Source organism: Limanda limanda, chromosome 3, assembly GCF_963576545.1.
Source record: "Limanda limanda chromosome 3, fLimLim1.1, whole genome shotgun sequence".
NCBI classification, from domain to species: domain Eukaryota; kingdom Metazoa; phylum Chordata; class Actinopteri; order Pleuronectiformes; family Pleuronectidae; genus Limanda; species Limanda limanda.
The window spans coordinates 15,960,182-16,031,837 of NC_083638.1; the positions used below are offsets into that span (position 1 = coordinate 15,960,182).

Here is a 71,656-nt window from a genome sequence, read left to right on the forward strand (position 1 = left end):
CCTTTACCAGTTTGACATAGGTATGATGGCCCACGTGGACAATCACAAGTTTGTGTGTTTGTTAAAGACTAAAGAGGCACTAAGATGAGACCTAAAGCCCTTTCTCTTTACATTGTTTCATTTCATTGGATACATACAAAAATCCTCCCCTTTACCTTTTTTAGGGGCTTTTTATACAATTATCTTGCAATATATTGATTATCAGAGAATCGCTTGTTCGTGATTTATTGTCAGTATTGCGGGCCAGGTGTCGCATATCGTATTGTGAGGAACCCTGCATTCCAACCCCTGTTAGATTATACATTTGCTATATTATAACAAACATACCACAACTCTTTCTAATTAGACACTGACCGAGGTTAAACAGTAACTTTTGATTTTATAATTAGTTAATAAATTATTCCACTAATGCTTTATAGGTTAGTCCAAGGCCACTTAAGAACGACTTGTCACTATGGTCACTACCTATAAAATAGTTTTATGCTGTTTATCATCCCCCACATTTGTGCTTTAAAAAAAGATCCTATTTATGTATTTATGGTTTCATTGTATCAGTGTTGATGCCAATTGGCAAAGTCCTTCTGAGGGCTTTTTATAAACATATTAGATAAACAGGGAGAAAAGGGTAAAGAGAGATAACAGAGAAAGAATAGAGTGACACTATAATAAACAATAAAGAACACATGAAGAACATTACAGACCTCCTTACCCATGAGATACATGGGTACACGACAGTTGCTGAATTAGAAATAATTTATTTGGCATGTAGGGTTACAGTGGGAAGATGCTTTGTGGCCCTTTACATGTCCTGTAAAATTAAAGGCTAGAGGCTACAGGGACATATTGGAGCTTGCTAATATCACACATGACACTTCTGGCGATATTAACAATAACATATGTTGGGTTATTTACAATTTCCTCTAATAATAATGATAATTTAATGAACTTGTCAAAAAACATCGTAGCCTACTTTACTACCTTACTTAAAAGTTACTTTTATATTTTTTGATTTTAGATACTGGAGGATTTAACATGCTTTAAAAACCTATTGTTAGAGAATAACCCAGTAGTTTCCAAACTTGTCTTCTGATGCCTTACAAGAATCACAGTCTGCTGCCGCTTGTTTCCATGTGATGTCCTGAGGCTGCCCCCTGCTGGCTGCTGGGTTCCTCTGCTGCTCTTGCTTGGTTTGTGCAGCTTGTGATTAACTAAAGCTGTCCATAAAAGAAAATCTTTATTATCCTTCAAGGGCAATTTGATGTACAACCAGCAACCAGTGCACAACCAAAATAAACCAATTTATACAATGTAAATAAAACACAATATAATAACCCTATAGACTAAGTAGCAGGGGAAAATTAGCTTTCAATAAATTAATTGATAAGTTGACCAACAGAAAATTACCCGTCAACTATTTAGATGTTCTAGAAACATTTCATTCTACTTTTAATTTCCTGTTGTGTTTCAAATTATTAATAATGTTGGTGACATTTCCTTTATAAATGTGTGGAGGTTTTATTACCTCTGCTAAGGAGGTTATGTTTTCACCTCTGATTTGTCAGTCAACATGTAATAAACTACTGGACCAATAACCACAAAACTTGGTAGAAGGAAGCTACATGGATCAGAGATGAACCTGTACGGCTCTGTTGAGCTCTACTGAGTGCAAGTCTAGTGAATGAATCTGGAATCCTCCCTCAAAAAAACATTCCCCCCCCCCCCCCCCCACAGGGTTTGTAGTGTGAAGCTAATGAGGTGTTTTATAAAAAAACGTCAGACCAAGTGAATCCACTTTATTTCAGCATGAACAGAAAAAAAAGAAGGGAGTTCAGCAGCAGGACATACTACTGAATTTTCCCTCTCATACCATGAAGGTTACTCTATCTCTTCAGTTACTAATAAAGCTCTGTTCAGTTAGACACACAGGGATATAAGAACTGGGGTTAATGAAAATGCAAGAGAATTCAAAACCAACACAAATTAGTCCTCCCCACGTAACACTAAGTTTTACTCAACCTGCGTCCCTGAAATTCAAGTATGTGTCCCTTCTGTATTTCCAAAAACACTTTTAGCATTTAAAAAAAAAACACTGGCATGAAAATGAATTAAACATGGACACTACAGGGGTATATCAGGCAGTCCATGCCCAACATACTATATTGACATCTTTCTGCAGCAGGAACCTGAGAAACGAGAATGCATAACACATCAGTATCATTACTTAGGTTTCCAAGGCTGTGACCAAACAGCTGCACTCCAGCTGTTGTCCTGAATGAGCTTTGCTGATGAAAGAATACTGCATAGTCACATGCAGTATGCGTTGAGAGCACAGCATCCTGGTTTAAATGTTTCTATCAACACATCTCCTTTGGTACTCTGTGTGCAACAAGCATACTGTGTCAGGGTGAAAATTAAAATTAATTACAGTGTAATTAATTTTGTATTATTATAATTTTGTACTTACAGGAGAAAACTTACGTCAAAGTCATATGGATGATGGAAACCCAGTTGTAGCGATGGTGGATACTTGTGTATTCAAAACAAAAGAGATGTTCAAAGACCTTCCTCGAACATAAGTAACCGTCAAGTAGATAAACTACAGGTCTATTAGAAGAATTTAGATAAACCATTAATATTAGAAGAAGAAAATTTCCTTGTCGAACTTCTCTGTTTACACCTTAATCATAATATAGCTTAAAAACCCAAATCAAAGAATTAAATCATATCAACATGCATCAGTAGACATTCAATTATCTGAAATAGTTTTAATAAAACATGCACTTGTCAAAGTGTAGGTGTGCTATGTCTTGAAAAACAGCTTCGGATTCCTATCACTTGTGCACATGTACCAACTTTCTGGAGGCCAAGTATGAATTACGAAATGTGAGAATGGATTTAAAAAAAAGAACTGTACTTGTGTAACAGTGTATTGTATATAGGTGCATTATTGTCAGCTCTATAGCCAGTTACAGTTTTTAAGTGCAATATTGAATTAGCTTGGACCCCTAAAGAATGTTTGTATTAAACTATGAAATGGTCTCAATCTCCTTATTCGCCTTCCTTCAATGTTTCTCCTCCCTCTCCCTCTCCCTCTCTCAGCAGCAAAAGGACAGGCTGGAGGCGGGATCACATCAGATATGCAGTGAATCCAGCCAGAGCAGCAATCCAAGACGCAAACAGAACCTGTCCAGTTGTGTGTCGGAGGTCGGCCATGGAGAGTTGACTGGCATATGCCGTTCCACTCGACGCTGCTGGATGCACAAAAAGAGAAAAACAAACCTTGACAACGACAACCTCACAACAGTTCCTCATAGCAGCATGATGCATACAAAGAGAAGTATAAAAACCTACTCATTTTGGCAGCATAGTAGGGACATTTGCTGATGTCACCATCCGTGGCTCCGTGGACAGGCAAGCCAGCATCTAAAACATCCTCCTGGATGGCTCCCTGTGTGAACAGACACGCTGCGGTGACAGACTGCGGTTAGAGTCAAAGATGAGTCAAAAAAGATAAAATTATCAGGTGCACAATTCAGAAAGCATCACAAAGTAGAGGAGGAGAAGACAGAACAATATGGAGGTAAGAATCACCCCGATTGTGGAAATCATTGTTTATTTTTGTCGACATGACATGATATGCTATCAGTACAGCTGATTTCAGACTCTTTATATTTTTTGTTATATATTTTTATTGTTTTTTATAGCTTACAATTTTGTCTGCCTGTGTGTGCATCTGTATACAGTCCAAAAGTTATTGTGGATGCATGACAGTTTGCGTGTGTATGTTTGGGGGCGCCAATTTGAAATCTCGCCTATGGGGTGCCAACATTGCCAGGGCCAGCCCTGCCTGTGGCTGCTGCGAGTGTGAGAAGAAATGATGAGGATCAGCAAACACAGTCTCCGTCCATCTCAGGTTCCAAAGATTAAATGTACACACCCAGCGACTATCGAAAAATGGAGGGTCAGGGAAAAGACGACGGGAGCTGGACCAGCTGGCTGAACTGCTAGACGACTCTGTCCTGACACCCACTAGAGTAGATGGGACCAGATGAGTTGATCACCGCAGAAGAGCCCTTAAAGCACTCGAGACGAACATCCCTGCAGTCATCGCTCATCTAAGTGAGGTGGGAAGTGATCAGCAGCAAGATATAAAGAAAGCATATGCTGCAAGAGTGAGAGGATGGCTCAAGAAGGTCAGGTCCAATGAATTCCTCCTCCTTACAGGCCTTTACATGGATGTTTTGGGGGAGTTGTCCCATCTATCTCTCCAATTTCAGAAGGACAGCATCTCTCTTCCCACAGCAGTGGAGGCTATTGAGACTTCCGAAGAGGTGCTGAAAGACATGGTGAAAGACGATGGACGAGGAGGTTTTATTGATTAATGAGTGACCCTTACTCCTTGTGCTAGTTGATGGGAACAATATGTCATTTATTTGATCACCGAATATAAACTAGTAGGTTTTGCATGAAGGTTGGAAACTACTGGGTTATTCTCTAACAATAGGTTTTTAAAGTTTGTTAAATCATCCAGTATCTAAAATACAAAAATAAATAAAGAAGTCTCCTTTGATGAAATAGAATAATCATATTCAATGTAATCAAAGGTGACCCCCCCCCCCAAAAAAAACAAAACAGTATACTGATTTTCTTGAGCTGTGCCGTTTTATCTACTGAAAGATTGTATTGTGTTTACTGTTCACATTGAGCAAGTTTCAAAAGGACAGAAAAATACACAACCAACAGCATTAGGTAGAAGTTGTTCACTTTAATATATAAGGCAATGGAAGAATCACATCATACAAACACAGAAACCTCAAAACAGTTATCAAAATGTGTCGTTAGGCAGCTACACGTAATTTAAACCCCAATCCCCACCCTGTCCACAATTAAACAGCCTTCAAGCGAAATATTATAAAGTGCTTTCTTATTTTGTTGTTTGCAATCATCAACATCATCAAGGCAAAGTCATTATAGTTTTCCGAACGTGAAGCTAGCAGACATTTCAGTCACTAAACAACCCGCTCAATCACCTTACAGCTCGGTTCAACTTATACTAACCATTCACAGCAGTCAGAATGAACCTGCAATGTTTTAAGAAAGTGTAGATCAATAGCATTTGTTCCCTGGCAAATGTAATATTTAAAAATATATATTCTAAAAAGCATCCAGCAGTTGGGTCACACTCTTCACTGTGAGTCAGCATCTTTCGCCTCCTACTGAGCAGTTAGTTCTTCCCTCTAAAGTGACAAAGAAAAAGTTCAGTTGAATTTCAGTTCACTGAATACCAATGGCAAAGAAAGACAAGTCACTTAGAGGGAATTTTTATTTTACAGACTGCACATACAACAGTAAACCACAGAGACCGCATACACCAAGCTCCATGCCATCAGCTTAACTGCATGCGGCAACATGCAGAGGGCAAAATACAAATGCTGGTAACTGCAGAAGGGATGAAGTGGTAAGAATATGAATCAAAAGAGAATGATGAAACAAGCTGCAAATACAACAAGCTGCAGGAATAAAGAAAATAAGTTAATGGTTTTGCATGGCTGAGTCCATTGGGAGTGTGGCTGACGAGCTGTTATCAATCAACTAGAGACACCTAGTGGTCAGCTGATGCAAAATACAATACTGTTCATTTTATTTTATCACACTGAACCTGGAAATGAGGAGTTAAAATGGGTAAAGAAAAGAAAAAAGCAGATGAAAAGAAACAGGACATAGGAGAAAAGGCACGGTGGTAAAACCAACAATCTAAAATGGCTAGAGAGATGCAGGGGAGAGATCTGGGTTAGAGGGAAGCACACCTGGCAACAATGGTTCCCTGGAGTCCAAGACCTAGTGAAGAAGCGAGATCAGAATTTTATGTTCAATTTGTTGCTGATTGGCCGTATTAACAGAAAACAAACGCTGCTGTGGTAGTTAAAGACGACTGAGCTGAAATTACGCAAACGTCACGTCCATAGCTCATTTAGGGTCTTTTCAAGATCACCTTAGCTAAAGAGTAATCAAATCACACTTGTCTTTTCCTTCTACTTTCAAATCGTCAGGGAACGCGCTTTGGATCAGGTCTAACTTCCGAATGTGTGTTCACAAAGACCAAATAATGTTTTGTATTTTGAATTTACAGATGTGTCAGAAGACAATGTATGTGTGCCTGTGTTCACGTGTGTGAACGAGAGCGAGAGAAAAAGAGCACGCGGAGTCAGGATGGACTGAATGACCACAGCTATGGAGAACAATGTTACCAATTTAAGAAAAGTATCAAGACATTATGAGGTGACCTGTGATGATATTGTGACGGTGAATACAAACAAATCAAGCGTAATAATGGATTTAACCTAAGGGGTCAGAGACGTCCTTCAAATGTAGCCCAGGACATATTTAGGTTCACACATCTAAAACAATGTTGCCACATGTGTCCCAGGCCACCTCCGGATGTGGTCTAAGTGATCGGATCTCAGGACAGATGTTAGTACCAGGTCTGAACGAGGTTTCAGTCCCTCAGTCTGCAGAGAGCTGAACATTGAGGCTTTCAGTTATATGCTGTGGGCAGTGCAGCAGATAAAAGATGGTTTAAAGCATTTGTCGATAGAAACAGTCGCAAGTGAGTTCACATAATTTTCAACGTCAGGGAAAAAATAAAACAACACAGAGAGCTGCCTGGATATCATCTCTTGAGGTTGCTACTCAATCATGACTTTTTTCCCCTCAAAGCCTATGTCATAGATACAAGAAATCCTTAATACATCAAGCACAGCTATTGTGGAAACCCTTTATAAAAACACTAAATTCTCTCTCTGATTCCCTCACCTCATAAGTGGTCCCTGCCCAGAAGTGCTTCATCTCTCCCCGGCACGCAGCCACCACAGCGGAGGTGATCAGGGTGAAGGGCACCAGGTAGAGGAGGGCAGGCTGACCCATCCCCGACAGCAGCATGACCACAAAGGTCAGGATCATTCCGAACAGATAGGCTACATGACATAAGAGAGACACACACACACAGAAGAAAACAAACAAGAAAAACTTGAAGCTTTCAGCTCATTCAAGGACAATCAAAACTTGAAACCAGGAAAATATTCAGTAATCTACTTAATATTGGGAAATGAATAGACCTGCTGCAACCACGTTTACAGAAAGGACATCAACATTAAACTAAAAAGACCTATTCATATAACACTCTGTAAAAGAGCTATTTCAATGCAAGAATTGAAAGTGTTTTGGAATGTAATTAAATTTGATCTAAGGTCAGTGTGAAGAGTGCAAGAACAACATGTAATAACTTAATATGAGCAATATGAAATATAACCAAATTAATGACAACAAAAAAATATTCTTACATATTAAAACCTGTGCTTAGGAGGGCTATAAACCAACAATTCCCCAAATAAAATGTAACATTTCAAATAAGTTTCAAACAAGATTGCATGTGTTGATGCAAAGTGACGAGTAGAGTTATGACAAGACAATAATGGTTTCGCTGAGGGGTACCTATGCAGCAGCTGACAAAATAGATCTTCTTAGTACTGTTGATCCAAACATCAAACCTGCTGCAGTATGCCACCAGCAGACCTGTTGACAAGACAAGAGCAGACATGCACACAGTTTGTGCAAAGAAAAGTATGCGTGTCCTATTTTTCTTTATGCATTGAAATAAGAACTTGTACACCAATTATATATAATATTATATGCAATCTTCTGTAGCTTAGATCTGGCGACGAATAGAAGGAGCTTCATTTGTTCTGGAATGTATGCACCGTGTGTTTGGTTTTTCTTTTTTTGTACCACTGATGGCTCTAATCTGCTCCATGTAACCTGAAGCTCATACTGTATAGTTAAACTGACTGGTGTCCAGCTGTCACTGTGGTAATCAAAATATTTACCATCAACAGTTTAAGCACCCACTTGGTGACAACTTGACCTCACCTGGAACAATGATGTCTCCGTAACCCAAGATGGAGAACTGCATCCCACACAAGTTCTGAGCCCAGGCTGAGAACCGTGGGACACGCATCACCACTGGCAGCTGAGAACATAAAAACATTTTAGATGTTGTCTGTGACAGCAGAATGGTGAGTGAACTGTTGTGTGTGTTAAACTGATTCAATCTGGCTGCAAAGTCTCCAATTCTTATCAATTGCTCAATTTTGTGTAATGGACAATATAAACAACAGCAGTGGTAATGCTCCAGCCAAACACATTCGTGCACTTCTAACTCTTATTTCACAGAAAGAAAACAGCTAAAATAAGATGCTCCTTGAGAAACACTGCTCCATTCATCCTGAAATAACAAACAATGCCTTTCTGCAAGCTCAAAAAGGGAAAAACCATAGGTAGATTACATAAATGTCTTGCTGTCATAAGGCAGCTAATGGGATAACAATTTGTCCTGCAGGTTACAATATGTATTTCTGAGCTTCATGTTTTATCTCCCCTTAACCAAACTTTAATATCAGCACCCACAAGTTGAAAATGTTATATTGGAAAAACACTCAAAGACCTGGTATTAACATCCATCCTGAGATATCTGATCAAGAAGTACACAGCTGTTAGTAAACGTGTTCACACCTGGGATTAAAACGTGTCCTTAATGTGTCTCCTGTGACCACTTGTGATCGGATCTGTGCTCTATATGCACATCAACACGAGAGAGAGAACAGTCAGAAGGCACTGAATGAATCTTGTGCAGTGCAGCTCTGCTGTGAATCTAGATTTTAGCAATTTGAGAAAAGCATCAGTCATTGGTTGGTGTTGATACTGCAGCAATGGCCACAAACAATTCAACTTAAGGGGAATGAATAGTTCAGAGAGAAACTGTAGTGGGTCAAAAGAAGGTCAGCTTAGTAGGCAGCTCCTCATATGTGGCCCCAGATGTAACTGAATTCACATTCAGGATTTGGGTGTGTTTAGACTCGTATTTAGACTGGAGCTGACCACTTGTAATTGGATCACTCAGCACAGACTTTAATACAAGGTCTGAACAGGTTGTAAGATCACTCTCCCATTCATTTGATCACGCACACACACACGTTTGTACATCTATCTTAGTGAGGAGACTCACTGGCATAATGCATTCCCTAGTCCCTTACCCGTACCTTAACCATCAAAACTAAATGCCTAACTCTAACCCAAACCTAATTCTAACCCTAAAACCAAGTCTTAACCCTCAAACTTATTCGAATGGTTCAGAAAGTGTTGAGAAAGTGTTGGTTGTAGGCTCAAAATGGTCCTCCCAAAATTATCTGTACAAGAGCCCGGACACACAAACACACCTAGAGAACCTCTATAAAAGTAGGTTTCTGCTCATGAGAATGTATATGAGACCAAAATATCTACAACCCCTACTGCAAGATCTAACATTATAAAGAGAGGAGTGGAGGGTTAACAAGTCATGCCTTACTTTCTCAGAGGGACCCTGGGGTTCAGCCGGGATCTCCACCATGTTACCTTGCGTCTATGACAGAGCCCACCCAACCCCAGTGCACAGTTAATCAGTCAGTCAATCAGTCCCCTCCGGGCGGCAACAACAAGCAGAGCAGATCGGCCAGGACGTTAATAAAGCTGGTACAAACTGGACAAGGAAACAAGCTTAGCTTTGAGCTTTTTAACTAGCTGTGACTGAGATGACCATCAAAAGATCAAAAACATCCGCTCACTTTTTGTTCACCAAGTGATGTTTCCCTTTTCGGTCTCACAATAAAGTAAACTATTTTCTTTTTTAATGGTCTAGTGCTATATTCAGGGTTCCTACAGGTTTTAACAAGATCAATTTAAGACTTTTTAAGACCTTTTTAAGACCACTTTGAATAGAATTTAAGACCTCTGAGTATCTCTGAGCGAATGAGTCGGTGCGGAGCCCCGTGGCCTGTGTGTGTGTGCTGTCTGGGGGCACACGCACACACACACGCATTCGCCCGCACAACACTGTACAGGGAGCCTCTGCAGAGCCGCGGGTTGCGACCACAGACTGTATTGCGACTCCTGGCTACGGCGAAAGAACGATGTGTTTACGGTTCCACCGTTAAAGAGATGCCGACGTCAAAACATATGTACCGCTTCACATTTCCCCCTCCCAATCGCAGGACCCTGGGGCCCTTAAATTTAAGACCTTTTAAGACTTTTTAAGACCCCGCGGGAACCCTGTATATTACTTTTTTTCCTGCTATATATAGCTGGAAAACAAATAACATCTAGGGACAGTAATACAGTTCCATGGAGGTGATGTATAGATAAGCGCAGAAATTCTTCAAATATTATACATTTAAATTGTTTAATATAGATTTATATTACAGTTCTAGAAATAAATTAAAACTAATATGAAAAAGGCTGTCCACTATTTCTAACCCTTCCACAACTCAAAACAAATGAAAGCAGTGAAAAGAATGAATTTGGAATCTGATCTTTTCGCAAATACTTGGAAAAATGCTTAAAAAGACAAGGGAGGAAATCAAGGGAAACTTACCTTCTCCCCAGATGCATCTGGGCCCAGTGCAACCTGCACCATGATGCTAACACCATTCTGTTGACAGAGAATGATCCCAAACATTCATATGATGTCACTCTTCTCTTTATACAGACACTATGCAAAAGATTGTCAGCCAAAAATGGAAAACAATCCTTATATTTATAAATATGTTACTTAGTCCAATTACATCTATTACCATCTATAAAAATTGTCATAATTCCTAAACAGCTACTGCAATATTTTTGTTCAACTCCTTGATTAAAGCTGAAAGTCTACAACCACATCTTGATGGCTTTGTTTCAAATCAATGTTGTTGGAGTACAAAGGCAAAATTATGAAAATTGTGTGTACACTTGCATCTGCAAAACCTTACTTACAGACTCTAATAAAGCTATTGCATATAAGAGTAATAAAATATTTAAGGCAAAAATTAAAAATCTTCTCCATTTAAAATTTTTAAAAAAGCCCTGAGAGAATACATTCTTACCTTGGTGAAGAAAGGAGTAATGAAAACGAAGAAGACATCATACACAAGCAGGAGGCTCAGCAGAATAACACAGATCTAAGAGATAAAAAAATAAAATAAACACACCAGAGATGATAAACCTGAAAGAAACATGTATTTTAGCATTGCCCTGCTTTATCACAATGGCAATATTGGCAATTACACAATCGGACATAAATATATTTAGATTAAATATATAAGAGCCCATTCAATGTGGATTTTTGGGGGCTGATGCCAATATTAGGGAGCAAAACATTTCTGATAATAGATAAATACATTTATATATATATAAAAAAATCTGCAACAATTCTAAAGATGTCATTATTTTATAATTATGACAAAGAAATATATTGAGGCTTGACAATTTAAGTTTTAACCATAAGATTTATTATAAACAATTATAATAATAAACAAAACTAGAATAGATTATATAAAGCTTGAATAGAGACATTAAATGTAATTTAACCTCAATTGTAAACATAAATGCAAATTGTCTTGCTGTAAAATAGATAATAATAAAAGTTTGTATATTGGCAAATATCCCCAAAAGTAAACCCTAATAACAATATGTCTTTGAGAGGCCAATATAAATTTCGGGTTCTATCAAACATATACTATATAGCAAAGTAAAACTTCTCCTTATGCTTAATAAAGCTCAAGCCAATGATAAAAGAACAACTACCTTGAAGTTGGATAGAGAAATTGTCTTCATGAAGTTGAGGCAGAAAGCAACGCCGAGGAGGTCCTGCAAGATCCAGATCCACCTGCAAGGGCACCAGAAATTAAATGAGGTTATACAAGGCAGTCCAGGTGTCCTCATCCTACTGTATAGAGCAGAAAACGAGGGTGAATCTAAAGCTGCTTTCAGAGGGTGTGTAACAGATCCATTTAACCAACAAGCATTTCCTGCTTTGCCACAAATTCAGTCTCTGGTGGTGGAACAGACATGCGTGAGTGTAGTGTTTAACAGACACAGGGACTGTGGATGAATGTCTTGTGTGCCTTGACATTACCTGTCTTCATTTCTGTTGACTGCCCAGAACACAGCAATGCTAATGCACACAGCAGCCAGTATGAGAGACCTCACTGAGAAGTTCCAGTTTCGGATAGAGAAGCTAGAGAAAGGAACACATTCAAATAAACAAAAGCTTTTAGCTACAGACATGGTGTGTTAGGAGAAGAAAACCAGAAACGACCCCTTTTCACATTTTCCCCGATTTTAACCACTATGACGGCCTTGTTAAGTGCTTTGTGTAATGTTTTGTGTTGTCTGTATATAGTCTGTGTTGCTCATACCTCACAGTGCCACAGCCAATTTTATCCATCACTGCATCGATACAGCTGAACAGTGCAGAGGCACATGCCATGCAGAATATTGCAATAATGATGTAAACTGGGGATAAAAGACATATAGAACACAACAATGAAACACTGAATTACGTTATTTCTTTGAATATAGGAGCTGTTTTTTATCCCACTAACCAAGGACATTGTAGAAGTAGTACATGAGGACCAGCATCCCACACATCATGGCGACAAAGAAAACCACTTTGAGAGGAGAGTACAGGGAAAGCTCTCCGCTGTCTGCTTTGCCTTCTTCTCCTACTTCCATCGCTGTACCATTATTCAAGCGATCACTGCAACAAACACAGAAACGTATGAATTGTTATTGAGTGCAATTAAATTCTTTTAGTATTTGAAAATTGTAGTTTTACTAAAAGAAGAGTTAGTAAGCAGGATTTATAGTTAGTCAGCTAATTGCAGGTTTAACCCTTGGTCTTCATGGTGGTGGTTGACTTCTTACAGGGGTAAATTGTCACGGTAACTTGTATGCTAAATACCTAACCTGCTCCGAAGATGATAACTAACAGATCAACACAAAGCATTGTCTAATGAACAATCAATTCTTTTGTAACCATGGAAGGCAATAGGCAGATTGTGAAAGGGTTAGTCTGGATCCATGAACAAACGTCTTTGGCCATTTCTTTTTTTTTTGACACAAGTGACCTACATGTACCCCAGAGCAGAAGCCCCCTCACCTTGTGTATTCTTAACTTCAGCTGAACAACTACTGTGTTTTTCTGTCACATTTCAATACGTCCAAATTTAAAGGTAGGGCTGAAAAGTTGTTTCTGAAACACTTTGTCTTATTTGTTGAAATCTTATTCACATCCATATAATAATTGATCGTGTGAGAAAAAGATGATTAAAAAAACTGGTGTCTGTGGCCCTGGCTCTTTATGAGTCCTCAGGCAGAAAGGCTGAACTGCTGAAGCAGAGACGAATCAGAAATAAGAACTAAGAGAGCGAGTCAACAGTTGTCAGGCAGTGCGAGTTTGTGTGTTTTCCGGGAGTGTAGCTTTTAACGAGGAAGTCGATGGGAGGGGGTGGGATGTATCACCTCTCACATGCCCCACTCCAGTAGCCGCCCAAGGCAACTGTGACAATGGCTATCAGTAGGATGACTGCTATGCTTGGATCAATCTTGGCGGGAGTTGGAGCATACAGCTTCACCGTCATCCCTTCACCAATCACCTGAGGACATGCACAGAGATTCATCAAGTCAACCTTTGTAAAGTGGGAGGTTATAAGACCTAATACAATGGCACCAGTAAAGGTAAAGACTGCCCGACCTGCTCTGCTTCCAGAAAATCCCTGAACCTCATGAGAGCCAGAGGAATGGTAACCTTTGCGTACTCCGATTCATTGGCTGATGGAGTGATCTGGAAAAAAAAATGTGTCCACTTTAACATAGAAAATGTCTATAAATAAAATGAAAACCCCCAGATCTAAGTCACTGGTGTTTCACTTCCAAATTTCTGAATCACTTCTGCATTTGTATCAACATCTTACACTTTAGCACACCAACACCAGTATTATGATCAGGGACAGACAATTTGTTAACAATTTCAAACACAGGATCATAAGTGTCCATTCACATCCCCTTGCACAATTGACAAACTATTGGATGTGAATGTCCTACCAATGTTATGTTGCTGGCAATCAGCAAAGTGGTCGCTCCGAGCCTCTGGGCAATCAGAGCTTTCTGGCTGAAATCACAGTCCCCCCTCATCACAACTACTGCTTTGCCCCGAACCACATCTGGACCGACCCCTGAGCCGTTACATAGCGTAGTGGACGTCAAGTTCACCAGCGGAAACTGGATCTGGAAAAGCAAAGACAAGTTATTTCACATAGTAAGACGAGGAAGCAAAGAAACAATTATCCCAATCAAAACAGCTGGGAGGTTAAATGACAATGAGTGTTAAACCCAAGTACGTGATTTCATCTAATTATTGTCAATACATCAACTGTTTATTCTTAACCAACAAATCAATATTAGTGTTAATTTCCTGCCAAATGCCCAAACCCTATTTGGCTATTTATTGTGGAACATTTAAAAAATAAACCCAGATATGAAATAAAAGAAACTAAATGGAAGCCAAATGGCTTGAGAAGCCAATGAAAGTCAGTGATACTTGTGACACTCCCAACTGAACAGAGCAGAAAAACCGGTTTGAAAAAACTTACAGCAGCATCGAGGGATTGCGACAGTGGGGTCCAGGAGTGATTGTGGACGATGCAGTACTCTCTATCTTTGATTCCATTTGAAATGTGCAGAATCGCTTCTTGGCAGTTTACCTGCTGGGAAAGACAAGTTGTCAGTCTCACATTTAGCACTACAAATGCTGAAGGAGTGAACAGAAAGCCACAGATCTGGCTAGGCAAACCGATGACATGTGCTGCATCCAAGTGGGCATGTGTTTGGTGCGTTATTTTTTTTACTTTCCCCTGCAGCGCCCATTCTAAACCTGCCTGTCCTGACTTGGCTGTTTGCTCAGCTTGTGTAAATGCCGGGGGCAGTTCTCTTTTTGGAAATGTAAAAGCGACTCGCAGTAAATGAGCCACAGCAAGTAAAGACCCACTGCTGGACTCAGGCTGCAGAACCTGGCTGCTGCACTACGAGCTGTTCAGGGAAGCTCGGTCAACACAACTCTGACCTGGAGAATCAGCTGCTGTTGTCATGAGTCCCAGCAGTCGGTGCTAGAAGGAGAGGTGGCTGTCTAAAAGTTTATTTTCACTGAACGCATCTCGTGTCCAAATGGCAGCCCCTAACCATTCACATGTTAAGTGTGATGAGCTGACATGTTAAAGGCAGACAGACTTATTAGAAAGATAGAGCAAGAGTCAATAAAGTAATACTGTTAAAACTGTTTCTGGTTGAACCTCTAATAGTCATGTCTACAATTTAAGAAGACACATTTAAAAACAGGTACTACAAAGGGATCAACCTCTGCCAATCCTCCATTTATACTTCGGAATAAGTTAACGACGTAGTGAGTTGTTTGATTTCGGTTTCAGAACACCGCAGCTAGCATTAGCTCGCTACAGCTAGCATTAGCTACCACAGCCCCCCTTCGTCTCGTTGTGTGTCACTCGTCCTCCCGACACACAGCTGCAGTGCACTGAAGCAACATACACACACTGGAGCAACATGTTCATTAGCTAACAGTGGCTCCAGCTAACGTTAACTAGCCTCACCGGGCCCGCTAACACACACAGCTAGTCCAGCTCTGATGGTCGCCAGCTCAACTCACCTGTGACGCCACGAACACCACCAACAACGTGATGGTTTTCACAGCTCTCTCCATCGTGATATCACTGGCTTGTCACAGAGGTCTGGAGCTTTGGCATCAATGGTCTGATTTTAGCTGTCTCTACTTATTTAGTTCGCTGGGTTGCTCGCATATTCACGGAAGCGGTTTCGCTCTGTGCTACTTCCTGTTGTTGTCCCGTGACTCGTGACGCGCTGGTTCACCGCTTTGTTTTATTCTAAACGTCACTGCGTCGCGACATACAAATAATATTAATACGATAATATATATATAATATTATATTTGTACATGTATTTATTATACATATAGTGCTAAGATATCTAATTTATTTATTGAACGATTCATTTATGTATTATTGCATTTTCACATATATTTATTTCTGCTACTATTTATTTCTGGATTTCTGGATTCCGACATAATTTCATCTATTTATTTTCTGGATTTCTACATTTTTTTATTTCTGCATTTCCAAATTTATTTATTTATGTGTTTCTAAATTTATTTATGTATTATTTCTACTTGTATTAATTAATTCATTTATATAGTTATACATTTATCTATTTGTGTATTTCTTGGTTAATTCGTTTATATATTTATTTATTTGTGTATTTCTCGATATATTTGTTTTTGTATTCCTCTATGAATAACTGTATTCATTTATATAGTTGTAAATTTAATAATTTCTGTGTTTCCACTTTTATTTAAGTAGTGGGTCCTCTCATCTTTCACCGCAGTGTGACTTCCTGTGGACAGCATGTCACATTTTCAGCTTACACTCACTTGTTAAATTAAGCATATAAACTTTATTAAGAATAAATCATAAACACATAAATCATTTAGATTTTAAAGCATTTTGCATGTGCCTGACAAAGTACTTTGTTTTTTACATGATAGAGCAGGGTTCATTCAGTTGATGCATGGCGACGCTCTAAGCCCAGTTTTCCCTCATTTTAAATCGCCACTGTAACAGAGAGTAAATGCCGTTAATCATGAATCTTTCTGTGTTTTGCTGAACACACTGTGCCTGGAAAAGAAAAGACAACATGTGATTTAACAAATATCACAGCGGCAGAAATTCCTGCAATTCTCTTAAAACATTTGATTTCATACACATTGTGCACTGCTGCAGTGTCTGATTCGTTTTGCATCATGCGATTGCTTTGATTGACTAATATTATGTTGCCTGTTGTATTGTTTGTTTTGTATTCTTGTGGGTGGAGTATAATCGTTCAGATAACCGATTTTTTATCTCATAATAGTCAGAATGCACACTAGATGATTTTACTAGTCCGACTACACACTGGCCGTTTGTCGGAATCAATTTCACAGTGCCCCTTCCAGAGACATGAAATCTCGCAGACACTCGTATGGTGCTTCTTTCTCTTCAGTTCGTTTGTGATGGCGGCTGGCAAACAACTTTTAGGTTGTGGTAAATTCAGCTATATAGATCCCTGTAACCTGGGTATGAACCAGAATCACATGTTTAAGCATGCAGCCCTCATCTTTAGATTCTCTGTAATTCCTCCTTGTATTTTTAGTTAGTTCTCTCCTCTGACCTGTTAATGGATGAGTATACGAGAACATGGGACATCATCATTAGAGATGAGGCATGTCTTTATGAATACACTATTTCATTTTCATTATATGCTTAGACACATGCAGTTATGTCCTGTTGAACCACGAGATTTGGGATGTTGTTTTGCCTTGGGTCGCAACCTCTCTATATAATGTGGGCTTGACTCCTGCAAAGGCAGGCTTCCATTATTGGCGGGTGGATGTCTCCATACTTCTAGAGTCCGTCCTGATCTGTGAACTTCTTTGTAATAAAAGTTTTACTGTGCAAGCTAGTTCTGGTCCGCGGAATCCTTCCTTCAAACTTCACCATCATCGACACCTCTCGGCTGCTCAGAATAGACGATAAGGTGCAGATAATTGGCACTGACTCACATCGCGTCGGGAATGCCCTGCAATTTGCCGGAAGGGAGAAATCAGGTTATAAAATCTGATGCTTATCTATGATAAAAACTATGATTATCCTCTATTATGCAGCAGCATTGAGTCTAATTTGCTGTCAGTGGGGACTGACATTTAGTTTGTTGTCTTCAGCATTATCATGATATTCTAGCAGCTAAGGAGCCAGAGGTTCCCTTCAGAGGCTTGGGGGGACCAAAACGGAGCTACAAGAAGTAGTATAGGAGTATAGGGATTATGTGAGACACACAAGTCCCATGAAGGTGGCCTGAATACAGATGCCGGACCTATATTTCACAGGAGCCAATAAATTACCAATGTTAATTTTATTAATTTTTTTTCCTTAAAACGTGTGTGAACTGACAGAACAGTAACATTTGAATGTCTGATTTGTATTTGCATGACACATGTGTTAGTGTGTAGTATGACGTTATCACATGAATCACTTCATAGCATACTCAAGTCTGACTCTATCTATATCTACATGAGTCGTTTTACATATTGTACACCATTGCCACTTTTCATGGCCTCTCGCTGAATATTTGAGCCTCATTAATGTATGACTAACAATCCAATCAACACCATTCAGTGACCAAGCCTGAAGATAAATCACATCATGTTGTTAGTGGGGATCCACCATGCGGTGTAATAAAGCACAGTCCTCAGCTCTAATTAGATAATGGCCTAGCTGACTGCTTGACCGAGATAAAATCAGATGCTTGTTGAGCCTGATATGACCAATTCTTAAGATTTACATGACTGCCTTTTGGACAGCATGGACAGCTGAAAATGTTGAACAAACAATATCAGAGCTTTAATGCAGATACGCAAATCAGCTCAAGTGAAGACCATTAATACCAGTGTTGCTATATTTGGCTACATACCTCATTACGGTGGAGGTTTAATAGTAACTAGTGTTGCCATGCTAACAACAATGTGGAAATGTGCCCAGCTCAAAATTGTATTTGAGTCTGGTTTACCCACATTATCTAGCAGCAGTTGTTTTAATTTCCTTGCACACATGCAGAATAAATTGAATATCATCTGTGCCTTTTGTCATTTATCTTTCTATATATTAGTAAAGAATATCTGTATATCTGTATTGCATGAATGTGATCTTCACATTATGGCAGAGGAAGCCAAAACTAACCATATGGAGATGGATTGTCCAGCGTACAGAGGGACATGCTGACACCAAAATTTGAGATGAACAGCCACTTCCTTGCTTTGTCTGACTCCTGTGCAACCAAATCCTCAAAACGTGGCTCGTCTTTTAAATTTTTTTTCATTGCTTTTAATGTGACAGTTGTCTAAATGAATCCTCCTCAAACCCCCTGGTTACTGCACTGTGTCGATACTAACTGTCATGTTGCTTGCTATGCATTTTGAGCATGCAGTATTGCAGATTTTTAAGTAGTAGTACATTCTGTTTATGTCCTTTTCTTTTTTGTGTTAAAGTCCACAATATGTTCAACAAAAAACTGCAACACACACAGAAACAATACCTCTGTCCTTCCTTTTTTGCCGGGCTTAAAAACGTAATTCAGTGTGAACTGAGAGCACTGATGTGTTGGGTCATGACCTGGCTTCAGGAACTCAGGATGAACGAAGCCGGACAACTAGACTGACGAATAACAACATGTTGTGGGTCAGCATGTTCTCTTCTTTCCCGGCTGTAACTTGAACACCACATAATGAGCCAACGTAAATAGGAACCTGGGAAATTAATCCATTGCAATACGCACAACAGATCATGTACAATACAAGGACATCATAACAGAGGATGGGGACCAAGTAGTGCCTTGACAGTCCCTTACAGGGGGATTAGTTAGCTGGCTGCTTCATATCCAAATGTTGAACCTTGTTTTCTGTGTATTTTAACTTCTGCTTTTACTGCAAGGTCTAAATGTGTTTACATATGTTTTGTAAATTGTATGTCCTGGCTGCTTGAGGGATTGTTACAGACATGGCAGCACATGGGGAACTTTGGTAGATATGGAAATCATTTGGTTCAAACCATAGGGAAACCTTTCAGATGATTACAGTCCGTTCTATAATGAACAGCAACTGAACATAAAACTCTATAGACAGAACACATTTCTTTCACACGGCCTCAACCCAACAATCCAACACCACTTAAACCATTTTCAGAAAATGAACTCCGGAGGATGTCCAGAGTAATGGGTGCAGAATTCGTCCGGCCTTTCACACATGCACAACGCAGCAGGAGATTCTCCGCTCAGACGTGTACACAACAACACAGCAATCTCCGGAGTGGTCAGTGGAGGGGGGGTGCAGCAGGCGGAGGCAGGACGTAACGTACTAATTCTGCTGCAGAGATTCACATGTTTTTGTTTAACATCAACTTCCTGTGGCCAATAAAGGAGTAACTGTACAAACTTCAATTGTAAATATCTTAATGTTCAAATTGCACAATCATTTTCTTGAGTTTACAATGTATTGATAAATCCTTTCTCCAGTATATATAATATTTTTATATTTAATTGTGTATTCGATTTATGCTTGCACATGTGTCAACCTACTTACCAATAAACCCTGATTCTGATTTAGATTCTTAGGCAAAGAACAATTCTTCAAATTAGTTAGAAAATATCCTTAGATTTTCTCACCTTATAAGTGAGACATGTGAGAAGGTACAAAGACAAACATAATTCTACTCCGACTATATATACTGTAGCACATTAATGCACAAGAAAGATTCACATTAGAGTTCATACAAATGGTATTCATGTTAGAATTCAAAGTAAATTTGGATGTGCGTGAACGTCTGGGTGAAGTGAAAATTACGAGTTATGTTGTATAACGCTGTACACACTAGATATTAATCTAGTTGAACATGAAAAAATATTCAGCTCACTACCAACAACAGTGATGAGTACTTCAAGTGCACTGGAGTGTTGGTTCTGAACGTTCCCTGAATACTTCAATAATAAATGGACGTAAATAAGAAGGAATGTGAATGCAGACACGAACACTTTGCCAAATACAGACCAGTGTAGAGTGTTAACTAGAAAAACAGACAGACCACCCAGCCTCAGGGCACAATTACTCATCCGAATGAGATCACAGTCCAGCACATAAACTGACAAACAACAACAACAACAACAACCCCCTTTACTGCCATAAAATCTATTTTTTTATTATTATTTTTTTATTTAGGATTAAAATTAAAGATTAGTTTGAAAGATTGACGGGTTTGTTATTCCTGTGCAAAGGCACAATTCAATATGCTTCTTTTACATCAGACAAAAATAATTAAAATTATGATGTGTATCATGATGTGTTTCTTATATATCAATGTGTGATTATGATAGGTATTTCATATTTCTATTTTTTTATCTGCTTTCTTTTTCCTTTTTTTAATCTTATGTCAAGTGTGTTTGCATTGTTAAAAGCACTATACAATTTATCAAATTCTTCCTAATATTACCATTATTATTATTATAAGGCCTATTGATAAGTATAATCCTAACAACAACTCTGGTCAATAGTGATAAATAAGGAATTGATCAACCATATGAAACGGAGGAGACAGCTAGGCTACATTGTATTGACATTGCTGTACCTGATGTGCCCCCACATTGTTTCAGTTTCTCATATACAGTCCTACCATGGAATTGGACTTTGATGACATAGCCTGTTGGTTTCCCTCTCTCTTTTCCTTCCCTTTTAGTCTTTACATTTCTCACAATGACATGGCTAAAGCAGAGGAATGTGCTGTGAGAAGTTGAAAGGCTGCTTTATTTAATCCCTGTCACCTTTCCTCCTCGTCTTGGCCTGTTCTTCGACTTTCAGTGAAATGTTGCCATTGAAAAAAAGAGTTAGATTCACTGAGACATAGTCATGAAATCTCAGTAACCTGTGTGACCAGACAGAGTAGATGGCTCTCATCAGGGCAAAGTTCCAATGAAACACATTTGTAAAGAAATGAAAAACCCTCATAGGAGCGATATATCTTTGTGCTACCGGGTTTACTGGAGGAGAAAACAAGTTGACGACTGTAAATGGGACATGAGATACAAGCTGATACCCTCTTCTCTGTGTGGTGAATAAAAAGCCAAAGAGTCAGCTCGATGATGCATCGCGTTAGTTCATGCAGGACACGGAGTCATCTGCTCAGCCGTCATAAGCTGTCAGCAACTGATAGATCTATAGGTGCTCGTCAGTCACCCACCAATCCCAGCCCATTCTTTCACCAAAGCCATCCCTTTAAATACGACCTCATCCTCACTGATCCTTGCTCAGCTACACTGCCACTCATGCCCCGCTGCCGGCAACTTGCCTCCATCATCCAGCCTCCACCTTTTAGCACTGAGTCCATACATGGTCATGGTAAATGATATTCATCTTGAACAGACGTATCTTGCCTGCTGTGCCCACATGTTCCCTGTTTCATCTAAGCCTGCTGCTTGGCTAATTCAGGGAACATCCAAAGAATGGAGTCATCCGCGCCAAGCATTACTGTATTCCCATTGTGCATCAATGGGTAAATCATGACAAAGTGTAGCTGACTGAACTTTACTGAGCACGAAGACCGGACACAGGAGGCAGCAGTGAGACTGGCTCAGTCCGCAGGTGATAAACAGTGGTTGAGGGAACAATTTACTAAACTACAAGTACAAACAAAAAACAAAAATGTGCTCAAGTAAAAGTAAACACACCACATTAAACTTTATACTTGAATAAAAGCATATATAATTTTTGAAGGTACTTAAAGTATTAAAAGTAATTGTACTTGTTGAGTGTAAACTATTCTCTAATGCATTTGTCCACTACATCATTAACTGTTCCTGCTGCATGTTCTGATGCTGCTGAAACACTTGCATCCTATTAATGGCTGAGTTTTGGTGGTGGCCTCTTCTGAAGTCATTTGAGTTGTTTCTTCAGCAGAGAGTGCTGGATTAATTCTGATTCAGGACCAGTTACCTTCTGGAGCCTCCACTCTTTGCTCCTGGACAAGAAGTAATCAGTTGTATTACACCATAAACACCAATACAGACGTTTTTAATTTATACGGATACGTTTTAAATTATCTATCATTCAAACCTGTTCCTTTTTCTTTTCTCTTTGTTGCTGTGCAAATATTGGACAGAAGTGTCATAGTGTCACTACGACAGCTTCCATGTTTTTTCCACATTCAGACTGAAGTTGGAACAACAACTCAACAACTCTGTGAGCTTGTGAATGCTCAGTATGGTTGCTCTGTTTTCTGCACAGATTTCATTAATACCAGTCTCTACATTTCTGCAGCAGACAGACTTGACTTTGTATTTTATTGCAGACCTGTTCATGTTTCTCAAAGAGAATATGATGTTTTCAGAAGCCCTGAGACACTGCCTGAGTCCCGTCTCATGAATCATGTCTTATGTTACAGTTCAGTTTAAACAGCACTTTTTTAATATTAATATATTAAATCTAAAGATTGAATGAAAAGTATTGAGAAAAACCCCCTCCGTGGTTCTTTTCTTTTCGGACGAGTCAGTGAATGTGGAGTTGGTGACAGACCACACCCCGGAGGTCTGTCCTGCTGGGCTCTGATTGGTATGCAGATAAAGGTGGAGCGGACACAGAGCGGACACAGAGAGGACACAGGACACACAGGACACACAGGACAGCGGAGGAGCTGCACAGATGTGGAGCTTGAACCCGACGCCTTTCTGATCTTACAGCTGCTGGGATCTTTCTTCTTGTTTTAATACTCGGGTTCCAAACCTGCGCATGAGGCTCAACCCGCAGCCTCCACAACACATACACGTGAGTGAGTCTCTTCTTAGGTTGCTGTGATTGCTGTACTCTGTGATGACAGTGAACTGTGCTTAGTATTCACTATACATATATACTTAATGTTATATTTTCACATGTTGCCATCAAATAATTAGGGATAACTCAACCGTTTAAATTCAATCAAACGCTTCAATGTAAAATGTGTGAATGAGAGATCACAGTTGTGGAGCAATGTTCTGGCTGGAGAATAATAAAATGTATTTAATAGTTAATTTTCTGCCTGTATTCACAAATTACAGATATTTAAACGAGTTTCTCTTTAAAACATCTAAAGAATTGTTAATAACTCAATTGTTGAGTCTCATAATATTAAAATTTTAATTTAGACAGTCGATATTCATACGTTTCCATTGACATGATTTATGCTATCTGATGTTAGTGTCCCTCGTGTTTATGACTACATGGCTCCTCTTTTTGATTAAATAACATGAGATGTTTCTAACAGCTCATCCTGAATCCATAAATCTGGATGAGTTCATTGATTTTCTCATCATATGATTAAATGAGGAGGTGCCATGTCCACTGATACGTAATTAGTAAGATTATTTTAAACCTCAGCTGCTGCATGAATATTGCTTAGTGAGGCTGTAGATCAACTTTAGTTTCAATGCCATGCGCAAAGTGAAAATAGTAGAAATCTCATATACGTCTCAAAAGGTTTTTAGAAGTGCTGCTTGTAGAATGAATCCAGTGTCATATACTGTCACACAGTATCCTGCTGTGCATGTGTGGGCAACTACATTAGGCCATTAACTAATTAAACACAGACACACTTATTTAATTTTTTGGAATCAAATATTTAATGAATTTACTTGTTTATTTATTTGGAAACTCTTTTGTTAGTGAAGAACAAATTACTTTTATTTGAATCTTTACTGTTCTCAGTCTTTCTAAGAAATGGTCCCAAAGAGCACTACAAGCTTGCGGGTTGTGGTTGAATGTTATTTGTGTATGTGCTCTTGCAAATGTGTGCATGCATGTGCATACCAGATATTAGCTAAATCTACTGTATAGATGTTTTTCATGTTCCTCACACTGCATTAGCTTCTTCCTTGCATTTCACTGAGTTGTAAAGCAAATGATGTGTCCATATATACAAACTGAATGACCTTTACCAGCTACTTGGCCCCTGACTCATCTCAACTACACCTGGTTGATTTCCAATTGTTCTTTTACTCTGGTTAACAGCGCTGCTCTCCACGGTGGATGAGCAGCATGTTTCTTCCTCTGTGCGCCTCAGAAAATAAACACCACTCTGTGTGATCTACAGTGACCATGCATCACCTGCCAGCAGACCATCAACTCAACGCCAGCTGCAACTGCTCCTCTCCCTTTTCCAACTGGACAGCAGGGGGCGACACCCTGCAGCTGCCCACATTCACCACAGCAGCCAAAGTCAGGGTGACCATTACCTTCATCCTCTGCGCCACGTCGGCCTTCTGCAACCTGGCCGTGCTGTATGCAGCCCACAGCGACGGGAAGCGAAAGTCGCACGTCAGGGTGCTGATCATCAACCTGACTGTGGCTGATCTGCTCATGACCTTCATCGTGATGCCAGTGGACGCAGTGTGGAACATCACAGTCCAGTGGCTTGCTGGGGACCTTGCCTGCAGGCTACTGATGTTTCTCAAGCTGCAGGCCATGTACTCCTGCGCCTTTGTCACTGTGGTTATAAGCCTGGACAGGCAGTCAGCTATTCTCAACCCTCTGGCTATCAACGAGGCCAGAAAGAGGAACAGAGTCATGCTGTCTGTGGCTTGGGCCATGAGTGCTGTGCTGTCAGTCCCTCAGGTAAAGTCATTTAACAACAGGACAGAATTAATTTTAATTAAACAGGTCTTAATTAAAAGGTGTATGGTCCAATAAGTAATCACAGCCACTTTCTTTGCTCTGATCAATATTTCTGGGGTTAAGTTTTTTCCCTGTTCCAAAAGTAATATTTTTTTCAACCATGTAACAAAAAAGTATGAGGTGTGTGGCAGCCAGTTGCTCGCCATCCCCAGTCTGACAAAAATATGACCGCATCTGCAAGAACAGCTTCTTTCCAAAATTAAGATTTTTTTACCAGCCTGTGGCTCTTTCATGTTTCTAACAGACGTCACTGGAGGCACTGTGGAATGATATCAAGCTGGGGCAATGCAAATAATTTGATTTATTCCTCGTCGGTTTTGATTTCTTCAAGGGAAATGTTCAAAATAATAAGATAAAAGAGGATTTACAGCCAACTAAGCTCGATCTGATCGTGATCTATTCATACCAGCATCCTGCAGGCTTTTGTATTATCTTCCTGGTTAAAGAACATGAGATGAGTTTGTTTTGGAAAGAATCAGATGAAGCCTTGCATGCTGTCATTGCTTGTACTTAGGAATACAAATGAAGAAAACTTCTAACTGGATGATTTTACAGAGTTGGAGGATGAATCCACTTCCTGACCAGAGATATCAACTAAAACTCTAGAAGAAATCTCAGGACCTGTTATCTGCAAAGCCAGGGCACATAAAATAAATTGCATCTGCATGATCAAATAGGAGCACAGAAATAATTCAACTCGTTTCATGTCCTGGGACACCACATATGAGGTTGACCTCAATAGTGACATGGCCTCAGCCCAACACATACCAGAATCAATGGATGTTACTTCACATGCTTGAAGATGAATAATGCTCCTTTCCCTCCTCAGATATTCCTTTTTCACAACGTGACCATCATTCATCCCGAGGAGTTCACTCAGTGCACGACTCGTGGAAGTTTCGTGAGTCACTGGCATGAAACTGCCTACAACATGTTCACCTTCTCCTGCCTGTTCCTGCTGCCTCTGGTCATCATGATCACCTGTTACACGAGGATCCTCTGTGAGATCTCCAAACGACTGAAAACGGACAACTGTGAGTTTGAATCGAGGCTGATGCTTAGTGGATCCATTTACACTTATTGGCTCTCATCTGCATTTAATTAGCTTCTGAATGAACCAATATTTTGGGCCTTCCAGTGTAAAAAGTGGATAACTGGGCCAAAACTCTGTTCACAGATCGCAAAACAGGGATATTTTTTCTAGGTGTTACAGATCCAGATGGCGTTATGGCCAATCTCTGAAAACAGCTATCTATCACTATGTTTGAACTGAATTTATAAGAGCTGTAGTGTGACATAAGGCTTTTGACTAAATTTCAGTGTTAGTTAATTCATTTTATTAGGTAACATTGGTGATCCCTGAATGTAATACCTGACTTGACTTCTGATTGAATACCCATAAACCTAAAGACAAACCCATCGGCCTCAGCTCTTTTGTTTAGTCTTACCATAGCATGACTGTAGTCTGTCAATTCTGTTAAAAGGCAGTTTTAAGAAGATCCCAGAGAGCCTGGCCCAGCAAAGCAATCTGCTAAACCTTGAGCTGAAAACACTATAAACCAATTCTTCATGATTTGATCCTACTGTTACCATCCGGTAAATCAAATGGAAAACTCAGTCATGACTGAAGACGATCTTTTCTCTTACTTAGCCCTACCAGACTAAACCACTTGAAACCTTGAAAGAAGACTAATGTATTATTTATTTTCATTTTTTTAATATGAATGCAATTAGAGCGCTACATTTTTCACATCTTACACAATACATTTGTTTTTTGTATCAAGGCTTTGATAATGTGTTCTTTGTTTTGTTTGTCATCTTTTCTGCCCCCAGTGTCGTCCAATGAGGTGCGTTTGCGGTGTTCAAAGAACAACATCCCCAGAGCCCGAATGAGAACTCTAAAAATGAGTATAGTTATTGTCTTGTCTTTTATTATCTGCTGGACTCCGTACTACCTGCTGGGCCTGTGGTACTGGTTCTTCCCCCATGACCTTGAGGGGAAAGTCTCCCAATCGCTAACCCACATCCTGTTCATCTTTGGTCTCGTCAACGCCTGCCTGGACCCGGTCATCTACGGCCTGTTCACCATTCACTTTCGAAAGGGGCTCCGGAGGTATTTTTTTAAAGCTCCCCCAGCGTCTGACCTGGATAACCACACGGTTATAACTGGATCTTTAACTTGTGCTGCCAGTATTTCACCACTGAAAAGAGAGCTGAACTCTGCTGCCAGCCAGGAGAAGTTCATCATGTACAGTATCAATCACAGTAAAGAAGAGTCAACGTCACCAAGTTGCAGCTTTTTAACAGCAGACAATAATACAGCTAGAGATGTAAACCAGTCCAGCTCCGACAGCACCATGTGAGGGTAGGAGAAAGACCTGACAGTTTTTTATAATGTTGTATAGCCCTATTATTTATTTATCTTCATTCATTATCTGACTATCTAATGTGTGGGGTTCTGTATTCCTTGAACACTGTCATTTTACCTAAAAAATTATGCTTGTGTATAATAAAATGAAAGAAATTTATATTTCCTATAAGAGGAGAAACTTGGTAAATGAATGTTTATGTGCTCTGTATCTTGTGATCTGTCATCTTGAATTGAATTAAATGTATACACTGGGATGAGCGTCTTTTTTTGAATCTGTTGCGGTTGGATATTTACAATGTTCAGAGGCAGATTTGAGAGATTACTTTGGAAGCATCCTCAACTCAAACTTGCATTTTCATGTTTTGTTGCAGGGTTGCTAGAATCAGAAACAATGTATAAAACCTTAAGGTATTCACCCAGTAAATATCGAAGTGAGCAACAGTTATCATTCTAAATGTTATCATCATTGATTTGTGCCTCCTTCATGTTTGAAAAAAATTATATTTTAGCTAGAGCAGGTAAACAATCGGTCATTGCAGAGGTAGTAACAGATGTTCCAGGATTCATGGGGAACACTTACGTCAGTTTCTGATGTTGTTGCTATGAGCAATCAGAATTTTAAGCAGAAATAAGAAGCCGAATCAATTTTAAGATTTGAGATTGTGTGCATTATGTCATTAACAGCATGCATTATTTCTCTGAATATTAAATCGAACACACAATCTCAAAATAGTTATTTTTAGCCAATTAATTGCTAAGTGTTGCTAAATTGAAAACCACCCATATCTTACTATCTTATAAACTATCATACAGGGAAAAGAAAATGCAAAATTGAAAACTGTTGTTAAACATTTTCTGTCAGCCATAAAGAAATATTTCAATATTTACACTTATTGAGATACACCCATTCATTGTTGTCGGTACATATAAGGACGCAAAAACATTGGAAACAGTTTCTGACAGTCTCTGTCCAAAAACCACCAGCACATGTAAAGCTCATTAGCGTGCAATATCTTAATGGTTTACTCCGTACTGTTTATTATTATGAGTATATCTAAGAAATCCCTTATAAAATAGCAACGAGATATTTACTCCAGGAGTTGGTTACAAAAGCTTATCATAAAGAAAAAGGGAGAAAATCTAAAAATCTTCTACAAGCTTTATATCGAACACAATATAAAAATGACATTAAAATAATAATGTGTACAGAGTTTTATCTTAGTTATTCGAGTGCTGCTTGTTGCTTCATATTTACCATACAGGTGGTATACTTTTCTGTAGTTCACTCTCATGTCTAACTCCTGGAAATTCTTTTTTTTGTATCAGAATTAATCTCGGAGCTGCTCTTACTAGTTTTTGTATAATTGAACTGTTCAACAAATCTTCATCCATCTTTGTAGACAGATGATTTTCAAACAAACAAACAGCCATCGCTGTCATTGATCTGGTTGATAACTAATGTTGACAGCAGCATATACCAAGCTCTCTGTACGGAGCACCTGCTGTCATTCTGCTCTCATTCATGTGTGGACAGTAAAGCTGTTGTTTTATGTCCGATTGTTGTTTTATGTACAAATGCACCAACCACACAATGGCAATTTCCTGTATCTGTAAATATACTTGGCAAATAAAATAATTCTTCAAATGATGTTTCAAGCTTGTATTAAAATCAGTAACAGAGCGATGCCAGCTTATAATCTGATACGAACAGTAAAGAGATAAAACAAATGAAGCAACAGTGCAGATAAATCTTTTAAAAAAGAACGCAGACTTTTTAATATTCCCATCATTGTTTGGTCACCAATCTCACAAAGAGTGAGACAATGAGGACTAATGACACAGTTGTGCATTGCTGATTGGTTGGAGATGAACAATATGCTGATGACAGGTAAGAATCTTCTGACGGTTTAAGCAAACCTCACTACATTTATTTAATCGTTTTTTAATCAGATTGCTGTTTCTCTGTGATCCAATAAACATGGACATTATTTAGAAGTTGATTGTGCTCTTGTGTACCTCAGTGGGTCACACATAAACAGAGAGGTATCTGCGATCAATACTGCCCACAACTCTTTCTCATGGCTCTAAGGTGCTAGGCATTACATTGTACATTGAGTGATATATTTTATATTTTTATTTATGTTTTCAGTAGGGTCAAAATGTCCTATTTATTTAACTATAAGCTGCATAAGTAGCATTTTAATGTTTAGATGCACAAGAACATGTGTGTCTCTTTGCTGCTGACTGGCCAAAGCCAAGCTAAACCTGTTACATCTCTGCAGCCTGTCCAAGCTGGTTTTTCTTTTGACATTAAAACATCAAATATGAAACATTCATGGACCCCAAAGGCAAAGGCCGAGTCATCCTTTTAAAAGACAGATTAGAGGTAGCTTCCAGCAACATACATTTGACATTTTTACAGAGACATTTTCATTTCAGACACATTAAAAATAACTGCCTCAAATTGTTTTTTTACATATTGACTAAAACTGAACAATGTATTGCAGTGTTTCATTTAGCTGTAGCTTTGCTGTGTTTCTGCTGCAGCTTCTTGTAGTTGCTTCCATGATTGTGCAATAGCTTTGTTCCTCTCACCCACAGAGAGTGCCCTTCATATGGGAACATAGGACACACATGAGACAAGACAACATTAATATCCATGTGTGAATTGATTGTGCTTTGTTCTTGGGATGAAGATCAGATATTAAGAGGCATCAAGGCACAAATAACACAAACCTTTGCTGAAGGTAGAGGTTGCAGGTTTCTTCTAGAGAGACAAAGCTCTGTGTTTCTTCTGGCTGTGGAGAGTCTGGAGGGGAAACAATAAACTGCTTGAGAATATCAGACTCTCCAAAATGGAAGACGAGAAGATGACTCTGGCCATCTTTGTCTTCTTTAGGGGTCGCGATGTAGCTGGAGTCCTGATCACCTGCGTGAGACATAAACATATTTGTTCAATCTCAAGTTACCTTCTTTGTGAGGCTTAACAATTTACATAAGCATAAAACTTAAATAGACAGTTCATTTGAATGTCATGCTCTTGCAGATGATCATCAGTCTTACATTATTGCTTTTCTGCTGAAGCTGAAAAAAACATTGAAGGAAAAACTGGAATGACGCTAAGTACCAACAATCCCCTCTTGTTCAGTCAAACCACAGCCTCAAATTTCACACACGCTGAGTCCACTAAATATGACTGATTTTCTAAATCTTGATCCAGGAACAATTTTCTGGGAAACCTGTGAAAATTAAAAAAAAAAACTTCACTAGTTTAAGCATAATCCTGCTGGCATATAAACCAACAAACCAACAAACAGACAGCGGCCACAAAACATGGCGTTGGGTTTACCTCGTATGAACAGAGTTTGCAGTTTCGTGTTAAAAGCATAAACAGGGCTGCAGGGAGTAGCAATCCGATGAGTTTCAGGGGGAATCAAGCAGCGCACTGGGGTTTTGTTGATGACATCTTGGAGGAAAACTTTTCCATTTCTTTGCACCACAAGGAACTAGTTGAGGCAGAAAAAATAAAAAGACAATAGCATCAAATGAGATGAAAATGAAACAAGTGCAGTGTTCCTTACCGTGCTCTGCAGGAACGGCACTGACGCGCTGGCAGTTGGGAGGCCCCCACTGTCTTTTGGCCTGTAGCAACATAAGAAATAATGTTTGTTGATAAATATAAATATTTAAAATTTGAATGAGACTGCATTTGATTCACTCAGGTAACCTTTTAGTGAGCAGCTCTGTGCAGCACTTTGTCCCTCGTCCTGTGGTGACTCGGTGAATTGCTCCAGTCTTACACACCAGCAAGAGATGGACTTCATCAGGGGACACATGCCAGCGATCCGCAAACTGGATCCTGGAGATGGCACAGTCTGGTGCGGACATCGAAACGACAGACATCTGAGACCCTGAGGGGAATACAAGAACATGATAGAAGGATTATCAAACAGGCCATAGTAAATATCAAAACTCAATTCATCAGTTAGTCAGACACACACACACACACACACACACACACACACACACACACACACACACACACACACACACACACACACACACACACACACACACACACACACACACACACACACACACACACACACACACACACACACACAGTTGTTGCAACTTTCCATCAACTGATTCAGCCTCATTATGGCTTCTCTGTGAAGTTTGTCTTTAGGGAATCCTAAATATATCTCGTATCTAACTGAGACAGGGAGTTCACAGAATCTTGCTTTCAAGTTGCATTTGACCACTCCAAGATGAGACTGTGTAGGGTTAACTACACAACAGCAACTATAGCCCAATATGCTTATATTGAATCATAATAACCATGAGCACTTTTGTGTTTACTGGAAGCTGGTGAAAGGAGAACTCAGACAGCAGCTGATGTCTTATGCATTAGACTTGATGCATCAAGGAGACCAGAAGGTGAAACAATATACAAACGCTAACAGAGAAACATGAGCAACTGTCATCCCCAATCTGAAGATGTCACTCACAGCCTCCCCTTATATCTCCCTCTACATGCCTCATTCTCACATTATTGGTTTTCTGCTGAAGCTGAAAAAAACTTTGGTTTAATGAAAAATAATGATGAAAGTGATGAAAATGACTTTGTTGTGGACACCAATACCAAATTATGATTTGATTCCGTACATGGACGAGTCAATAAGCAGACCGTCTGACAAAAAAATAATCTTGCTGGCTATGCTGTAATAACTAAATGAGAAGTATTGGAAGCAAAGCGTTACATTCTCCTTGTGGTACTCCTGCTCAAGCCGTATTGTATGTCCTTACACGATAATTTGTTACCTTCATCGGGTCCCTTTACAAATTTGGAACATATGCAAAGCTATTAGAGCAAAAAATACTTGCTAGTAATTGAAAACCAGGTTTAAAGTAGGTAGATGCTTTCCCTACTAGGAGACAGGATGCAAAAAAAGGCCATTAAGTGCCCTTAAGAGGATGACTTTCATTATAAGGGTGAGAGAATGAAATCCACAATAAAAGAAACACTGAGCAAAATCGATCTAACTAACTAACTAACTAACTAACTAACTAACTAACTAACTAACTAACTAACTAACTAACGAACTAACTAGCTAACTAACTAACAAACTAGCTAACAAACTAGCTAACTAACCAACTAACTAACTAACTAACTAACTAACTAACCAACCAACTAACTCACTCACCTAAACCAGATCTTGTTTCATTTACAGGTGTCAAGCAAACTGCTAAATCCTTCAAGTGAAGCCGTTCATCCCTTTCATGGAGGAGATTATGTACTAATCAAATCTCTACAAAGGTGTCTCTGTCTCATATAGGTGAAGAGGCTCGTTCCAGGTGCTGTTAACAAGCAGAACAGCCCATAGGGTCCAAGGTAAAGCAGAATAGATCAACGGTCCAAGATACATGCCAGCCCTTCCCCCAGTTGCCCATGAAAAGGTGACACAGAGGGAGTGGTCCTTAATCCACACACAATTAACACTTTTCGAAGTGCACACAAATAGAATACAAAGAGCTAAATGAACAACTAAGCAGAATAACTGATGACAATCAGGTTTAGAGGGGTCGGATGAACAAAGCAGACTTGACTCAAACCGTGCATCTGGGACTTCCCTATGAGCAAAGAGAAACATGCAGATAATGGTTGTATTGTGCAGCTTTTCTCATTCATCTGCCGAACTGATGTCCTACGGAATTTTTTGACCATCCTCACACTGTATATGCCACTATGTATATTATGTGTATAGTGTATATTACACTATATCTTCAATAACAGTTTGGTTCATCATATTTAGGCATGAAGAGTTAGTTGGTTAGATCTGGAATATCAGAGTGAGTGATTGTGAATGTGGAAAAAGGGGTAATGTGGCGTCGTCATATTAAGGCTCTAGCATCAAAAACCTTGAGTGTTTCATTATTAATTAATTTCATTTGACATTGGTAAGAGAACAGGCTGTTCCTTCTTTTAAAGGTCACAGTATTGCATTAATTTACAGTAAGACCCTTTAGATCTGCCTTTTCGAATCAATACTGCACTGCAGTGTCTCACAGGAAGCAAGGCGCCTCAATCTCTCATCAAAACTGCCATTACAGTATTGCCTGCTGATGTAAATCAGGGGGGAGCCGCTGTAATGGCACACAGCTTTAGCATAATAACATAAATGCTCAGTTCTAATTATGTAACTGACACATGGCACGACAGAGAGGCAGCGGGATTCTTCTCACTTCCTGTCAGAGGTTTTCAGCCATTTTGCGTATGATTTGACATAATTAATTGTTCATCTGTTTCACATTAGTCGTCTTTTTATGGACTGAGGTTTTGGGATAAATCAATAGATACTGTTTTTGACAAACAAAATTTGAAAACGAAAAACTTTAGTGTTGAACCAGTATCTAGAGAAGATAGAGAAAATTGATGCTCAGAAAAACCTTGTCCGTAGCTTATAATCAACAGTAAAGGGGTCTAGTGATGTGGAAAGAGGGTAACAGTATTAGCATTTTCAACATCTGTTAATTTAATAACCTTGATGGGAACATGAAGTATATAAAACAAGTTAAAATGATTGCTTTCATACTGATGATTGTCACTAGATCAGAAAAGTTTAAATGTAAAAATAGCTATGAATGTGTGTATAACAACTAAAATGTCCTAGAGGATACTGATAAAAACAATCAAGAGGGTAAACTTTCTTTTGCTTTATCTATCTTTTCACCATTTTAACGTCAAGAAGATACTATGATATACCATAAATACCCCAATAAACTGTACTGCTATATGTAAAAAGCACTAGGTTCAGATTTGATAGAGGGTAAGAGGTAATATTACCCACCAGATTGCCTGTCCCAGACAGACACCAGAGCATTGTCGAGTCCAAGAGCGATGTAGCGGGTGCATCTACTCACAGCAGAGCAGAGGATTTTCTTTGCATGCGGCCACAACATACCTGGCATAGGTTCCATGTCTGAAAGGAGAAAAGATGCTTATGGTTATTGCCCCCTCTGGTACAAAGATACACATACGCAATAGATAAAAACAGGCAACGCATTTTAGATATGTTGTTTGTGAGCATCTACAAGATTCACCTCTGAACAACTAATTATTCTACCTGGTTCGTTCTTTGGTGCCTTTTTGATCAAATACTGAAGAAGATTGCGACTACCAATCCACCACACACAGACAGAAACAGGCAACCCTGCTGAGAAAAAAGTCAAAGATTACAAATTATATCAGCAGGAGCAGGACCTGCCACCACAGAAAAAAGCCTTTATAAGGGTCTTCAGGAATAAGATGGTTAGAATCCACTGAAATAATCAGCAGGGATTCATCTGCGTTTCTGCAAGTCAACTGTTTGTCATAGAAAATCCATATATTCAACACTGAAATTTCCACTAACTGGAAAACCCAGCACACACCCCCACCCCCCTCCTCCATTACACACCTCGCTGAGGCTTTGCAGTGCGGTCACCAGGAAACTGCGCACAGGGCAGAAGAAAGTGCTGGGTGCAATATCTGACAAAAAAAAGAAAAGAAGACTTCACCACACAGAGCAATCATAAAGTTCAGCTTTGAAACACCGATTACAATTGTGTAAAATGAAATGTACCTTGTGCTTTCATTTGTCTGCTTTCTTTTTTCTGCATTCGTATCAAAAGACGGTTCCTTCTCCTGGTGACGCCCAGTATCCACATCCAAAGCCGAAAAGTATGTCAAAAAATCTGTCACCTGCACCACATGTGGACCTTCCAGTGTTGTCTCTGCAAAACAGCAAAACAGGCTGGCAGGACATTGACCTGGTGGAACTTTCAACTGGAGTGTGTTCTCACATTTTTATATATTTTTACATTTTCTGCACACACAGTCATTAAACAAGAGATCTAGAGTAAGTTCACAGACACAGCTGTATGCATGCTCATATTATTATGATTATAAGTGCCATCAATAAAATTCTACCTGCTGTAATATTGGGTGGCTTGATTTTAGCCACTGACAACGGAGACCATTTTACTCCAAGGTCTACTGAGGAGTTGGGTTCCTGAAGATTAGAAATTAAACACCATATATAATATACAATGTCATACAATATACAATAGCTTTCTCTAATCATTTACAAAAATTGTAGATCACATGCATATAGTTATATTTGACAATGAAAAGGAGGTGGGTACATTTTTACAGGTTGTTGTGCAATATATGTTTACAACGAGAAATCTAATGAGATGAGAGAAAACAAGAAGCCTTGGACAAGCTGCTTCTTTGAATTTAAAGTCTTGCGCTCTTCCCCATGCATCATTGACTGCAAACCCTTCAGTGTTCTTTGATCCACAAATACACACAAATTAAAAGAATATGTTAACTTTAAAATTGTAGCTTACAATCACATTTCACTATTAGTACGATGCCATAATGACATCTGATACACAATCATGTCCAAGCCAGCTGAACACTAAAGTTACAGTGTCTAACCTGTGTCTGTGAAAGCACCATCTCTAACTCCTTCACCCAGGTCTCTGAGGGGAAGTGATGGACTTCGAGCCAAACTGCACCGTTACCTGATAGGAGATATGAAATTCATATGATTCATTCATGAGCATTAGAATTCCTGGGTTAGGAATTGCTTAAAACAGAATCACAAATTAAAATAGTTGAAACTAGAAGTAAAGTTCTTACTTACAACTGATTGTTGCTGCGCCGTAATGTCCCCCGGGAGACAGTTCAAAGGTCAAGCAAACGCTTCTTTTGTTGATGTCGTCCTGATATTGACAGAATTGGTTAAAATCGCTCTTTTAAATAAAACAATTTGTTGCAACTGCAAAAAATGAAACGTACATACATAAAATACACATGATACTTCAGATCCATTAACCAATTAACACATGCAAACGCATATTCAAACACCTTCAGAAGAAGGCAGGGGTTATGGCCAATTAGTTAAAATGGTGAATGATTATACACACCATGATGTTAACAACACTGAGGAGGTGGATGGTGTCACAGTGATACGCAAAGACTCTGGCAACACCTGCAATGAAAGACCATAGCAACTGATGTAACCACTCATGTAAGCATTACATTTTTAGCAAAGTATCTGTCTCTGTAAACCTCCTGCAGGTTTCCAGTTCTCCCTTCCAGTGGTTCACAGGTGTCATTTATTTCAGTTCAGTGCATCACAGGTCACTTGGGGTTGCAGCTGGAGCCTTCGTAGTGTATAACTGAATGTCATTCGCAATTTGTCAACTGAAGAAACAGGTTTTAAGCGAGAGAGGGAGAATAAAAACATCAGCAAATGTAAAGAAATATGCGGACTGATCAGAGGCAGATTACCCACCCATATCATCAATAGTGCCGAGTAGATATGCCGTCTCGGCCATACTGGTCATCTGAATAGATGTCATTTCCAGTCTGTCCTCCAGCCAGTCTGCAGCACAGGTCAGAGAAGTTGTACACCACACAGACAAGCCCTGGGAGTGACCCAGGCCGAGGTACCTGCCATCCTCTGAGCATGTGAGGCAGCTGGTGCTCTCTGGAAGCTGAAGGACAGGACACAACAGTCAATAATAACCATTTCCTTCAGGAAACACTTCATTCATTAAACAGAAAACTACATTTCTTTTCACTGGTAGAATAATAATAAGGGCTGTGTGTGCCTGCACAACTCATAGATTGGGCTACATGAGAAATGGACATTAGCTGGCTTTATTTAACATTTTCCCAAAATAATGAACTGTATAATAAATAATATAATATATAATATAAATACACTTCTAGGGACAATTTCTGTCACAACGTCAGTACCTGTGCTGCCCTGGACAGTCTCAAAGGTTCCACTCTTGATTTCTCTGCGTTGCAAGCTGCTTCCATGTCTGAGTCGGGTTTTCCTTTCTGTGGCGTACGGGAACATCAACTGAGCACAAAACTGTCTCAGACAGAATAAGACAAGGCAGACATGTATGAAGTGATGCTGGAAGAACTAAGATCTTTATAGCAGTGAAAAATATTCACAACTCATAAGAAATAAATTGCCCATTTGAACAAGGTCCAACAGCTATTATTTTAAAGCATTATCATCAAAATATGCTCAAAGTACCCAAACTAAAAGTGCTCCTCATAAAGAACGGCCCAAATATAGTGTTATATTATATTTGACATAGAACCATTTCAATGTTGAACTCAGAACATTTAAACTACTTGAGCTTGATTGTGAATATATGTGTGAATATTGTTCCATCTACATATTCAACACAACAGAACAGAAGTAAAGTAGAAGTGCATCAGTACACGTAACTATGAATTAACTGTGAAGGAACTAATCCTGTGGCTGACTTACTGTGTGAGGAAATAGAGTCTGGATCTTGCTGAGAAAGAGTTGTGCTTGGAGTTTATTTGATTGTTTACTTATTTGATAGCTTCGTGTTTATTAAAGAACATTAGACATGTTGTGAGTGAGCCACAGTTAGCTGTACAGGCTAGTTTCCATCTGACAAAGCCACCGGAAGTTTCCCTCTCCATTAGAAACACACACCAGAGATCCACTCCACACGCAGCTGGAGCTAACGAGGGCTGTGTTTAGCAGCTGGCTCACTTGGACAGGTGAGTAGCTCGCTGCTTACAAAGGCTAACGAGGAGAAAGGAAACGACCAATTATTAACGTTGACCTTTACTTCTCTCTAAATTAAAACTGTCCTCCTAAATATAACCTCTGGATAAAAGTATTACCTTCATTCGGGTGAAGTTCACTTGTGAAGTTGAACACGGTGTCGCCAGGAACCTGCTGGTGGTGCTAACTCCGTCAGGGTCGTCATGGCAACATGAGGGGCTATATGGACGCACCGTTGCCAGGTCAACGAGATCCGCTGAAAGCTTCTTCAAAGACTTTTTTTTTATAGATCAATAATCCATCACTGTGATATCTGTGCGGATAAGTGTTATTTCTTGTGTTATTACTTCACCCTGGGTCTTGGTCTTAATTCGCCAGAGTTAATACACGTCACGGATAAACGACTTCCGATATGATGATCAACATGAGGCTTCGTTTCCATCAAGGTTCAGTGGAATCAATAGTGAGCGATGTCAGGTACATAAACTCACAGTCATTTGAATGAAAAACCTCCATCAAGTCTGTGGCTCTTGGTTTTTCAGTAGATTATCCTTCAAGCAGAAAGTAAACAGAATATTTGAATTAAAACTTTCTAATCACTCGTGTTTTACAAATATATAAAAGTATAGTGACTAATTCCTTTACAATCTAGTGAGACATTTACAAATGGTGTATGGAACAGGTTTCTGCTGGCCGGTTATGAAAAAGCTGTTTCTATGTCTTTGTCGTTTCTGTTTGGTAATAACTGACTGGAAGTGTGTGTGTGTAGGTCTGACTTTTTGTTTGTTTGTTTGTGCAATCCTAATGCTATAACTGACACACAGGGATATATAACCAGAGATTATTGTATTCTTTATTTTAAAAACATGCAGCCTTCATACTTTTCATTTTTGTGCCCCTTGCCAAATCTCACTGTTAATAACCCCTGTTTATATAAAGTTGGTTTTAATGTGTTGGGATGGGTTTTAATTTACTGCAATGTGAGGATAAATGGATTTTACCCCAGAATTTACTTCTTCAGAAGTTGTCTTCACAAACAAAAAAACTTTGCGGGAGACTAAACATGAGGATTTTTTTTATGTGGGCATTCCAAAATGTTCTCTCGTGAATATAAGACATTAATAAAGCATTAGTTTATATTTATTAACATTTAATAAATATTTTTTAACCCAAAACACTTATAGGATGATTTGTTTTTAATGTTATTGTCATGTTGTTCCTCTATAGTCCAGTACGTATCGCTGAGCAACATTGTGATTAACGAAAAGACAAATGATGAAGACCAGAGTGATACAGATAACTGTAAATACATGTCTCAACCAATCAACTCTGAGGGCAAAAATCACTTTTATGCTTTTATTCATTTGAACTTTGCAAAGAAAAAAAGTATACATTTGTAAAACACAGTCCATGATGCTCTCTGACTCTCTTCCCTTCAGCAGGTGCGCGGCACATCAACCCCCCCCGCTATGCAGTACACACTGGTGCTTCGTCAACGCTCAGCACCAGAACGACTAAAACAAAAACACCTTGTGAACCTCTTATTGTGGCTTGTGATAAAGATTTGAAAAGATAAATAAATCAAATTTTGTGACTTTGTGAGAAAATTCTGTCCAGTGATTCCTTCATCTTACTCAATAACCCACATATAATTATGGTCTTTAATCAACTTCTTGACACTAATGAACCCTTTTCTCGCTGAAACATTATCATAATTGCCGCCCACTCCCTGAAAGTGATTGAGTATTGGCAATTTATTATGTTTTATTTTCCTCCTTGATATATAGCACATCACACCATATGTCCAGGGCTTGGTGCGATGCCAGTAGTGATGGTACAGACCACAGTTATATTCCTGATTATAAATGCCTGACACTATGCCTCAGTGGTGATTTTCAAAACAGAGTACCATAAGGATTCCAACTGCTGAGTAAGCGATGTCATTACAGCAAATTAAAGTGTGCACTAAACAATTTAAAAATACATGACATTTTTCCTCCAGAAAGTACATTTTCATTTTAAGACAGGTTTGAAAGTGAACACTAACTTAAGGCAGATAAACAGATGAAGAGATTGGATAATATCTCCGTGTTGATATTGGCAGATTTTTGTCCTATAGAAGTTAAATCTTAAGGCTTCTATGTACATTATTGATTTTATGAATTGACATTCAGTATAGAAACTGCAACCATACAATACAATCTGACTGGAAATTTCAGGAGTCTGCTGCCCCCTTTTTTCAAACTGGGTTTAGTGCAAAAAACCTTATTGCAGATTATTAACAGGAAACTGAAGGATATATATCCTCCAAGTTAATTAAAAAAAAATGCCCAAGTACCGCAATTGGTTATGATGAAGCAATTACACGATTTTCAGGGATGTTTTAAGTATTTGGTGAAGTGAAACCTGACCTCCCGTCTGCAGCCTCTCTTTGTCATTTAAACCATAAGGTTTAGGTGAATTCCATGCAGCTTTAACCCAGTGACAATCCACAATCATCAGGTCGGGCAGAGAAACCACACAATACGTCAGCTGAATATTTAAGCTGCTCACGACCGCTGCCGCCTCCCTCCCCGAGCTGCTGGGATACAAACACTTTGATTGAAACGAGATGTGACGCATCAAGCTGAGAACAACAACACGCGATAGAGGAGGAGGGCTTCAAAATAAATACATCAGTAGTTCTAAGCAAAAGAGAGAAACTTCTTTCCAGTAGGATCAAATACTTCAACATAGACTTGGTGCCTTATAAACCATGCCAGTAAAATGTTGTGAGGAGGAAATTCTTCTTTCCTCGCCAACTTATTCCAACAGCCACAAAGACCATTTTGGTACCTTCACCAATCACTAAGAAGAAATGGCTGAGGTGAATAAATACTTAAGATAGACACAAGTGCATTTAAGAGATAGCAGATAGCACACATACCGTACTGCACCAGGTTCTATGTTAATCTGCACTGGTCAACATGTCCAGACATTTAAATAGTTTCCAGTTTCTTCTCCATGAATTCAGCTGCTTTCAAAATGTTTTTAAATATTATAAGAATGGGATTTTTCAGATTTCATGACAAAAGCTAACCAGGTGACTCAACATGAACAACATCTTCCCGTAAATTCATCTCTTTATTATTTGAGTGCTAATAACCGTAACTGCTTGTTTTCAATGGAAATGTATTCTTGACCAAGTCTCAATAAGACATATAATAAGAGTTTGTGAAATGTCAGTGTCTTGAAGCTGATGCAGTTAGGACTCTAAACACATTAAAGAAAACTGCATTAGAAAACCAGTGGAGTTATCTGACCCCACTTTCATAATAATCTGGGAAGACTGAATCTGAGCTGAGCTGAAGAAATGTTTGACTTAATATGTCGGAAATAAAGTGAATAAGTTAAAGTTCTGTTTGTTACCTTGTAAATGTTGCCATGAGAATGGCTGACACTGACAATGGTTTTAACTGTCCTGACATCATCATACGTAAAGATGCACAAATCTCATCATCACAAGACCATTGTCCCTTCTTCCTTGGACTTTTAACATGAACATGACATATGAAGCAAATGATTTCTTCAATACAAACAGAATTACAAATAACAGAAATCTGTTCTTGACTTAAAATCCTTTGTGCTCACAGCATCATTCGTGGTCCCTGAAGAAACAAGTCCTCTTCTATCCCCCTCAGGTATAAATGCTTCGTGTGCTGATGTTTATGCAAAGAAGGGTCTCCAATAAAAAAAACTCCGCAGTCGACAGAAAGCCTGTTTGCTACGAAATAACCTGAGAGACATCATAGTCTATGATGAGCTGTTTGATGTAGGACAGTTTTTCATGGAGATACTCGCAGCGTTTCTTCTCCTCCCGGTAGCCTGGGAACTTCTATGGAGAAGAAAGACAGAGGAAAGCCAATGTTTTAATAACGTTACATTACATTTCATTTAGCTGACCCTTTTTATCCAAGGGTAAGTACCATATGCCAAGTGACCTGATGATGTGAAGTATCTGAAATGATGATGCAGAGCTCAAAACCCACTTGGAGCCCAGTGTATCTGCACGGACCCTTTGAATTCTAATGACACTGAACGTAGAGTTCAACAACTTCTGGTACTTTTAACAGAGTATGTTTATAAGTTAACAGCAGTTTATAGAAAATAGGTCTGTAACTTTCTGTAATGATGAAAAACTCACACAGTGATCAAGTCTTCTCACTCAGGTTTAACTTACTGAACAAATTAAAATCCTGCACATGATTAACTTAAGTTATAAAAAGTATGAACACTTTTTCTTCCAAATGCAGGTGTATAGAAAATCATAAACTTGTAAAAAATGATTATGGCCAATATAACATTTTTTAGTTTTTCAAATCCAAGAATAAGTCAACGACTCTTCTCGCCAGACTCTAAAAAAATTCCCACGTGACCTCTGTGTGAAAATCAAAAGGAAAATCCAGTAAAGGTGAAAACAACTTTGACGATTTAAATGGCGGCAACAGTTTGACTCACCTTTCGATATTTGTTGTACTTTTCTAGTATTTGGTCTTCCATGATCTGCATGGCATGAAAAGGAAAATTATGAAATTGTTAATAAGAATTCAGGTGCATGAAATAATACCTTTGCATCTATGTATGTGACTTAGGTCAGTGATGATGAGGAGTTGTGGTTGTATGTGTACCTTATAGTCCGGTGTGCCCGGGGACAGGCTCTTGATCTTGGACCCTAGCTGAACAAACATGCGAGTTATGGTGGCGATGCGAGAGTGGAGGTCTTTGTACTCATCGTACTCCTCGCAGAAATCTTCCTGGTATCTCTCACGTTGCTCTAAACTTATTATGGGGCTGTAGGTGCTACAAGAAGACACACAGACAAAAAACACTTAGTAATATACATGGGATGTAATATTTGTAAACATCCCAGTTTATATTCATCTCTGCCAGTGTAACCGATCTTATACAGCCGGCTAAGGCACAAAGAGGACACACTCCTACAGATACGTAGTAGTTCCATTTCCATCAATCTTGCAGTTGCTCTTTCTGACACAAGATGGCAGCACATGGACACAATGTCTTTTTACCATCTTGTTCCAAAGCTAACCAGTGTAAGTTCTGATTTAATGAAGAGAAGATATGTACTGACATACTCTATGTAAGGGAAACTACAGAGGAGACACTACATGTAAATCATGATGATAATAAAATAGTTTTAAATGATCTTTACACTCACAGAACATAATCCGGCTTCTCCTCAGAGGCCACAGTTTGTGTGATGGTAAGATCTGAAAAAAGAACACGAGATACAGAAAATTACTTTAGTGTGAGTTGAGTGGAAAAAGTCGAACATGGTACATTGTCACTGTAAGTTGAGCAATGTGTTTTTGTTTTTCAAAAAGTCACAGTGTGTGTGTGTGTGTTTGAGCTTGTGGGTGTCAGGAGACGTCTCCGCTTAGAGACCCAAAGCGCTGCTTGAGCTGTTGTTGAGTCAATCAGCCACACAGAACACCGCGGACTCAAGAGACGCAGCTTAAGGGAGCACACACATGCTTATGAGATAATACTGTATAAAAGCACCAGTGAGCTCTGAGACTCACAGACACCTCAAGCCATTACCGCTGGTCATCAGAGTATTTGAGGTCAACTTATTACTGTGCAGGTAAGTGCCAGAGTAAAAATAACATTTCAGACACATGAAAACAAACGCTGTCTGAGAATGTGACCACAGAATTATGACAGAATATTCAAACAAAGCCGACAGCATGGAATTAGGTTAAAAAAACAAACACAGACTCTGTTGGTATCGGGGTGTGATAAGAGGGAAATGAGGCTGTACCAGTTAGAGTGCGCTAAACCCGTCTAAGTCTGAGAGGAAACTAACCGTGCATGATATAAACCTGACAGGCATTCTGATCTTTGTGCCCGAACCCCGCCCGAGCCCCACGGTTTCCCCGATTACAAGCACTTGCAGCATTAAACAATAAAGTAGATATCCAAGCCAACCGAACCGAACCCGACCCAAACCTGAATAACGTTCATCCACACTCTAGAATCAGTAAAATAATAAAATGTGCCGAAAGGAGCCTTACTTTCAAGTGTTTCCGGCTTCTGCTTAAGATCAGGACTCGTCTCCAACCAGTTAAGTCCCTGTGTGTCTTTTAGCCTCTCCCGCTCTTTGTCTTTGTGCTTTTTAGACTTCTTCTTTCTGTTCTGGCAGGTAGAGAGCTGCTGGTGAGCGCCGTCAGAGTCGCCCTGCGGTGGCAGGCGGTCGCTTCCTTTGGGTCCATGCTCCCTGCGCTCTGACACAGGTGTGTCGGAGGTGCTACACAGTTTGTGGGCTGCAGGAAAGCTGCTGTGGCCCCCCGGTGAGGCGTTCTGTTTACCAGTATGGTTAGTTGTCCCTTGAAACTCAGTCTTTGTGTGGAAGCTGTGGTTGAGGGTGGGAGTTGCATTGTTATGTGTTTGTTGGTGCAACCTCTGGTCCACAAGTTTTTGTCTCTTGGCAGCGAGCCTTTCCAGTGAGTCAGAAGGCACAGGGCGTTTCTGGGATAAGAGGATGAAAAAGACAGATCAACCAAAGCCGCACAAACAACCTGAAACATAACTCGTCCCGTCTCAACTCTACAGAGCAAAGGCCAGCATCTATTTTCCTTCTGACAGGATTTTGCCACTGTTAGCTCATTTTCACTGCAATATACAATCCTGTACCTCTATGGATACTGAATGGCACTATCATCCATCTGTTTGAAGTATATTGAAGATGTAATAATTATTAATCGCAAAGAAAAACGCTGTAAATCAAAGTTGTTATCGTTTTTTTCAAACTCATTTAGAGGTACAACACGTCTTCTCTGTTAGCAGAGGAGCACAAATTTGTATGTTTTCAGAAGACCGGTTTGTGCAAAAGGTATACTTTCTGCCAAATGTTAGAAGAGAAATGTCAAATGAAGTGATTTTGATTATTTATCACTAATTTTTAGCTTTTGATTTGGTTATTCACACATAATGTGTTCACTGTCCGAATGTTTAAAGTCTGAAAATAACTGGTGAAAGAAAAGAAAACATATTTGAGACCAGAGGATTGGGGTTCAGAGGATTTAAGGAAAACAATATGATTATTTACCATTGTAGGATTTTTTACTGTGCTCTGATGTAGTGTCGAATCCTCTGAGGTCTTAGGTGTCGACGCGTTTGCTTGAAGACTTCTTAAATGATTGCTAATCTGCGGCTGCAATTTCCTGTTAAACACAAAGAAAGAACATGGTAACCCGACAATGAGACCATTGTGAAGCAGGTACAGAAAGGTTCTGTTTCTAGGAGTTGATTAGTGCATGAGATGTGTGGGAACGAGAGAACAAGACATGGAGGAGGAGAAGTGATGCCAGATAAAGATGGCAGCCACTGCCTATACAAACAATGCTATCACTAAAAAAAAAAGTCCTCATGTCCGGTTTACTACTTTCTGTATAGGACAGTTTGGGGGTTAAATCTCCTTCAGGCCATCAAGTCTTCTCCATGGTCTTTATTGCTGTGTTTGTTTTGGATTAAGTTAATTTCTCCCACGTTCCGTCCAGCTTTGTTTCTTGTAGTCGTAGATGATGTTTTGAATTTTTCCACAATGTCAATCCACTTTGTTTGGCGGGAGGATTCACTTTGTGCATGTCATATCATAGTATCTGTTATGTAGTCATGTACATCATTTTCCAGAACCTTGATCATTTCTAGCATTTCCTAAATATATGCGAGTGGTCTACATCTGTTGGTCCTCACTCTCTCCAGCCTGCTACATTTGATTTTGAGATTTACTCTTGACTTTGGGCTTTTATCAAGAAATTAAGAGAATTTGTTGTCAGTCATGGCAAAAAAAGTTACTTGTGCCACAAGGGAATAGGGAGTGAAGGAGAAGAGCCACTAAACAGGCATCCTGATGAGACAGAGGGAAATGTGATTATTGGTTTGTTGTAACAACAGAGATTCCTATTTGGCTCAATGCCTGTGACCCACCTGGCCAGCAGCCTGCTGATCAGCTGCCTCTCCTCCTCGCTGTAGCCGGGCCAGTCCCTCTGCACGTGCTTGTAGAAGTCGTCCCTTAGAAGGTAGCTGCTGTCTTTGGGATTCACTTTAGCCACCTGAAAAACCAGACGCCATACGATGTTAGATTCAACTTATTTTGGATTTTTATGACATTGGGGGAAAGCTCAATTCGCAGATGTGTTTTAAAGAACAGAAAAAAGGTCCTAAGAGGTAATATTTTGTGTTTAATCAGAGCATGAGTTTCCTGTTGTACTGCAGCCTAAACTATCTTCCTCCTTTATTAATATTATTATTAAAAATGTCAAGCATGTAATCTATATTAACTGGACATTAAGCATGAAATGTGGGGAGAGAATCAGCAAAGAGTCAGGTCAGAACCAAAACCACAACTAATAACCACAATTATTATTATTATAATAATGAGTAAATATTAAACCTACATGAAAAGTAAAACCCTCAATATTCAAGCAATAGGGGTTCCTGCTAATTTGGAGAGTTATCTTTGTTTCAAATTCACAAAGAACGTGATTTTCCAATTGAGTGCGTCAGTTTCTTTGTCTCTTTCTTTCAGTGTCTTTTCTCTCCTCTCTAAGCTGGTCAGGCTGCCTCGCTCTGAAGACATCCATCTTTCTGGAGGCTCCTGACAGAGCAGCCCGCCCCACTGCTAACAAAATCACTACAGTGACAATTACAGCATCAACCTAATTATACACATTGTGCACAAAAAAACATATCCATTCAAACACAAACACACCAGTGATGGTAGTACAAACACACAAATATAATTTTGAAATGACTGCAATGTATTGTGTGAGTTTAATTTAATGGCCCCGGGTTTCTTTGCAGTACACTTCACAATGTGTTTTTTTAGATGTGTACATGTGTGTTTACCATTTTACAAGTCATTTACATGTGAAAAAAATGTGTGCAGGTCCATTTGAGCATCATGCAACCTTTGAAATGTATACATATGCATGTATGTGAGTGTTTCTAAACATGTATGCATCCACAGAGACACACATATATCTCTTTTGCCCACCTCCTCCAGTATAGGACTGAGCTCGACCTTGTCCTTGGGTCCGGCTCGCTCTCTGTCGAGCCACAGCAGCAGCTCTGGTTTCCTGTAGGGTTTCAGAGCCAGCAGGTGGATAATGCGTTCCCTCAGGGGCTTCTGGGTCGGCGTGGCTGGTCCGCCGTTCCTTTGGTTGTTGGTGGACTGCTTAAAGAGGCTGCTGTCTGGCGTAGAAGGAGCTGACCTCTTGTGGAACTTGATGCATTTACCTGAGCACAGAAAAAGAACAGGATTTAAAGTGATACTCAGTCATTTGTGTCTTCACAAGTGACAAGAAATAAAACCGCTGGACCACGCTCACTAATCACGCATTACGGTCCACCCGATCAAGTTAGACCCCACAGTGATAACTTGATCTAAATCTAAATTTAGTTTTAAAACGAGGCTTACCTCCTTTTGGCAGTAGGTGGTGCTATCGCTATCACTATACTAGACTAATAGATCTGTTCAGGTCTTTGCATCTAAGACATCAAAGGAATCTCACACCGATGACACTGTGCCAATAAAGCAAACTGACAATAAATAATTATTTGCCTAATGAATCCTTTGAAGTGTTGTTTTATATATACAGCTTATTTGAGCTGTATTTTGTAAAGCAGCCAAGAGCAGTTCATCAAAGTTTAAAACATGTCACTTCCTGTAGCCAGCAGGTGGCGCTGTAATGATGAGTCAATATTGATATTGATCTGATCAGGGCGGGACTGTGAATGTGTGAATGAGGTTTGAGGCTGAAAGAACAATGGACAGAGGAGTTATAATAAATCCCTTTTTTTTGGCGAATCATCAAAATGTCACGCCACGCCACGGTCACACCATGTGATGAAATCATATATACCGAGGTAGTTTATGTCTCCATCTTGTTGAGATGACATTCACAGAAGTTGAAGTTGATCTAATGAAAGCCCAAGCACGAGTTCATCAGACTTGTTTGTTTGTTATGAAAAAACAAATGTCCCTATCAATTCCTGTAAATGTCGGCCATCTTAGTGCCGGGGCTTCACTTTAGGGGGCGCTAGTCAGTTATTTTGTCACGCCCATTCCTTAAAACCATATAAATATCTTCAGGGGGGTGCTGTTGTTACACAAATCTATTTTGAGGGAGACTGAAGCATGACTACTGAAGTTAAAGCAATTTCGTGTTTAACGGCGAATTGATGAATTTTGACGCCACGCCACTAATTTGGTGTTTGACGAAAAGTCACAGTAATCTTATGCCTTCATTATCAATGACTTTAGACACTTTTGACACAGTTTGACATGGTTGCAGTCAGTGATGAGGAGGAATACTTCCAAGTGTAAGATGTTCCAAAAACAAGACATTTCCTGTTGCCACCAGGGGGCGCTGTGATTTTAATTGATAATTTCTGTGTAGATGTCATTAGGCCGGGACCACAAATATTTAAACGAAAAATTGTTACATATCATATCCCATGTGGGCCAACTCAAGACAGAAGTAGCTCACCCCAAGATTACACTGTTATAACCAATTCATATGTAGAAACAGAAAAATAGCCTTTTTCATTAAAAACTGGATACTTTTTTCTCCATTTATTTATTTAATTATTTATTTAACACATTTATCGATAAATTAATTTATACTTAGGTCATTTTTTATCCTTCATAGCAGTGATGTGAGAGAAAAGGGTTCATCTTTTCTCTTTTTGTTTTCAATCTTCACCTGTTCATTTTAGCTAAACGGTCTTGGCAGTTGACGGACTAATGGGGGAAACATACATCAGTATATCGTATGATAACCTTTATTTCTGGACCCCATGTGCACGCAGGCCGGCAGCTATTTGTCTTCAGATGTCACAAACACCCGGCCGATCATTGGCCACATCTCTGCTGCCGACAGGCCATGTTAGAGCAGTGAAAGCTATCTCACTGCACTAATCCCATTACAGGTTAATCTGTGCTTTGAAGGTCAGAGAGAGGTCCAGAAAAAGAAGGCTTTTCTCTCAACCAAAACGTATGTCCTGAGACTAGATAATATCTCTGTGCATTATCATTCATCTACTGCCAGCCGTTCATCATGATAAGAAATATTCTGGATTATGTAATATCTAGGTTGCTTGATGTACGTAGTGCCAGGTGCTTGCTCTATCGGTTTTGGCATGCCTGATAACGTGCACTGTCTTCATGATTACCTCCTGACACTGAAAGGGGAATTTAGAGTGCAAATGTTTGCCTCTGGGCCTATATGTTGCCAAGTCATTTTCACCTTAAGACCTGATGTTTCATAATCCACTAAATCTATATTTGGTCTGAACCACCCAGAGTTTCAGCTTCCCTGGAGCTCCGGCACCGACACAGGGGTCAAGAATCATGCCAAGACAAAATCTTGTATAATCTCAGTTATAGTTGGAGAAGAGAATTTAAGAGAAAAGTAAAGTGGAGACCACTCTTCAGTGCATGTTTGCCTACTCATATTATCATCCTCTCAGATGTGAATTTATGCTACTTTTGGTTTTGTGGAAAACATCTGAGCTTTTTGTAATTATCAGAGGTGTGTGAAATGTTTGGAGCAACTATTTCTGTTTGTTATGTGGTAGCCTGCAGCAAAGGAACATTTTTGACTATATAAATTAAACTATTTTATGGCTGCGTGCAGAAAACATTTAATTAATTAATCACATCTGCATGAAAATATTCCTTTCAGTAGCATAAATGTTAAGAACCTGGCTATAAATAACACACTGACCTCCTCCCTCTGAAGTTTAAGGACAAACGCTGCTGACTTTGACCAAACATCTATTCTATTTAAAGCCAGATGTGAGACACAAAAGGAATGAAAATGACAAAATAATTAATATAGTAGACATGAGTTGGGTTTTGGTCTTGTTTTATAACTAAAAATATGGTCTTCACATCTGGATTTATTCCACATCAAAACAGGAAGGTATCTGGTTTCCAGTTCTTTCAACCAAGGCAAATATTCCGATGACTTTTATTGGTGTTATTCTCTCTCTATTTTTATATGCCGTCAGTTTGTTCACATCCAATTAGCTGATCTCTCTCCAAGCTCTAAGCTGTTTTGCCTTTTCTGCACATGTATCATCCTCTGTTTCTCTTTTTGCTCCACAGAGGCCTCTGTTCTGTTCTTACTTGGATGTGTGGCTCCAGGTTTGATCTCTATGGCGGAGCGACTCCAGCTGTCCTTCTCCACCTGGGACATCCTCTCGCGGGTCACCTGGTAGGAGTCCTCTGTGGCACACACGGTGATCTTGTCCTGGATGACACCCTGACCTTCCAGCTGCTCGCGGCCATCACTGCAGGACACAATCACAGAGCAGTTGAGCCGCAGGCCTCTCTGCTGGCTGTACAGTAAACACTGTAGAAACTGGAGCAGCGTACCGATGTGAACTGCAGCATAAAGTGGCTTTGTGGTGGACGCTGGCTAAGTCTGCTCTATGGTTACTGTACGTTATGTCACAGACTAGATATAGACCTGCAGGCCGCTACATGTGAGAAAGCCAGATATCCTGGTTGAAAGCATGTTAGAGCCTGTGGAAAACAGGCAGCATTGGCCTTGCACCTACCGGCACAATGCAAAACCATATCTTATATCAAAGATATAAGACTGTCTTGGATCAAAGAAAAAAATTTACACATTATCAATATTAGCTGCTATGACGCAATATAAGGGCCATGTTAAACAAACAAACATCGGATATTTTGAGAATTAGGTTATAATATAAGAAAAAAAGTCAAAATTTTACATGGGAAACATCAGAAGATCAGTCTGTTGCCTCCATTCAATCCAGAAGAGTTAAAAAAAATTTCTTTATTCTTGTAAAATTAAGACTTTATATCGAAGTTCTTTTCCTTCACATGGCCTTAATAGTGCACCCCTAACAGGGAAAAATAAATCAGGAAATTAACTGTGTTGAAAAATGTAATTCTTTCTATTTTTTAAGACCTCTTTTCCCGAGATCCAATTTAAATTATTAATATAACAATATATCTGACCAGAGATCATATCCCTCCTTATCCTCTAAACATCAAAACAAATGTGTTGTTGGGCAGAGAGAGTAAACCTTCCCTCTCTCTGTTGCTCTTGGCTCCAGCAGCTGTGTTTCAGTTCAGACCACAGTTTACTGTCTGGCAGCAGGAGGCAGCAGCAGAGCAGAGTAGCCCTCGCTATCCAAGCACAGCACCCCATAAACAAGGTATAATGGGTCTGAATAATGAGAAGGTCAGCCCAGAAATATACAGGAAATTACAACTGCCCCATCCTGTTTAGAAATGTCTCTCACGATGCCCTCAGAGACACAGGGACAAAGAGAGCAGAGGAAACAGAAAAAATGAATGTGGTGCTGACCCATGAAAACGACAAAAAACTGTAACACTTGAACCATAAATTAGGACTGACAGATCTGGAAACTTTTTATAATCAAATTCTCATGCTGTACATAAAATGCTATCGCTAAACGACAGGATATCGTAAGCAGTGACAGTACAGTGCGCCCAGAGCGGCATAGAAGTGATTTCTAGGTATTATTAAAATGAAAGTTTTTTTTATCTGGGTGAAACTAATAAACTTAAATGATGTGGTATTGGATCGGGTATATAGATTAGCTTACTCTCCGGTGCCCAACCCATTTTCTGCAGAGGTATTTCTGATGCTGGCATCAGAACATCAATTATTTCCCGTGGAGTTTCAGGCAGAATCTTGACTCATCAAAATAAGACTTCAGTGAAATATTAAAAAATAAATAAAGCACATGCAGTTGGAAAATATAACAAGTTCCACCGGATTAACCTCTTACCTTGAGACATACTGATGGATGCAGTCAAAGCTAGCCTGAGGCTGGTCTTTGCTGTCGCTGGATAAGTAGAAGGAGAAGATGCGAAGAGCAGACACCGACTCCTCTGTGGGAGCTGGGATCTTGATGTACTATGAGGAAAAACCGGAGAAGGTCAGATTTTTATTAAACTTATAAAACATAGAAGCAGACGACCCGAAAATGGTTGTATAGCCACAAAAACACATAAAAGCAAAATGCACCCACATTTCAGTGTTGTCACTTAACTGCCAGATTTCCCTGTTATTATTTTGCTCTTTTCTCTGTAAAGATGTTAAACCAAATGTTCATCACTAATTGTGAGCACTTGGTTTCAACATGTGTTGAGGAATAGTTATATTTTTTCACTGGCCTGGTACCAGCCAGTCGCTTTAACTCGCCAATGTTTTTCCGAGTTCAAGCATCCTTTGTTATCTTTCAGACTTGGGAGGGAAAAGCGATTATCTACTCAGCAGAATTTCACAGGCAAACTGAGGCCAAAAGCATCGAAGCCAAGAACACAGGGCCGTCCAAAGTCAAGGTTTTTACAATGAGCATAAAACAATGGAGTTTCTCTTTTCACAACTTTCAGCCCACTGCAAAGGCCAGACTGTGACCAAAGATAGAAGCTCCTAGAGGCCTGCAGCCATCAGCCTAAACAGCAGATATATTGTGTGCAGCAGATTTTGTCTGAGGATCCATCAGATTCCGATTTTTCAGACATTTCTTGAGCACAAATATGAACACAAGACTGGGTTGGTAATCCTGGAAAAGCTAGGACACGCACTCTGGAAATATGCTACCGATACAACCCCCCCTCCCATCAGCCTTCTGGTCAAAGCTACGCCCACAAAACACATAAAAATGCACCAACAACTGCTGGAGGACGACTTCTCTGAAACTCTCTCGCTCAATTCCTGCTCTCAGCGGTGTTATCTCTCCGGCCAAACACTTGAGTCATTTGCAGTGAGAGCAAGGACAGGGTGTGCGCAGGCCTGCAGGTCAGTAACTACTGACCTACTGCTATGGCCAAAGACACCAGCTTTTATTTTTTGTTTCTTTTTTTTCCAGACAACTTTATTTGATGGCCGTGGAGACATGGAGAGGATCTCGGCAAAGTATGATCTAAAATCTCAGCATGAAAACAATCTAAGGATGGGGTTGATGAACCGTCAGTGAAATATCATCTGAATCTGCAGCTTCCTTCTGCTTGTCAGAAGTTGAATTTTAGCGAGTTTCAGCTAAAATGTTAAGCCAGCAACTAGTGTGTTGAATAAGCAAATATTCAATTAGAAAGGTTATTGAGGGTTCGATTCAGACCTAATTTCATCAAAGGAACATGTATTCGAACTGGTGAAAAATCTAACCAACCAACCAATATTTTACCAGACAACTTACTGTTTTGTGCTTTGAAATACAATCTAAATGTAATGATATGGGAGAACCAAAGACACAGGAAATGCATCTGCGCAATTTAACATTTTCAAATTGATTCATCCGACTCTCTTCCAGAAACCACAGAATTTATTTTCTGTACTGACAAATGTCAGAGTTTCCACCTGTAGGAAGAAGCTCCCTTCAAAGACCCACATTGGACGCATTACATTGCACAACCTATTCAACACCAGTCACTTCAACATTATGATGTAAAAAGTATTTCAAAGACCAGCAGCGTCAGATTCATGCTCTACAGAGGTTGAGCGTCCTGAAACAAGATGACTCTCATATGAGTTTTATGCGGTTTCCTGCAGAGGACAGGAAAGAACGTACATGTGTGACCTCTGATGAATGTCACTGGGGAAAATCTGGTAGATAATGAGAACTTGTGAACACACCGTGCTGTTGGCTGGCTGTAGAGCACTTTGACTATGATAGATGAGCTGTGGAGAAAAATTCTGCTAAAGCAAAATTATAAGGTCAGCTACACCTTTAGAGAAAGTATTGGGAAACAACAATGTCACTCCCTCATCTTTATTTTCACAGAATCACACCACAGCGTTTTCTGTATGAACACACACACACATACACACCCAGGATCCAGAGTGTGACTTTGTGTCGCTCTGTAACAAAATAAATCTCCTTGGGTAAACAGTGTTTTTAAGAGTCCACTCCACAGAGGCCTCCATGACATCTCCTGGCAGACTCAGTGGAGCGCAGCTGAGCCAAGGCTGCAACCTCCAGGGCAGACAACTGCACACACGAACACACACAGAGACATAATAACAGATCACGGAAAATGAGAATCAGTAAAAAAGGCCAGGATCTCGACTGATTTGACCACTGAGAAAGATGTAATTTCACGTTTATTCTGCAATACTTCCCTGGTGCTTTCATTTAGTTTTATGAGAAATTTGCAACACTGCACTTAACATAATTTTGGGGGTATACGAAAGACAGGAGAGATTCTGGGATGTCAGTAGCAACAGTGACTACAGTACATAAATAGACTCTCAGGAGAATTTTTCTAAAAGAAGTTTTATTATAGCACATAATACTTTGTTTAAGCCTTTATTAATTAATTAGGATTTTAAATTACCCGCAGGATAATCTGTGCCACAAGTTAAGGCTAGTCAGTCCAAGTATGCTACTTATGAAAGTGATTTCAACTGAATACGACACTAAAAAGAATAAATCTTCAAAATGTGGTGAACTAACAAGTGAGCTCTGCAGAGACAATACTCAGCAGGGTGGTCCATTACTCCTGCAATGTCCTTAAAAGTCATTTCAGCTGTTTTCACCGACCAAGACGTTGGCTCTATTCTCTTATCAGCTCGCTGCATGTGTCCTTACATGCAGGCCCTCGCCACAGGAATTTATGTGAACTATAAACAGCTGAGCTCCGATGGCACCGCAAGATACACAGCAGCTTTCATGGAGCTGCACAGGTGGATCTTATATTTTACGTGTCCTGTTGTGGATTGTGTAATAGCTACCTGTGGAAGCCCTGCAGTCATAGATGCTTAAATCACACTGGAGGGGATATTTTATTTAACATTTTACAAGAGTATGAATGGACTTTTCATGACCACTTAGTCTATCCCTCAACTAAACAGTAATAAAGTTTAAAAGCTTTGTTATTTCAAGTGCTGTGGTGATACAAATAAATAGTAACGTCACTATAAACACTCACTTTTCGCTCATCTTATGAGATCTTACTTGAGAAAGTGTTCATCAGGCCTCGACATGAAACCAGACAAACTGCTTGTAGTCACGAGCTTGTATTTCAGTTTTCTTCTAATTGTGATTTGGATCTCTCGATTTCCTATGAGAGCTAAAGCCATCAGCCAATAATAATGGCACTAGAGCAGATACCTCCACCAAGGCTCAACAAGGCCCAATTTCTGTAACCCATCTAAAAACACCTACAGTACCTTGCAATGATACAGAAAAAATGGAATGGGTTCCCATCCTTCCACCATGTTGTGTGGAAAGTTGTTTCGTAGCTTTTCCATGCTGACAAACAAATAAACCAACCATCCAACCAACAAACAGTCAGCTCCTTGGCTGTAAAAAGTATTGACGACAACTCTATGCATGATAATAACTATCCACAGCTCTGAACACCCAAAGTGAAAGAACACAACATCCTATAAAGAGACAGGACTTAGGTGAGGGAGAAAGTAGAATTTCCTAAATGAACAGATTCAGCGTCCACCTGGCAAACGCTGCTCACGTGGATTACTTGGAATAACCCAGACAGATGGTTCTGAGCTCTGTTGCTGGAGTTGAATTCCACTTCCAGTGAAAACCAACTTTCACTTTAAGTGTGATTAGCATTTCCTGGGATGTGCAGCAATAGAGCAGCAGAAAGGAAAGGTTGTCAATGTCAGGACATATTGCTTTAAAAAGAAACGTTGAACGGTTGCTTGAACTTTAAGTCATGAAAAGTAACTGGTCTTGTTTAAACAAACCTCAGATTTCTCAAGCTTTTTGTTAGCATTTGTTTCTGTCTGGGCTGAAAAGCCTGAATTCACACATATCTTCCTGAGGCTGGTGGGAAGAGCGGCAGACGTAATGGACATCTAAGTGGAAATGAAATGCCTTTAATGTGCAAGAATGTAAGTGTTATTCTCATTAATGGAATACGGTAAGAAGAGTTTGCCGCTCAGTCAGAGAGAAGATCATCAGAGATGATTTCCTCCAATCTTCCTGCAGAGTGGCAGCAATTAATAATTTACTGTCGTGGTGTTATTGGATTGTGCCGTGTGCCGTTACAGGAGTCCAGCTGTTAGAAATGCACAAACATGCAGAGCGTTCAGCAGCACTAGATGGCATCCAGCCAGTGAACAAGGTTCGAATGAACTTTAACGGGCAGATTTCTTGACCCCCCGCTGTGAAAATTACGACGAGCACTCTTGATTCCCAGCCAGCGGGGCTGAAGCACTAAAGCCTCGTGCAGCCTCCTGAGAGGCACACACGACAATTCAAAGCCAGAGAGCCTCTCTTACAAAAGGACTTGGCACTTAAAGAACTCAACTGACCATGAATAATTAAATATTTATTGTCTTCCTTTCAGGGTAAATATTCAGGATATCTGCGGGTTCCTTCTGCTGTTTGCGATCGTCAAAGGGAACAGAAATACAACTTAAGCAACAATACAAGCAGAGATAAAGTTCACAAGGTAAACTCTTGTGAAAAAAACTCTTATTAGCAAGGGTCAATCCGTGAGAACCAAATGTTGTTAAGATTTCCCTACAGTCTCCAGTGACTTATGTCCTTAGTAATGCTCAGTGACCCCCAGAGGCCAAAAGGCAAAGAAGCGAACCGAGAGAATCCTGAACCTGACAATTGATTCAACATACAACTCATTCTTTGAATCCAAACTGTGGCCCCCTTTTACAGAGTAGCTTCACACACTCACCTCCAGACGATTCACTTTTATCCCTGAGCCTCCGTCTCACTCTCCACATTCCACATCCTCATCCTATTTAATACAGCTGAGACGGTCCAATAATTCCTCCTGTGTCTCAACAAAAAGCAAATATCAAGCCCTGCATGACTGTCTCCCCTCTTGTCTCCATCAATCTCTCCTGAAGGCGTTACTCCAGGCGGAGGTCCATCTGTTCTCTGCGTTTTCAAACTTCACAACACTTTTTGTCTCAACAGTTTTAGCTTTTTACTCGAATCCTTTTAAGATTTACCTCTTAGATTATTTGAATATGATTTGGAGCAAAGGAAAAAAACAGGATGAAGTGAAGTGCACCAAATCAAACAGATGGAACAATGGACAAGAAAAAATTAAATTTCAAACATTAGTGGTTTTAAATGCTGGTGTGACAAAGACATTATGAAGGTGGGATATGTCTCTCTCTTAGAGGTGCAACAACAAAGCTTAAAGGAGACAGATGTCAATTAAGTATGTTATTATGCTCAATTGAATTCATTTGGAATATGGAAAAAAGGACGAAGGTAAAAGACTGTTCGTAATATTTTAAAAGTGACAAACCTACGAATCCCATAAACCATTGCTACTGAGCCCTTTCACTTCCAGTGAGCTTCTTCTTGAATTTAACTTTGTTTTTGTCATAGTGCTTGTGTCTTGTATTTGTGCATATACAGTGTTTTATACAGTGTAACCTATTTAAAGCAAAGATGACTGAGCCGATCGTAGCTAACAAGATTTTCGCAGTATGGGAAACATTTCCATGGTAACAGAAAGCTCTACCAATCAGAGACGTCACTACTACACACGAGGATTGTGGGAAGTGTAGCATTTCCTCTTGACATTGCGAATAAAACACATTTTTCTTAGAACACAGCTGATATCATTCCGACTTGGGTCCTCTAAAGGAGCATAAGAAATCATTTCTTTTTAAAGACTAAATTGGATGGTAACAACATTATGAAAATCTATATTCAGAAACTAAATTGGTGAATAAATGAAAGCGACGTTGTGTGTCTCCTGTACAAAGCCTCCAGCAGCTGGAGGGCCCACACAAGGGAGACAGCGATGGTAGTGCTGCTTTATATTCACGATTGAATATTAATTTTCACAATCAAATTACTCTTTTTCGCAACATTTCTGCTATAAATGAATTCCAAATATTCATTGAGAACCCTAATCAGCAAACATGCATTCCCTCAGGGCCTCCAACAATTATGTTCATGATCCTACTCTATTAATCATGTTAGAAAATTAATGTGGAGACATTTCACACAGCCTGGAAAACACAGCAGCACTTTTATGTTTAGTAAGATGTTGACTGCAGTTCCCTAGTTATTTTTTTTGAATGGCAACTCATTGAGAAAAACATAAATACTAATATGTGCTCACATGTGTTAACTTATCATTCTGCAACTGTACCTGCATGTGTAAATGTGATGTATTTTTCACAACCCTCTTTTTTCCCCCAGTCATATTTCAAACAGAAATGTTTCTATTGATTGAATTTTCAGTCTATCCTACACAGTATCATCCACTACTTTATTATGCCAGTGTTGCCAAACTGTGCCAAGACTTGAAACATTTCTGACACAAGTTAGAAATCTATTTTAATAGATAAACTCCTGCCGACCTCCCCAAAAACCCAAATTTACAACAACTGGTTGATGCTTGTTCATGAAGGCTGTGTGATAACAGGACACATTCAAATTTCGAAATTTTCTCATTGACTCCCCTTAACACTTCTCTAGTTACCTCTAGCAAAGATGTTATATATTCACACCTGTATGTTGTCTTTTGTTGGTTGGTCTTTTGTTGGTTGGTCTTGTGTTTGTTTGATCGTAGCATAATCTGATATCTATGAGTGTGTGTAATTTGGTGCACTGTGGCAGGACAAGGAAAGGCAGAGACGCAGGTACTGCTTACTGTTGTTTAATCAGTAGTCAGGAAGAACAGGCACATGTTCCCCATACGGGAAGTATATATAGCTACAGACTTTACATTTCCCATCGACCCACTGGGTGAGAGGACACACCCATGAGTGCACGCCACACAGCCCCCCCCCGAACACCCAGAGGGAAAAATACAAAATGGGACAAAAGTCAGTACCTCTCAGGGGGTTTAACGAGGCGACCATAACGGCTACGCCGATCCCCGTCCGCAAACGCAGGGGTGAAACAAGCAGAAGGGACATCATTTACAACAGACACAGGATCAGGAGGCACAACTGGAGAAAACAACACAGGGGTCTTAGAAGGGGGGCGACCACGACGGGGAACCCGGGCCGGTAGCACCTCTTCGCCGGCCAACAGATGAGCTGGCTTAAGTCTGTCTAACGAAACACGCTCCCTGCGCCCGCCCATGTCCAGAATGAAACTTTTAGAACCCGCCTCTAACACCCTAAACGGGCCGTCATACGGGGGCTGGAGGGGAAACCGGTGAGCATCGTGACGCACGAAAACAAACCGAGCGGTCGCGAGATCCGTTGGCACGAAAGACCGAGGAGAAAAATGATGCACGGGCACCGGTGCACAAGCGGACTGTGACGCAGGACGCGGAAAGGGGGCCGAGCTGTGAGGCAGAAACTCCCCTGGGATGCGGAGCGGCTGACCGAGCACCAACTCTGCAGGCGAGGCATCCAGGTCAGCCTTAGGAGCCGAGCGCAACCCGAGCATCACCCACGGCAACCGATCCAACCAGTTTGCATCTGAGAGCGCAGCCCGCAATGACGCCTTAAGCGACCGGTGAAAACGTTCACACAAACCGTTAGCCTGGGGGTGGTAGGCAGTGGTACGGTGAACCTGTGTGCCCAAAGACTTTGCTAGCGCCGACCAGAGCTCCGAAATGAACTGCGGGCCTCTGTCAGAGGTGATATCAGACGGTGCACCAAAACGTGAGACCCAAGCTGAAAGAAAAGCGCGTGCCACGTCCGCAGATGTCGTGGAAGACAGAGGAACCGCCTCTGGCCACCTAGTGGTCCGATCTACCATGGTAAGGAGATGTGTAAAACCCTGGGAAGGGGGAAGAGGCCCCACAAGGTCGATATGCACATGATCAAAACGCCTGGCTGGAATCAAAAATGGCTCGAGGGGCGCCCTAGTGTGCTGGTGAACTTTAGCTCGCTGACACGCCACACATGTGGCCGCCCACTCCTTGACCTCTTTGCGAAGGCCAGGCCACACAAACTTCGAAGACACCAACTTCACCGACGCCCGGACACCCGGATGAGAAAGAGAGTGCACCATATCAAAGACCCGACGGCGCCAAGCAACCGGCACCACCGGGCGGGGGCGGCCCGTGGAGACGTCGCAAAGGAGGGCAGGCCCACCATCTTGCACAACTGCCTCCTCCAGCTCCAGACCGGTACTCGCAGCTCTCAGTCCAACGATACCCGGGTCCCCAGGTTGATCGGCAGCCAGAGCGGAAAAATCAACCCCAAGATGCACAGGGCACACCAACACCCGCGACAGGCAGTCTGCAACCGGGTTCGCTTTACCCGCCACATGTTGGATGTCCGTTGTGAATTCGGAGATCGCCGCTAGATGGCGCTGCTGGCGAGCAGACCATGGCTCTGTCACCTTTGCCATAGCAAACGTCAATGGTTTGTGGTCAACATAGGCTGTGAAAGGGCGGCCTTCCAGCAGGAAACGGAAATGACGCGTAGCCAGGTACAACGCTAACAGTTCCCGGTCAAACACACTGTATTTTCGCTCACTGTCTCGCAAACCGCGGCTAAAAAATGCAAGGGGCTGCCACGCACCCGCAACCCGCTGTTCAACAACTGCACCAACAGCCACATCTGAAGCATCGGTCGTGAGGGCGATGGGCGCCCGAGACGCGGGGTGCGCCAGAAGCGCCGCGTTAGCCAGGGCAGCCTTAGCCCCCTCAAAAGCCTGGATCCTCACAGGGGTCCAATCAACCTGGTCCTTGGCTTTCTTAAGCTTCAAAGCACCATACAATGGTTGCAGGAGTTGGGCCGCACGCGGCAAGAAACGATTGTAAAAGTTTACCATGCCCAAAAACTCCTGTAGCGACCTGACCGAGACCGGACGGGGAAAATCCGCAACTGCATGCACCTTCGAGGGCAAAGGAACCGCACCCTGCGACGAAATGCGATGGCCCAAAAAGTCTATGACAGACAGCCCAAACTGGCACTTGGCTGTGTTGACAATGAGACCATGCCCATCAAGGCGCTGGAAAACCTGCCTAAGGTGCGACAAATGTTCATCAGCCGACGGGCTGGCCACCAAGATGTCGTCCAAATAGACGAAAACAAACGCGAGGTCACGTAGCACCGAGTCCATCAATCGCTGAAACGTCTGCGCTGCGCCTTTAAGGCCGAACGGCATCCGCAGGAACTCGAAAAGCCCAAACGGCGTAATGACAGCAGTCTTGGGCACGTCCTCTGCCCGCACAGGCACCTGATGATAACCTCGCACCAAATCGATTTTAGAAAAAATTGTCATGCCCGCCAGACGAATCGAAAAATCCTGAACATGCGGAATTGGGTAACGGTCATGGGCCGTAATGTTATTTAAACGGCGGAAGTCGCCGCACGGCCGCCAAGAACCATCCGCCTTGGGCACCATGTGGAGCGGTGAAGCCCACGGGCTGTTGGACCGCCTAACGATCCCCAAACGCTCCATGGTAGCAAACTCCTCCTTCGCGGTGGCTAACTTCACGGTGTCGAGGCGACGCGAACGTGCGAAAACGGGCGTACCCGCAGTGGGAATGAAATGTTCCACGCCGTGTTTAGTAACCGCGGCAGAAAATGCGGGCGTTGTCAGCGAAGGAAATTCCGCCAGTAAGCGCTGGAAGACATCCTTTGACGCCGCAAAATTAGCGTGTGTTAACGGCCCGGGTCCCCCTGACTGACACGGAAAAGACGCAAAAGACACAGCATCAATGAGCCTGCGATTAGTTACATCCACTAACAACCCATTAGTGCACAGAAAATCTGCTCCGATAATAGGAACCGTAATGGAGGCTACAACAAAATCACACAGAAATTTGCGTCCATTGAAACACACAGTCACAGACTTGGTACCAAACGTCTCTATAGCCGAGCCGTTAGCCGCTGTCAGACGCGGACCACTGCCACGGGCCGAGAGGTCCGTAGCTGCAGGAGGGAGAAGGCTCTTCTGCGAGCCGGAGTCCACCAAGAACTGATTACCTGATATGGAGTCATGAACGAACAGCAGCTCCTCTTGATCACCAGCGCCCACGGCTGCTACCGAGCGCCGGCTCTTCCGTTTCCCGGTGCCTGGAACGCGCACGGAGGAACGCAGCGGCGCGCCTTGCTGCCGAAGCGCTGATGGAAGAAACACAGCTGGCCGCGCTGTGTGCGGGTGGAGACTGCAGCCGTCACTGCCGGAACCTCGTTCTCCAACGTCGACTGCGAGGACTCCACGGCCACACTCTGCACGGAGACGTTCCTCGAAGTCAGCAGGATCCGGTCCGCCTCCTCAGCTAATCCACGGAAGTCGCCGGCCGCCAAACAGGAAGAGTTGGCGAGGGCTGCGCGCACCTGCAGCGGGAGCTGGCGCAGAAAGATGTGCGGGAACAGGAAACCCTCATCCTCGGAGCCCAGCAACGACAGCATCTCGTCCATCAGGTCCACTGCCGAACCATCACCCAAACCGGGAAGCGACAGTAGCTTGTCCGCTCTCTCCGCGGCTGACAAGCTGTAGCGCCGGAGGAGAAGCTGCTTGATGGCGGTGTACTTTCCCCGCAGCGGCGGGGCTCGCAGGAGCTGCATCACGCGCCGGGTGGATTGCTGGTCCAAAGCCGCGACCACCAAAAAATACCTGGAGTCGTCTGCCGTTACTCCTCGCAGATGGAAGAGAGCCTCGATGTGCTGAAACCACGGCGCGGGGTCGTTCTGCCAAAACTCCGGGAGCTTAACGTGCTCCGCGGAGCTGTTCGATCCTGGAAGCTGCTGCGCCATGGTCGTCGTGGAGACACGGTCCACGGGAGCCGGGGAAGAAAAAACGTCTTCCCCCGATGAGGAAGGGACACTATCCTCCTTCACCTCGAACATGTTCAAAAAAACGGGGTCACCAATGTGGCAGGACAAGGAAAGGCAGAGACGCAGGTACTGCTTACTGTTGTTTAATCAGTAGTCAGGAAGAACAGGCACATGTTCCCCATACGGGAAGTATATATAGCTACAGACTTTACATTTCCCATCGACCCACTGGGTGAGAGGACACACCCATGAGTGCACGCCACAGCACCTTGATTAAATGTAGGTTTTTAGGTCAACTGTTCGGCCTTGGCGGAGGTATATGCACAACAAGTGTCATTATTTTTTACTGTTTTTATGGACACACAAGACTGTTGAGGCAACCTTCCAAAATAATCTGATGATTTTCACCGATCTATAGACTGAATTCACCTCTGACCTGTTTAGGATTAAAAATGTTCACCTGAATAATACATGCCAAGTAACACAGAAAGGTAAGCCATTTTTAGACGTGACCTAAGATCCAGAGAATTGGCTACGGAGTTTCCCCAGAGTTTTCCTTCCACACATGCACAACACAGATTCTCTGCACCGACGTGTTCACAACAGAAACAAATCCTCCGCATTATTTAGGTGAGAGGTGGAGCGCTGTGGAGATCACGTGAACACACAGCGCCCTCAGCTCTTATCACCAACTCTCTTTGTCAGTGTCTACTACTTGTGTGTCACCGCTTTTTCACCGGGAGATATTTGTTTTGTTTCTGTTGAGAAAAGCGTCATCAGCCATCCAGCAGGGTATCCCCCACTGTGCTCGCTGGAGAAAATACACAGTGTCTGCGCCTGCGGAATAGAGTGCATGTCTGAGAGCAGCTTTACTGTCAAATTTCAGCAGTTAAAGTTTTGACACAATGAAGGTCGAGCCTGTAGGTGTGTGTGTGTGGCGACACTTTCTTAATGAGCCACAGTTCACTCTCAGCTGTCATAAATGTCTCCCCATGTTGAAGCAGCAGGACGGGAAAGGCTCATTTTCTTGGCTTTATCAAACTATAAAGTCGATTGAACAAAAGCTGTGAGAGACTCCTGTCAGTGCATGGGGCTTATGTTTCCTGCAAGCTTTTGGTTGAATGTGGGGTTTGGGTGTAGATCTCATGCAGCCTATTGTCTCCACATCCTCTGCAGCCTGAGTAATGGCCTTCTGAAAACAGGCCGTCTTTTGTTCTGGCCTCCTCGGCTCCAGAGTGGGATGCCGTGGCACTGCTTCCCCTCTCTGGTTGATGGGAGGAGAGGGAGGAGGTGCAGGAGGAGGTGGTGGACGGAGTGAAACCTGTCGCCACCACCGCTGTCTGCTATCAGCAGGGGGCAAATCAGTCTGTGCCGGGTGTAAATGCAAACTGTGTGTGTGTGTGTGTGTGTCTGCGTTAATCCAGCGTGAGCAGAGAGAGACTCAGCTCCAGCTCCTCTCACCGGGGCGAAATCAGCATTACTGCCACTCATAAGACCGAGAAACAAGAAAGGCCAAAGTCTATCAGCCAAACATCTCCACCAGTGGCTGAAAGACCCACAGACAACGACAGTCACAAACACACATACATGCTCAGACAGCCAGCCTCCACCCTCATCCTCCCCACACTTCAGTAAACACTGCTTCTCATCATCTCATCACAAACAAAAGAGCCCAATCGTTCCCAGGGCCACAAGTTGACACATGCCATTTAAGACTAGTCCCCTCCACAATGGAAGACAGTGATACACAACACAATGTGTGTCTGTGTCTGCGGCCCAATGGAAGAGAGAAGGATGAGGGGCAGCAGACACAGAAGAACATACAAAGACAGAAACTAGACGAATATTGATGCTTAATAAAGCTGACTGATCTAAATGCCTTTCACAGGTATATTGGTGTATATGCTGTCCGAGACATGACAAAATTAAAACATGATTAGGTAATTAGGGAAAAGTTCATCAATATCTATGAATTATTCTGTGAGAAATCAATGAAAAATTTGGAGGAACTGAAACAAAATCCTGGATACTCCCAAGATATGGATCCACAACAAACTTTTATGAATTCTTTCCTGACCAACACCACTAACTAACACATAGACAAACAAATGCAGATGAATACACAACCTCCGTAGTGCAGGGCAGAGAGCGAATAACTCCACCAAGGCTAAAGCCTTATCGTATCATGCAAGAAAGTGAAGCCAAATCGCTGGATCCTCTCCAAAATTGAATGGTTTCCTCTTGGGTCATGCCCGGAATTTAATGGAATCCGTCTAGACATTGTTTTGAATAATCCTGCTAACAAACACAAGAAAGGTGCTTTGTACCAAATATATCTACTAGCAGGTCACATTCCCTAAAATCCTATGTTCTCTCTAAAAATCTGTGTCGCCCTCGGATCCAAATCCCAGTGTTGGACGTGCTCCAGTGTTTAATGCATAAGTCTGTTTATAATCCAACAGTCAATCAGTCAACACTTGGAGCCATGCGGTGTCTTCTCTTTCTTGCCTCTTCCCACATGCTGGAAGTGAGTGATTAATGTGGCTGCCTTGAGTGGGAGACAGCGCATGTAATCAAGCCCCAGCCTATAATCACCTTCTATCTTCCTTTTCATTTGCAATTTCACAGAGGGACATAGCTGCCACCAGAGCTGTGAGCTCCACTACTCAGGGAGAGAGGCTGGGTATGAGGGAGGATGATAGGAAGGGGTGCTGTGCCAGAAGAGTCCCCAGAGGTTTCCCGACTGCAGTGCCGACAAAGACACATCCCTGGCAGTTGCCTGAGGGCCAAACTGTCGACTATCCACAAATTGTGGGTCACTGTGCCCGACAACCGCCCCTCCTCCAACCCCGTCCCCACAGAACGCTATGTTTCTAGACATGCAGGCAGGGCCAAACCATAACGTGTGTGTGTGTGTGTGTGTACCTTTTATGCCTCATTAGTTTATGGTGTGGATTTTCACATGAGGGAATTAGAAGGGACACGTTCCTCAGTGAGCCAAGATGTGCTCCACATCTCAAGCTGCTTAATTGGACAGAGAGAGCATTTTTCTCCAGAGCTGCTGCTGGATCTCAGAGGGCCACTTGTCTTCATCACGTTTGCTAAACAAATATGTAATCCTGTCGCCACACGAGATTTTCATTCTTGGGTTTTTAGCAGACATAGCAAGATAGTGGTAAACTGGGATTATGGCGTTTAAAACATTATAATCCCTCAACAGTTTCCTCTTTGTTGGCACACACACTCGTAAACAAGATCTGCCAAAAAACAGCAAACGTTTATAACAAGTGACACACACACAACATATTCAATCCACTGAAAAGACTACTGGAATGCCGTGAAAGCTCTTATGGAATGTCAACGTTTGCATGTGCTTACTTCAATTGCAATACTTTTTTCACGTGTTGCAATGACCCTTGAACTCTGCAGCCCATGGAAGTCACATTCACTGGTGGATACTGCTCCTGGAAACCTGAAGACAATATGTGCTATGTACATTCCATAGGATTCACACACATCAAGAGTCCATTTTAAGTCCATGTTTTGTTTGGGAACAAATATGGAACGGTTGCGACTCAAGCCGTTTTCATGCCTTTCACACATTGTATTCTCTTTCGGATATCATCCAGAGATCTTACTGGGGGGCTGGCCGGAGAAACTCCAGAGAGAGTCTGAAACCTCTCGCTTGGACATTTGCGTTCTCACATACAGCCCCTCCAGAGAATGTAGGGAGATTAGGGATGGGGGAAAAAATCGATTCAGTTACAAATCGCGATTCTTGTGAATGACGATTTTAAATCGATATGCAGCCTCCCAAATCGATTTTTTAAAAATTTAAAAAAAAATTTAAACATATTTATTGGTTTATACGGGGGGTTATATGGGGGGGGGGCAACATCACCCCAGAGCATGTTGACCAGCTCTTGTTTTTGCACAAGAATCTAAACATACCCAAGCACTAGCTTTGTATCGCCTACATGCAAACAACAATAGCCTACTTTCAAAGTTTATATTTTAAGTGAACTTTTATTTATTCTATTTAATTTACCTTTAATTTATTGTTTAAAAGTAGCCTAAGTGGCATACATTTCTTAATCTGTCAGTTTGTGTGCAGTTTACAGGGGCTATACAATAAAAGGGCACATTTTTATTTATTTTCTCTATTGGCTGCCCGGCAGTCATTAAGTTAATGTTAATATTTGAAATAAAACTTGTAAAGCTCTAAGTGAATTTGACTGTGTTGTATTTGAAGGTATGATTCAACATTTTTCCATGGTCCAGTATTTAAAAAAAATAATAATAACCAAAAGAAATCCCAGGAAATCGTAATATCGAATCGCAATACTTACAGAATCGCAATACATATCGTATCGCCACCTAAGTATCGTGATAGTATCGTATCGGGAGGTCCCTGCCGATTCCCATCCCTAAGGGAGATTATCCGGAATTCGGTGCATGTCTGAAAGCAGTTCTGTCGTCTACAAAACACTAAATGATCAGGACCTTAAGTGTAGTTCTGAAATTGTAGCTAGTGGTGTGTTAGAACTAGAGGGTGAAATAGCATTTAGCCACTATGCTGCCCGCTGCTGGAACCAGCTCCCAGTGGAGTCAACCATAACCTGATTTAATGGGAAGTTATAAACTACTCCATTTAGTTCACTAGTTCACTTGACCAATTCATCTTACTCTTTAATTAGACATTAAAGTTTTTTCAATTTGTGCTTTTATACAATGTTTTACCCTTTCAAATGTTTTCATGCTTTATATTTCTCTAAAGCCCATTGAATGGCCTCTCTGTATGGTAATTAGCTATAAAAATAAATTTGCCTTGCATTGCTTGATGCAGTCAAAGTTACTTTTGTCCAGGTTTAAAAACATCAGATAAAAGTCTAGACTTCAACCTGTGGTCACGGTTAAACAGCTACTTGTTTACGCTGGAAGATGTTTGCAGTCTTCTCCGTCTTAAGTCTCGACTCAATTAGTTCCACAGCAGGAAAGTTTCTATCATGTTGGGCACAAACGAACCCTGGGGGGAGGCCACAACACATCTGGACCGACTGTAATGTGTCGGGCTGCAAAACTCAATTCATTTCGGGGTTATCTAAGCGGGGTGACAACACACAAGGCTGCATTCCCCCACTTATTGTTATTCAAATCAGAGGAGACGGCACACAATAAGAGAGCGAGAGGGCTCCTGGGATCTCAGCACAGACACGCAGACACGCACAAGAAAAAAACGAACTCAGACACACGGATACTTGTGCAAGTGGCAAAACTTCCCTCATTCCCTTGCTCTTTTATACACAGAAGTAAACACACCACACACACACACACACACACAGACAGGGTCCTTAGGGGGATCCTCTCGGCTGCTTTAACACTGCTACACAATAGGCAGTGAGGGCAGGACAGGAAAAGGGAGGTGGGACATGAATAAATCATGCCTTTAGGCCACACAGGACACAGCATAAACACACACACCCAAATAACACAACAACACGACGGCATCAAACAAATCAAAAGAAAAGTATGCCAGTCGTAACCCACACACACCACTTTGACACACAAGGTGTTGTTTCTCTCTCTTTCTCACACGCACACACAAACACAGAGGGAGAAAAAGTTGGACTCCAACGTGCCAATAGGATGGGGAAAGTCAGCTGGCCAGAGTTCATACACTCCGTCTCTCTCTGTGTCAAAGCTACAGACGCACAGAAAGACACACACATTCATGCTGGTCTGAGTCAGGCAGACAGGGGAAAGGTAATGCACACTGAAGTCGTCATGTCTCACACTGTAATCAGCAGCATTATGGCTCCTGTAATTACCTCTAAACATTCATTTGGCTAATAACTTGAGCTCTGTGTGCCATATACGGGAGAGGTTTGGGAACAGTAGAGGTCCGAAGACAAACTGTGACGCTGTCAAAACTCAGGTTACCTCCATGCTACTACGTTTTCAAACTGAAACGATCCCTGTTCACACAAACCATTTGGCTCCATATCAGTTTTAATCCCTGTTCGTGCTAACATGCTTGAAAACAGATATCACGTGACCACTCACACACACACACTGAACACGTGTGTTGCTGTTAGCAAAGACAACTGGGGCAGCAGGCCGAGGCTAATGCCGGTTGTTTTCTTCCAGACGGAGATCACGTGATAAGAGCCTGAAGAATTTCACGAAGAGGGTCTACGTCATATTTCCCAACAATCTCAGTTTCTGCCCGTCGACTCCAGAGTCCACAGTTTTAAACAGGGACAGCAGCAGTTCCAAACTTATCCGTTTCAGCGGCTCTGAAACTCAGGAGTACTGTGGACGCCAGGTGTATCCATAGCAGAGTTGATGTGTTCTCAAACAAAAACATAGTACTGTAGTATGGATGGAGCCTCAGACACAGGCCTCTCTTTTCAATACATTCAGTCTCACTAGCACTTGATGAAAAAACTAACTTACAATCAAAGGTGACGCAAAAATCCGTTAATGCTTTCTTTTGATTTTGAAAAGCTGGCTCTCAAAAAGAGAGAGAGAGCAAAGTCAACAAACTGCCTCTTAAGGCGAGTAGATCCATGTGTGACCGTTCAGAAACACGTTATTTGGCAGCGACAGCAGTTTCTCCAGTCGGGTTCACTGACTCCAGTCAGCGTGCTGCGTTTTATGGAACAACTACTCTTCAGCACAAACTCAGTGCCTCAGCTTAGTGAGTGAGCTGTGGAGCCTCGGATTGGATTTGCAGGTTGTCTTCTAATTTAATGCCACACATATTCCTGTGGAGGTGGACAAGCCCTGACTGACAGCTTGTGTCAGGTCACTTTACGCAAACTTACTGGACTAATAAAAAAAGCCACCACCACCTAATTATAATCATAATGATAACAACAACAACAACAAGGAGGAAGTAGAAATGAATATGACCGCCCTCAGTCCTTCAAGGAAGAAATGACGAGTGCTTCGGGGAATTATTAAAGTGCAACACTCTTTCAGTTCAAACTAAATTACCTGAGCACTATTAATACAGGAGTAGAGATCTCTTTGCACTGTTAACCACACAAGCCTCCTCACAAACTTCACCACCACTCAGCTCATCTTGTCGTGACAGGAAGGGGGTTGCAACTCTTTCTAGCCAGCCCCATGCAATTAGCATTGACTGAAAGGTAGAGTATTCCCCGGGGACACAGCTGCTCCACACTTCAGTCCAAACACGAATAGTTCAGATTGTGTTGTGCACATCATTGTACTGTGATGTCATGCGGTTGCATCAATTACAGTAACTACTCACACGCACAGACATATTTTGCACACATTTAATCTGTGTTCCTGATGTCTCCCTATTTGACTTATGATTACTCCTCTCCACACTGTTGACTCCGGCTCAGTCACTCTGTGTGTGTATGTGTCCCTCCCTCCCTCCCTCCCTCCCTTTTCCCAGCGTCACTCACTGACCTAACAAAGCCTCTCCACAGTCTCCAGCCTGACCCAATAACCTGCATGCCTCCTATCTGCTGGAGACGAGCAGCTATAAGCTCTCATCTGAGCCGCGGCGAGGGGCAGCAGTGCGGTGGCACATGTGAGTCAACAGCAGCTTTGTGTGATGAACAAAAGCGCCTTTGCAGTTGCTGAATTTGTGAAATTATTTTGGCACAAACCTTTATTTTAGAAATGCATGCACTTAAGATTGCCATGTTGGCCTCTTATATATATATATATATATATCAAATGAGAAATAAAGCTAAACCTAACTAAACGTAAATCAGTGGCGGGTCCAGGGATGGGATCGGAGGACACTGAATTCTAAAAACAAACTTGTCACTTAAAATTAATCCTAATAAATATTATGACAAATTACGTTTTTGAAGAACACACTGTGCTAGAACAATTTTCAAAACATGTTCAATCACGCTTGACTTTAAACAAAGCTATTGAGCCGACAGAGAACAGGGAATTGACTTCAATGTGCACCTCAATGAAGTGAAGGGAATTGTGCATGGATGAAACATAATGTCAATTGTGGCCGCCGATTTAGAAATAGAATAGATCTGCCACTGGCATACATAATAATAATAATATCCAAAAATGAAACTTACCCCTTGGTTTCCTTTGAAACAAATGGATGGTTGATTTGGCAAAGTTCCCTGAGAGGAAGAAGCAGAAAAAACAAACAATTATCATGTAATGTGATAAAGTGTGATTTGAACTCATAGAACAGGTCATGCCAGTGAGGTGTTTAATGGTCCCAGCTCATTACTAACAAGTGGATCAGTCAGACTTCATGGGGAAGGCTTCCCAGCAGACAGCTGAGTGTTTCCCGACAGGCACCGGGCTCAGACCTGGTGTGTGTCCCTCACACACACTCACGTAGCCTCACACGTTCAGCAGGTTAACACACAAACACACAAGTGAACTAGTCGGAGCTTCTCTAGTTCAACTAGTCGCCACACACGAAGACAGCTGACCAGAGAGTGAAACAGCGATGGAGGAGCAAAGAAGCCCCACTTGTCAAAGTTGTCTCCTGATGACTCCACGTCCTCACACTGAACACACACAGGTACCTTGAGGTTCTGGTGAGCCTCCAGAGCTCGGAGAGCCGTGTCCGTCAGCTTGACGTGGAGCAGCGTCCTGCCGGAGCCGCCCCGGCTGCAGAGCCCGTAGAGCTGCTCCTGCCTGAGAGAAGCCATCTCCGGCTGTTCCGAGCCTCGACTCAGAGCTGCTTCCACCCGCCGCTGCCCTGACGTCA

The 71,656-nt window shown here is 41.1% G+C and overlaps 4 protein-coding genes across 7 annotated transcripts; 1 reads left to right on the plus strand and 3 right to left on the minus strand.

Moving 5' to 3' along the window:
* Positions 1-4,745: 4,745 nt before the first annotated feature.
* Positions 4,746-15,764, minus strand: zgc:123258 (uncharacterized protein LOC641502 homolog). 4 transcript variants are annotated; one of them, XM_061067939.1, is made up of 17 exons: positions 15,569-15,764; positions 14,502-14,612; positions 13,954-14,136; positions 13,604-13,693; positions 13,372-13,505; positions 12,453-12,607; positions 12,267-12,363; positions 11,984-12,085; positions 11,653-11,734; positions 10,953-11,027; positions 10,463-10,519; positions 9,401-9,454; positions 7,927-8,026; positions 7,492-7,572; positions 6,814-6,974; positions 5,808-5,838; positions 4,746-5,237 (listed from the first exon to the last, which is right to left on the minus strand). In XM_061067939.1, exons 1-17 carry the CDS (start codon positions 15,620-15,622, stop codon positions 5,197-5,199), a joined length of 1,608 nt encoding a protein of 535 aa, XP_060923922.1. In that variant the 5' UTR covers positions 15,623-15,764; the 3' UTR covers positions 4,746-5,196. The 4 variants fall into 4 exon arrangements, with proteins under 4 accessions (XP_060923922.1, XP_060923921.1, XP_060923924.1 ...); XM_061067938.1 differs by having other exon boundaries at positions 14,502-14,615; XM_061067941.1 differs by lacking the exon at positions 9,401-9,454 and having other exon boundaries at positions 14,502-14,615.
* An 8,847-nt stretch (positions 15,765-24,611) lies between these two features.
* LOC132998598 (putative gonadotropin-releasing hormone II receptor) lies at positions 24,612-27,576 on the plus strand. The gene is made up of 3 exons (XM_061068321.1): positions 24,612-25,153; positions 26,043-26,247; positions 27,047-27,576. The coding sequence occupies exons 1-3, from the start codon at positions 24,638-24,640 to the stop codon at positions 27,574-27,576; spliced, it is 1,251 nt and encodes a 416-aa protein (XP_060924304.1). The 5' UTR covers positions 24,612-24,637.
* A 2,523-nt stretch (positions 27,577-30,099) lies between these two features.
* wdr93 (WD repeat domain 93) lies at positions 30,100-37,464 on the minus strand. The gene is made up of 15 exons (XM_061068642.1): positions 37,399-37,464; positions 36,932-37,133; positions 36,561-36,625; positions 36,278-36,356; positions 36,070-36,155; positions 35,557-35,638; positions 35,210-35,360; positions 35,045-35,115; positions 34,712-34,798; positions 34,436-34,585; positions 31,312-31,495; positions 31,166-31,226; positions 30,934-31,090; positions 30,321-30,513; positions 30,100-30,193 (listed from the first exon to the last, which is right to left on the minus strand). The coding sequence occupies exons 1-15, from the start codon at positions 37,462-37,464 to the stop codon at positions 30,100-30,102; spliced, it is 1,728 nt and encodes a 575-aa protein (XP_060924625.1).
* A 4,361-nt stretch (positions 37,465-41,825) lies between these two features.
* Positions 41,826-71,597, minus strand: LOC132998721 (RNA polymerase II elongation factor ELL2-like). The gene is made up of 12 exons (XM_061068467.1): positions 71,472-71,597; positions 71,007-71,054; positions 52,058-52,185; positions 50,394-50,557; positions 47,256-47,497; positions 46,187-46,311; positions 45,306-45,420; positions 44,272-44,725; positions 43,416-43,467; positions 42,868-43,039; positions 42,698-42,742; positions 41,826-42,074 (listed from the first exon to the last, which is right to left on the minus strand). The coding sequence occupies exons 1-12, from the start codon at positions 71,595-71,597 to the stop codon at positions 41,964-41,966; spliced, it is 1,782 nt and encodes a 593-aa protein (XP_060924450.1). The 3' UTR covers positions 41,826-41,963.
* Positions 71,598-71,656: the final 59 nt, after the last annotated feature.

What these genes read in the sequence shown, in the direction of transcription:
- zgc:123258 (XM_061067938.1), bottom strand. Translation starts at nt 15,622, where the DNA reads ATGGAGAGAGCTGTGAAAACCATCACGTTGTTGGTGGTGTTCGTGGCG. An exon ending in CTACTTCTACAATGTCCTTG is followed by an intron (nt 12,364 to 12,452) that starts GTTAGTGGGATA and finishes TTTTATCCCCAG; the next exon opens with TTTACATCATTATTGCAATA. An exon ending in ATTGGCTGTGGCACTGTGAG is followed by an intron (nt 12,086 to 12,266) that starts GTATGAGCAACA and finishes TCCTTTCTCTAG; the next exon opens with CTTCTCTATCCGAAACTGGA.
- LOC132998598 (XM_061068321.1), top strand. Translation starts at nt 24,638, where the DNA reads ATGCATCACCTGCCAGCAGACCATCAACTCAACGCCAGCTGCAACTGC. An exon ending in CTGTGCTGTCAGTCCCTCAG is followed by an intron (nt 25,154 to 26,042) that starts GTAAAGTCATTT and finishes TTCCCTCCTCAG; the next exon opens with ATATTCCTTTTTCACAACGT. An exon ending in ACGACTGAAAACGGACAACT is followed by an intron (nt 26,248 to 27,046) that starts GTGAGTTTGAAT and finishes TTCTGCCCCCAG; the next exon opens with TGTCGTCCAATGAGGTGCGT.
- wdr93 (XM_061068642.1), bottom strand. Translation starts at nt 37,464, where the DNA reads ATGGAAGCAGCTTGCAACGCAGAGAAATCAAGAGTGGAACCTTTGAGA. An exon ending in CGGCACTATTGATGATATGG is followed by an intron (nt 36,626 to 36,931) that starts GTGGGTAATCTG and finishes CTTTCATTGCAG; the next exon opens with GTGTTGCCAGAGTCTTTGCG. An exon ending in AACCTCTACCTTCAGCAAAG is followed by an intron (nt 30,194 to 30,320) that starts GTTTGTGTTATT and finishes TCCCATATGAAG; the next exon opens with GGCACTCTCTGTGGGTGAGA.
- LOC132998721 (XM_061068467.1), bottom strand. Translation starts at nt 71,597, where the DNA reads ATGGCTTCTCTCAGGCAGGAGCAGCTCTACGGGCTCTGCAGCCGGGGC. An exon ending in AGGCTCACCAGAACCTCAAG is followed by an intron (nt 71,055 to 71,471) that starts GTACCTGTGTGT and finishes TCTTCCTCTCAG; the next exon opens with GGAACTTTGCCAAATCAACC. An exon ending in ATCAGCAGGCTGCTGGCCAG is followed by an intron (nt 45,421 to 46,186) that starts GTGGGTCACAGG and finishes TGTGTTTAACAG; the next exon opens with GAAATTGCAGCCGCAGATTA.